Raw genomic sequence first — 72,089 nt, forward strand, 5'->3', positions numbered from 1 at the left:
ACAGGTGAGAGAGAAGGACCCTGCTGACCACAAGAGTTTACACTCTACAGGTGAGAGAGAGGATCCTGCAGACCATAAGAGCTTACACTCTACAGGAGAGAGATGACCCTGCTGACTACAATAGCTTACACTGTACAGGTGAGAGAGAGGATCCTGCTGACCGCAAGAGCTCACACTCTACAGGTGAGAGAGCTAGGACCCTGTTGACCATAAAAGCTTCCACTCTACAGGAGAGAGATGACCCTGCTGAACACAAGAGATTACACACTACAGGTGAGAGAGGAACCTGCTGACCATAAGAGCTCACACTCTACAGATGTGACAGAGACAGGACCCTGCTGACCATAAGAGCTTGCACTGTACAGGAGAGCGATGACCCTGCTGACCATAATTGCTTACACTTGCATGTGCGCTTACTGGCCTAATATAAAGATGCCCTGGGTTCAACGCATGGCAGTGGTAAGAAGTGGTGCTGAAGACCATAAGGGGTACTGTGATTCATATAGGTGGCCATAGAGGCAACAGGTGATAAGAATAGTAATTTTTTTTTGAGGGGAGGGGGTTATCTTTTCCCGGTCATCTACAGGTCAGCAAAATGTTGGCTAGCTGATCACCATTTTACTGAATTCTTGTGGAGCAAGTTACAAAAAAAATCAGTATGCAATAGAACACAGAATTGTTATAACATCCAGGAAGATTTCAATTCCACTAAAATAAATGTTTTATCTTCTGTCGCTAAATCGCTAATTTCTCTGATTCGATTTTCCCTTTTTCAATAAATTAATTCCACATCCAAATACAGTGCAAATAGTAAAGACAATACTTAAACAAAACACTTAAAACATTAAATACAATATTCAATGGCTTCCGGTTCATCCATCACTCCATTACACTGCCTTAGGTATGTCGACAATTGAGTTACTCCTCTGGAATATTCAGGTTTATAATAAAAGCAGCTTGGCTCCAAGCTGTAGGTGATCTTCGTTGTTTATATATTTGCAAATGTCTCCAGTAGCTTGTTTGTGTCATTTGTTTTAGACAGTATATGCTTTGATATGTGCTTGCACTCAATCAAGTAAATTGATTCTTTCCTTTATTCATGTTCTTCTCATAAGAGGATGTAGCTGGTGATGTCACACAATTCGGATTTAGTAACTCGAGGAAAGAAAAAGAAAAGAAAAAAAGCACTTTTACTATATAGGGGCTTATCCTTTACCACGCGCTGTCCACAGTTGGCACTATCACCTTTCAGCAATCCGTCTGAGGAAGGTCTAAGTAACAGACCAAAACGTTATGAATTTGGGAATGCATCTAAATAAATCTAAATTGCAGACATTTTGAGTGCCGGATTTTTTTGATTTGTACAAGGATGACTATGGCGGTGCATTATACTATATGGAGCACTGTGAGGAGTGTATTATGCTATATAGACGACTGAGGAGTATATTTTAATATATGGAGGACTATGAGGAGAGTATAATACTATATGAAGGACTATGAGGAGCGTATTATACTATATGGAGGACTATGGGTCACATTATATTATATGGACGACTATGGGGTGTGCATTGTACAATATGGAGGACTGTGGTGCACATTATAATATGTGGAGGACTATTATACTAAACAAGCAAAATGCTGCATTTTCATCAAGTGATAGGATTGTTTATGCCGGAACAAAAATCATTGTTCTCAGCAGCACATCGCTGATGTAAACTGTAGATGTGCTGCTGATAACATGATACTGTATGGTGATCTGTTAGTGATCTATTAGTGATCGCTCTGTCCCCATCATTCTTTCTCAGACGGTGGAAAGAGGTCGTGAAACAAGCGTCCAACGACTTCAGTATTGTCGATCACACTCGTTTTGCGGCCTGAGATCAGCGCATGTAACTACAACCAAAATGCTTCTGTGTGATGTGCAATATGTTAGCATTTGGGGCCCCATTTTAAACTTTGCCTAGGGCGCCACTTTGCCTAAAACCGGCCCTGGTTCTGACCCTGCTTGCTGAACCTGTTCCCTCAACTTGCTCTACTGGCCAGCAGCTAATCCAGGTGTGCAACCTAGGGCCTCTGCAATCAAGGCTAGATTTCTGTACGTGCCTCAAAGAGAGAAAACTTCAGTTCTCTTGGGACTTGGCTTCTCCAAACCTGTCTGTGTAAGCCCCTTTTTAGCTGATGATTATTGTGTAACAATTAAAATAAAACCCATTTTTGTCTCATCATTTTCTTTTTGAGGTTTCATTTACATATTAAATATTAAACATTCTTTCCTTTAAGAGTGTGTTGAGTGTTCATTAACCCAACCACAGCTTAATGCTACTAATATATGTGTCACATACTTTATTTGTCTTTTAGATACATATCACAACTACTTTAAACAGACTTTAGAAAATCTGAAAGTCTCTAAATGTGTCAAGCATGTTGTGGTGGTGTTAATGTATTCTTTTGTAGTTTTAACTTTGGGGAATGTTAAATTCACAGTGTCAGTGTGCTTTCCCATTACAATGACATGAACATTACTATATGACAGTTCTTTGTTCTCTCTCCGCATTTACTGTACAAATATATCATAGACTTTCTTAGAACTTACTCTATGAATCACATTATGGTAGGGAAGGTTCAATGTTCTCAATACACGTACAACACTCATGGGATTCCCATGTCCAATTATCTTTAGCTTGCACTGCTTCCCAATGGTCGATGTTCAGGTCTTAGGAAGTTTACAATCTTTGAAGATAACAGCTGGAAGCTAACTAGGTACAGTACATAGGTTTTTTTTGTATAGATTCTCGAGAACAAATGTTAATATACGTTACGATGTCCCGTAATTAGCGTAGGTACCATTTCCATGTGAAAACTAATTATTTACTGAATTTAGAAACTTACCGTATATACTCGAGTATAAGCCAACCCGAGTATAAGCCGACCCCCCTAATTTTACCACAAAAAACTGGGAAAACTTATTGACTCGAGTATAATCCTCGGGTGGAAAATGCAGCAGCTACCGGTGAATTTCAATAATAAAAATAGATGCTCCATACCGTTCATTATTGCCCCATAAGATGCTCCATATAAAGCTGTGCCACATATAATTCTTCATATCGTTCATTGTTGCCCCATAGATGCTCCATAGAACGCTGTGCCATATATAATGCTCTGCACCGTTCATTATGGCCCCATAGATGCTCCATGGAAAGCTGTGCCATATATAATGCTCTGAACCGTTCATTATGGCCCCATAGATGCTCCATGGAAAGCTGTGCCATATATAATGCTCTGAACCGTTCATTATGGCCCCATAGATGCTCCATGGAAAGCTGTGCCATATATAATGCTCTGCACCGTTCATTATGGCCCCATAGATGCTCCATGGAAAGCTGTGCCATATAGAATGCTCTGCACCGTTCATTATTGCTCCATAGAAAGCTGTGCCCCATATAGAATGCTCTGCACCGTTCATTATGGCCCCATAGATGCTCCTTATAAAGCTGTGCCATATATGTTCTGCACCGTTGATTATGGCCCCATAGATGGTCCATAGAAAGCTGTGCCATATATAATGTTCTGCACCGTTCATTATTGCCCCATGGATGCTCCTTATAAAGCTGTGCCATATATAATGTTCTACACCGTTCATTATTGCCCCATGGATGCTCCTTATAAAGCTGTGCCCCATATAGAATGCTCTGCACCGTTGATTATGGCCCCATAGATGCTCCTTATAAAGCTGTGCCATATATAATGCTGCTGCTGCTGCAATAAAAAAAAAATCACATACTCACCTCTCTTGCGCAGGACGCCAGCGCTTTCAATATTTACCTGCTCCTCGTGCGGCTCCGCCTCCAGCACTGACGCTCAGCAGAGGGCGCGCACTGACTACGTCACCGCACCCTCTGAACTGAGCATCACTGCTATAGGACGCTAGAGACGGAGCAGCACCGGAGCGAGGAGCAGGTAAATATAGCGCAGCACTGCGCTCCCCGTATACTTACCTGCTCCCGGCGCGGTCCCTGCAGTCCCTGGCTTCCCCGGCGCTGCATCTTCTTCCTGTATTGAGCGGTCACAGTTACCGCTCATTTACAGCAATGAATATGCAGCTCCACTCCTATGGGAGGTGGAGCTGCATATTCATTTCTGTAATGAGCGGTACCATGTGACCACTCAGTGCAGGAAGAATCTGCAGCGCCGGGGAAGCCAGGGACTGCATGACTCGAGTATAAGCCGAGAGGGGGACTTTCAGCCCCAAAAAATGGGCTGAAAATCTCGGCTTATACTCGAGTATATATACGGTACCAACTTTTTACAGTTTTAAAAGAATTAATATTCTGATTGTCTTATATAATTTAAAGTGAAAAATGTAAGAGGTAAGAAAGACAATATCATACTGCAGGGCAGTACACCAGTCTTAGTACATGTGTCCTACTAGGTTAATAAATAATTAAACACAGAAGTGACACCCAAGTATTATATAAAATCTCCGTTATTTGTAGGAAAATATTCAAATTGTACTGGAATACCGAGAGGTCACCATATGTGCACGCAGTATAGTGGAACCACTAAAAGAGACTAAAAGAACCGTGCTCCAACCATAGCCAGGACCAGAACTACCACAACAGGGATTGTTTAAAATATATGTATTTATTTAGTAACAATAAAAAAAACATTAAAATGTACAACAATTAAATTTCATATAAATATGTATATACATAAAATATTACATGTGGACGAATCAATAATGTACTGTATAATCAGATATTTATGTGGCTGGTCACTCTTAGACTGGCAAGTACTAATGGTGCCCTGAGTAGACATCTCTGGATGCCCCAAACACCAAGAGACTTGGGCCTAAACCTATTTACCACTCCAGTAAGGAGTATATGAATTAGTCAGGTGGCCTTCAGTGTATGTGTCTCGTTCCACAAACCCTTTATCTATTGTGGAGAGCCATGTGCATGCATCACCTCAATTTCTTTAGTTCCTATTTATACATTTTCTATGAGGATTTAAAAAACGAATATTGCAGTGAATCAAAATAAATAAAAGTTTCACATATCCTTTAAGTTTCCTATTAATTTTAACGTTCAAAATAACATTAAAAAAACAGCACTGAGTGAACTAGTTGAGTTTTTCCCATTAAAATCAGTCAGAAACTTATTCAAACCATATCTGATGTGATTTGTTTATGTGGCTTTAGGAACAAAATCTATTTCTAAAATCCTTGTAAAAGAAACTCAGTGTGAACATACCATTAAGGTGCTGATTTGTGGAGGTAAGAGTCCTCAAAGTAAAATTTAAATTTCAGCTTGACTCCTGGATTGGTTCAGTATGACAATGTGGCCCTTATACCAAAAAAGTTTGGGCACCCCTGGTATAGACTATACTTACAGTTATGGTCTTTGTAACAATAATGCAGTTATATAGTCTACACAGCAGTAATGCATACTCAAAAGTATAGTCTATATAGTTCAAAATTCACATATTCAATGTTCGTATATATCTTAATGCACACAGTGTGCTGCTGCACTTTTTGCGCGTGCACTTGCCCATGCTTGCTTCTCCTTCATTCTCTTTTTATTAGTGAGGATTGATGTGAAATTATAATGCAGCAGGAAGCTTTCGCTTGTTCCTGACATAACCATACATTTAGTTTTCACAGCTGTTTGTTTCTTAAGAGCAAACACACTTTGAAGTATCATAACAACATTTCAAAGGATTTTTTAAGTCTCAAGAGTTTCTAACAAATAAGTTAGCAAAAAACACAAGACATAATGTAGTAATACATGGTGACCTATTTTTCCTTAAAATATATTGGCAACATTTTTCAGGATAGTCTAGTTATTACTTGGATTAGGAATACACAAGTGAAATTGTAAAATGAACATTACATTAAAAAAATATATTACAATCACGTATATTAATGTGTAAATAATCATAGATCAGTGCTGCATCCTTAATGTCTTATTTTATTGGGCAGTCATTGGGGCAGATATATCTGCAAAAAAAATCTCTTTGTGGCCCATAGAAGCCAATCACAGTGCATGTTTCATTTTATTGAAGTAGTTTATGGAATGAAAACTGTTCTCTGATTAATTTATGTTGAAAATAAATGTTTTCATTGAGACTGTTGTGATAAATAAGGCAAATGGAAAAACGGGAGTAGCAGCAAAATTTAGTGATCTTTTTTTTTTTTTGTCTTTTTACACATAATTTTTTCAAAAAGTGGTCAGGACGTGGTCTGAGAAGGAAACACCAGACACCATAAATTCTAGCCCATGAATTTCAATAAAGGGTAAATGCATAAGACATAGAATTATGCTTTTTTTCCAGTTGTTTATAAAAAAAATCTCTCTCTACTTTCATACAACAGATCCATCAGTATGGATTTAGTAAATAGAGTCCCCACTGACCTAAATCAATAGAAATGATTTTCTTTTTTTTTATTTTAGTAAAGATCCACATCACATATGCAATAGGTCTTTGTTGATATAAAGAAGTATTTCAATGAAATATAAGGTATAACAAGCACTTTCAGCACTTTCCAGATTTTATGGTAAAGTACTGTATAATACATTATGAAAATGTCCACTTACCATGAGTAATCAATACGTCTACTGGGAAACGCACATATATTCAAAAAATGTAGGTCCCAACTAAAGGATTGATTAATGAATTTGAGATACTAGACTAGAAAAGCATTCAATTTGGAATCTTGACTATAAGGTATAAAGGCTTCATTTTTAAGAAAAATCCCAAAATAGGAGTTTACTACCATATCCCAAAATACACAAATATATCAACAATCCACTAGCTAGATAAATACAACACCAAAAATATATCCACCAAAGAAAGACCATGAAGAAATATAATTATACCACCAAAAAACTGCCTTCACACAAGGTCAGTAAAACTGAAATAACTTTATTAACCAATCAAAAGAATAAAAATATACATATAAAATACAGTGGGAATACACCAAAGCACAGGAATAGGCGGGCAACCCAGATATGAGCCCCATGAAGTCGTAACATCATATAAACATGAACCCAATCATATTTTGACGCAAAAAAATAAATGTGCAAGTGACCATGTACAAAATATGCAGACAAATGATAAGGTAATAGCTGTAACACATGAAGTTGTACCTGTACTGACCGCAGTCCCTAAGCTCAACACAACACTAGAAGTAGCCGTGGGGTGCTCCTAACTCTCCCTAGGCACCTCGTCACCACCTAAGAGCTAACTACCCCTAAAGATAGAAGCAGGAAAACTATCTTGCCTCAGAGAAAATTCCCAAAAGATAGATTAGCCCCCCACAAATAATGACTGTGAGTGGAGAGGGAAAAGACATACACAGAATGAAACCAGGATGAGCACAGGAGGCCAGTCTAACTTGATAGATAGGACAGGATGGAATACTGTGCGGTCAGTATAAAACACTACAAAAATCCACGCAGAGTTTACTAAAAATCTCCACACATGACTAAAGGTGTGGAGGGTAAATCTGCTTCCCAGAGCTTCCAGCAAGACAGAATTAATTCATACTGATAACGCTGGACAAACATAAAAGCACAGAACGGATAAGTCCACAAACTGTGAACAGAAAAGAGCAAGCAAAAACTTGGCTTTGCAGAAGTGGTCAGGATAACAGGGAACTCCAAAGAGATGTGAATCCAACCAGGAACCATTTACAAGTGGCACTGACTGAAGGACAGAGCAAGGCATAAATAGTTGAACAGAAAAGATGATCAGTGAAAACAGCTGAAGACAGCTAACTCCAAGGAGCAGCCATACCACTAGAAACCACAAGAGGAAGCCCAAGAGCAGAACTCACAAAAGTGCCACTTACAACCACCGGAGGGAGCCCAAGAGCGGAATTCACAACAGTACCCCCCCTTAAGGAGGGGTCACCGAACCCTCACCAGAGCCCCCAGGACAATCAGGATGAGCCAAGTGAAAAGCACGAACCAAATTGGTGGCATGGACATCGGAGGCAACAACCCAAGAATTATCCTCCTGACCATAACCCTTCCACTTGACAAGATACTGAAGCCCCCGCCTCTAAAAACGAGAATCCAAAATCTTCTCAACCTCATATTCCAACTCTCCCTCAACCAGCACCGGGGCAGGAGGGTCAACCGAGGGAACAACGGGAACCACATATCTCCGCAAAGATCTATGGAAAACATTATGAATGGCAAAAGAGGCTGGAAGAGCCAAACGAAAAGACACCGGATTAATAATTTCAGAAATTTTATAAGGACCAATAAACCGAGGCTTAAACTTAGGGGACAAAACCTTCATAGGAACATGACGAGAAGACAACCAAACCAAATCCCCCACATGAAGCCGGGGACCAACACACCGACGGCGGTTAGCAAAACGTTGAGCCCTTTCCTGAGACAACGTCAAATTGTCCACCACATGAGTCCAAATCTGCTGCAGACTGTCCACCACAGAGTCAACACCAGGACAATCAGAAGGCTCAACCTGCCCAGAAGAAAAGCGAGGATGAAAACCAAAATTACAAAAGAAAGGTGAAACCAAAGTAGCCGAACTAGCCCGATTATTAAGGGCAAACTCAGCCAACGGCAAGAAAGACACCCAATCATCCTGATCAGCAGACACAAAGCATCTCAAATAGGTCTCCAAGGTCTGATTAGTTCGCTCAGTTTGGCCATTAGTCTGAGGATGAAACGCCGAAGAAAAAGACAAATCAACGCCCATCCTAGCACAAAAGGCCCGCCAAAATCTAGAGACAAACTGAGAACCTCTGTCAGACACAATATTCTCCGGAATGTCATGCAAACGAACCACATGCTGAAAAAACAATGGAACCAGATCTGAGGAGGAAGGCAACTTAGGCAAAGGTACCAGATGGACCATTTTAGAGAACCGGTCACAAACAACCCAGATAACAGACATCTTCTGGGAAACAGGAAGATCCGAAATAAAATCCATGGAAATATGTGTCCAGGGCCTCTCAGGGACCGGCAAAGGCAAAAGCAACCCACTAGCGCGGGAACAGCAAGGCTTGGCCCGGGCGCAAGTCCCACAGGACTGCACAAAAGCACGCACATCGCGCGAGAAGGAAGGCCACCAAAAGGACCTAGCAACCAAATCGCTGGTACCAAAAATCCCAGGATGACCAGCCAACACTGAACAATGAACCTCAGAAATCACCTTACTCGTCCATCTATCAGGAACAAACAGCTTCCCCACAGGACAGCGGTCAGACCTAGGAGCCTGAAATTCCTGAAGCACCCGCCGCAAATCAGGGGAGATGGCAGAAAGAATCACCCCTTCCTTAAGAATGCCAACCGGCTCAAGAACTCCAGGAGAATCAGGCGAAAAACTCCTAGAGAGGGCATCAGCCTTAACATTCTTAGATCCCGGAAGATATGAGACCACAAAATCAAAACGGGAGAAAAACAGAGACCATCGAGCCTGTCTAGGATTCAACCGCTTGGCCGACTCGAGGTAAACCAGATTCTTATGATCAGTCAAGACCACAACACGGTGCTTAGCTCCCTCAAGCCAATGTCGCCACTCCTCAAATGCCCACTTCATAGCCAAAAACTCCCGATTGCCGACATCATAATTGCGTTCCGCAGGCGAAAACTTTCTGGAAAAAAAGGCACACGGTTTCATCAAAGAGCCATCAGACTCCCTCTGAGACAAAACGGCCCCTGCCCCAATCTCAGAAGCGTCGACCTCAACCTGAAAAGGAAGAGAAACATCTGGCTGACGCAACACAGGGGCAGAAGTAAATCGGCGTTTAAGCTCCTGAAAGGCCTCAACAGCCACAGAGGACCAATTCGTCACATCAGCGCCATTCTTCGTCAAATCAGTAAGGGGCTTAACCACACTGGAAAAGTTGGCAATGAAACGGCTATAGAAATTAGCAAAGCCCAAAATTTTTTGAAGGCCCTTCACAGATGTGGGTTGAATCCAGTCATGAATAGCTTGAACCTTAACAGGATCCATTTCTATAGACGAGGGAGAAAAAATAAAACCCAAAAAAGAGACCTTCTGAACTCCGAATAGGCACTTAGACCCCTTCACAAACAAAGCATTATCACGAAGGATCTGGAACACCATCCTGACCTGCTTCACATGAGACTCCCAATCATCGGAAAAAATCAAAATATCATCCAAATATACGACCATGAATTTATCAAGATAATTGCGGAAAATATCATGCATGAAAGACTGGAACACAGATGGAGCATTAGAGAGCCCAAATGGCATCACAAGGTATTCAAAATGGCCTTCGGGCGTATTAAATGCAGTTTTCCATTCGTCACCCTGTTTAATACGAACAAGATTATATGCCCCTCGGAGGTCAATCTTAGTAAACCAACTAGCCCCCTTAATCTGAGCAAACAAATCAGTAAGCAGAGGCAAGGGGTATTGGAATTTAACCGTGATCTTATTAAGAAGACAATAATCAATACAGGGTCTCAAGGAGCCATCCTTCTTAGCAACAAAAAAGAAACCCGCTCCCAATGGTGACGAAGAGGGCCGAATATGCCCCTTCTCCAAAGACTCCTTAACATAACTCAGCATGGCGGCATGCTCTGGCACAGGCAGATTGAAAAGTCGGCCCTTAGGGAACTTGCAACCAGGAATCAAGTTAATAGCACAATCACAGTCCCTGTGCGGAGGAAGGGAACTGGACTTGGGCTCATCAAATACATCCTGGATATCCGACAAAAACTCAGGGACCTCAGAAGAGGGGGAAGAGGAAATTGACATCAAAGGAACGTCACTATGTACCCCTTGACAACCCCAACTAGTCACCGACATAGTTTTCCAATCCAGCACCGGATTATTTTCCTGTAACCATGGAAAACCCAGTACAACAACATCATGCAGGTTATGCAACACCAGAAAACGGCAATCATCCTGATGTGCTGGAGCCATGTACATAGTCATCTGTGTCCAGTACTGAGGTTTATCCTTGGCCAAGGGTGTAGCATCAATACCCCTCAAAGGAATAGGGCTCTGTAAAGGCTGCAAGGAAAAACCACAGCGCCTGGCGAATTCTAAGTCCATTAAGTAAAGGGCAGCGCCTGAATCCACAAATGCCATGACAGAAAAGGACGACAATGAGCAAACCAGGGTCACAGATAAGAGAAATTTAGGCTGTATAGTACTAATGGTAACAGACCTAGCGACTCTCTTAGTACGCTTAGGGCAATCAGAGATAACATGAGCAGAATCACCACAGTAAAAACACAGCCTATTCTGACGTCTGAATTCCTGCCGTTCTGTTCTAGTCAAAATCCTATCACATTGCATAGGTTCAGGACTCCGCTCAGAGGACACTGCCATATGGTGCATAGCTTTGCGCTCGCGCAGACGCCGATCGATCTGAATGGCTAGAGACATAGATTCGCTCAAACCGGCAGGCGTAGGAAAGCCCACCATAACATCTTTAAGGGCTTCAGAAAGACCTTTTCTGAAAATAGCAGCCAGAGCCTCTTCATTCCATTTAGTGAGCAAAGACCATTTTCTAAATTTCTGGCAGTATAACTCTGCTGCTTCCTGACATTGACACAAGGCCAACAGGGTTTTTTCTGCATGATCCACAGAATTTGGTTCGTCATACAATAATCCGAGCATTTGAAAAAATGCATCAACATTCAATAATGCCGGATCCCCTGTTTCAAGAGAAAAAGCCCAGTCTTGAGGGTCACCCCGCAGCAAAGATATGATGATTTTTACTTGCTGAATGGGATCACCAGAAGAACGGGGTTTCAAAGCAAAAAACAATCTGCAGTTATTTTTAAAGTTCAAAAACTTGGATCTGTCCCCAAAAAACAAATCAGGAGTAGGAATTCTAGGCTCTAAAGCCGGAGTCTGGACAACTTAGTCCTGGATACTCTGTACTCTTGCAGCAAGTTGATCCACATGAGAAAACAAACCCTGAACATCCATGCCAAAGCATATATCCTGAACCACCCAGATATCAAGAGGAAAAAAAAGACAAACCAGGGCACACCAACAAAAAAAAAATGGTTCAGAACTTTCTTTTCCTTCTATTGAGATGCATTTAATTCATTTTTGGCCACTTGTACTGTTATGATGCGGTGGTCTAGGAGCAACATGGAACGAGTTCTGAAGGAAGTGGTACCTGTACTGACCGCCATGGGGTGCTCCTTACTCTCCCTAGGCACCTCGTCACCGCCTAAGAGCTAACTACCCCTAAAGATAGAAGCAGGAAAACTATCTTGCCTCAGAGAAAATTCCCAAAGGATAGATTAGCCCCCCACAAATAATGACTGTGAGTGGAGAGGGAAAAGACATACACAGAATGAAACCAGGATGAGCACAGGAGGCCAGTCTAACTTGATAGATAGGACAGGATGGAATACTGTGCGGTCAGTATAAAACACTACAAAAATCCACGCAGAGTTTACTAAAAATCTCCACACATGACTAAAGGTGTGGAGGGTAAATCTGCTTCCCAGAGCTTCCAGCAAGACAGAATTAATTCATACTGATAACGCTGGACAAACATAGAAGCACAGAATGGATAAGTCCACAAACTGTGAACAGAAAAGAGCAGGCAAAAACTTAGCTTTGCAGAACTGGTCAGGATAACAGGGAACTCCAAAGAGATGTGAATCCAACCAGGAACCATTTACAAGTGGCACTGGCTGAAGGACAGAGCCAGGCATAAATAGTTGAACAGAAAAGACAATCAGTGAAAACAGCTGAAGACAGCTAACTCCAAGGAGCAGCCATACCACTAGAAACCACAAGAGGGAGCCCAAGAGCAGACCTCACAAAAGTGTCACTTACAACCACCGGAGGGAGCCCAAGAGCGGAATTCACAACACCCTAGCCTCCCCTCAGGCCTCCCCGTCATCCCCCTGGGCTCCGTCCTCGTATACACTTTCCGCTAGGGCCTCGTCCTCTCCTGCCGCCCCAGTGCTGCCAATCCCCCCTCCCCTGCCTGTGGGACCTCCCCCGTCCACTGCAGATGCCAGGGTCAATTCATCCATACCCGGTCCACCGGACTCCCGTTCTCAGCCCCTGACAATGATGCAGCAGCGCCCCTGGTAGATGGCTTAGGGCGTTCCTCCCATCCTCCCGAGCGCTTTAGCGTCGGCTGGGAGCCGGCGCTTCCATGTTGCCATGCTCCTTTCTCTGCCTCACGTATGGCTCTGGGGGCCGTGGTGGGTGTTGCAACATCTGCACCGGGCCCCGCTGCCCACCGGTGCCAGGTGCCATACTCTGCGTGCCCACGGGCCCCAGTCAATTCCGGTTCCTGTTTTGAAGACCCGGGCCCGGCGCATGTGGAGGCAGCCCCGCCCACTCCCACAATGGAGGCCCACCTTGTCACCCAGAGCGCAGTGTGAACATGTAGAGACACACCCACATCCGGCCCCACTTCCTCCCTGCAGGCCCGGAGCTCCGTGCAAGCAGGCGAGGGACCGCCCACCGCCTCAGTTACCTCTGCGGCACGCCAGCCACTCAGCAGGACCGGTGTGCAGCATGGCCAACCAGCCCGGGCGCGCCACAAGTGCCTTGCAGTCCTTGCAGTGTCAGTCAGCTTCCCCTCCCTGTTGCCTGCTTGGCACCATCATGCCCCACCCACTTCCGCCCCTGCACTCACTGTGAGCACAGCGCTAGCCTGTGGGGCCCCAGCCCACCAAATCATTTGGAGGGGTCACCTCACAGGTAGCTTTCCCTAGCCCCCAAGCCAGGTCCTGCTCATCCACCCACCACCCCAGCACAAAGCATCCGCCAGCCGCAGCCTGGCCCACTACATCCTTCCAGCAGGCATAGCTGCAATGCCTGCACGGGGGCCGTGGGGTCAGGTCTTTCACCCAGGAACGTGGTCGCGGAGTGCTCTGGTCGGCCCATTCCGACCAACCAGCGTGCTCCGCAACCATTACAGTATAACACAAGCACGGTCGCATGCACACGTACACACCACTAATAAACGGTGCACCGCCAACACCCCCATACACCCAGACACAAATCGATCTGTTTAATACACCCTCCCCGGTCCTTTCCAGCACACCCCTTGTGGCTAATGTCGCCGCCTTATCGCCAACGCTGTCACCACACCCCACACCACCAGTTATGACACACAGCCAGCGCTCCTCCATCTCATCCCCTAACCATGACTGTCACAGGCGTATACGCCGCAGACCGTCCCCATCCTCCTCCGAAGACTCCCAGCGTTACGTCTACGGCCCCCATAATTCCCACTATTCCCCCTATCGGCGCAAACAGATCTTGGTCCACTAGATGGCACTCACCATCCACATCGGGATAGTCTGACAGTTCCGAGTGCCGTGATAGACGGTACCGTAGAAGACGGCGGTCACCCTGAGGATCCATCAACAGGGCTGGAGTGACACCTACAGCGGTAACTGCTCAGTGACACGATGAGCCATAGCTGTTACATGTCCCAGCCTCGGCTACTGGCAGGGGATACCCACCCTCATGTCCCCGGGCTACCAGCCAACATCAACAATGTACCACCACCTCGGAAGACGGAAGAGTCACTCTCGCCCCGGCACACAGCTGTCTACAACCACGTGCTGCGGCTTTGGCTACCAGCCCGGGAACCACATCTCCACCTCCCTGGGCTTCCTGCCAACAAGTTGTCGCTATGACGGGAGTCGGAGTACCTCCACCACCGGGAGAAACTCGGTCTGCATCACACAGCGGTAAGAGCTCTGAATTCGGTGAGCACCACACAATACACATCACAGAGGAAGGAGAATTAGCATCCACTATCAGGGCACTGGTCCACCAGCTGACTTGCACTGCTGGACCAACTGACACAAGGACAGCTCAATCAGCTAGCCTTCACAAAGATGCTTTTTTCTGTGGAATTAGCCCCCTAGGTACACATGTAGATCTAGAGATAAAACAGAAAATATGGGATAACGATTACGTGGATATATGGTCGCTATTGTCAGAAGACCAACAATCTGTAGATAAGGAGTGGAGGTTAGAAAACGAAAGAAACAGACCAAATATTGCCCAAACCATGAACAACTGGCTTCAGGCCTTTGCAGTCTTAGGCTGCATTATAGGTCAAAAACACCGGGAACACTGTTCCGAGCTATTCATATACCAAGACCTAGTATATAACTCATATAAGTCTCACGACGGGTCAGCGTGGAGAAGGTACGACGAAGAATTCCGCAGACGGCTTGCCATGCAACCCAACCTAGGCTGGGGCATTAAAGCGACGGATGTTTGGTTGCGTCTTATGCTATCCCAAAAACAACCCCCCTTTTCGTTGTCGGCCACTAATTACCCAGCCACAGCAAGCCAAAATTCAGTGGTCGTACGGAGACCAGGGGCCTGCTTGCTGTATAACGAGGGGTACTGCCTCTTCCAAGGTTCCTGTAGATATAAATACGACTGCTCCGCCTGTGGTGGTGGACACCCGGCAGCGAGATGTAAGCGCCAAGCACCTGCATGGCATAAGCCCAGTGAACGTTACACCAATGGGCCCTTGGCTAAGCCTCTACCCCAATAAAGAGGCGGCACAGCAACTCGATCACGGTTTCAAATTTGGTTTCTTTATCTCCTTTAACTTTAGTCGCACAACGAAATTGGTGAATAATCTTAAATCCGCTCACGAATTTCCTGAGATCTTATGGGAAAAAATTCTAAAAAAGGTAGAACTAGGCCGGATGGCAGGCCCATTTACATCTCTGCCATTCAGGAATTTTAGAATCTCACCCCTGGGCATCATCCCTAAAAAAAGAACTGGGAAAATATCGGTTAATCCATCACCTCTCAAACCCTAAAGGCGATTCGGTTAATGACGCGATTCTCCCAGAAGAAGCATCAGTAACCTACGCTTCATTTGACAGGGCAGTCGAGCTTGTGCGGACTGCCGGGCCCGGTACCCTGCTGGCAAAATCGGACGTAGAGTCAGCATTTTGCCTATTGCCCATTCACCCCGAGTGCTTCCACCTGTTAGGTTGTAAGGTGGTCCAGCTCTTCTACTTTGACATGTGCCTACCGATGGGCTGCTCCATCTCCTGTCACTATTTTGAGCTTTTCAGCACTTTTCTTGACTGGGTAGTGCGTTATGAAACCGGCAGCAATTCGACGGTTCATTACCTCGACGATTTCTTGTTCGTCGGGCGGAAAGACTCGAAGCTTTGCTATTTCCTCCTCCAAAAATTTACATTTCTAACCAGTTATTTCGGCGTACCACTCTCAACAGAAAAAACGGTCGGCCCGTGTAATGTGTTGCCTTTCCTTGGCATAGAGATAGATACTAACGCAATGGTTTTTAGATTGCCAGAGGATAAATTGCAGAAAACTCTGCAAATGGTCGAAGATTTCTGCGTGGTTAAAAAAGTCACCCTCCAACAGATGCAGTCCCTTCTAGGTTTGCTCAACTTCGCTTGCCGCGTAATGCCGGTGGGCAGAACCTTTTCACGCTGACCTTCGCTGGCGACGAAGGGCATCTCCCAACCAGGCCATAGAATTAGGCGTACTCGCACACTGAAGGAAGACTTGCTAGTCTGGAAAAAAATCCTAAATTCCTACAATGGCCATACTTGCCTCATGTCTCAAGAAACGCTAAGTAAAGAGCTAGGACTAGCAGCGGGAGGAAATCTCAGAGACAGGTTCGTGGCAATCTACCAAGAACAATGGTGCAAAGCAAGGCAAAAATTTATATACTGAACATGAGGTTTTCAGTTTAACATTCTGATCAGACTGTATGAAGCCCACTGCCGCTTCACGGCAAACCTCGTAGTGGGTCCTACCGCCCTAACAGAGCGGAGCCGTGCGGTGACCACCGCCACAGCGGCCATGCACTAGCAGGGCGGACGGCCTGTTGCCCCACAGCACCCATGCTGCGAGACTGAGCCCCCATGACTCCAGACTGCGCCAGCACAAAGCCACAGCAACAATGGCCGCCACACAGCACCAGCACCTAGATGAAAGGAGCATTGAAACTCACTTTCCTCCAGCTCTTCAGTGAGAGACAAAATGGGCTAGACCCCTTACTTTGCAGTCTCCTGCTAATGAAAGGTTAAGGTTACAGTTTGGCTGTTCAGTTTTTTTTTTAATTGAGACCCAGCAGTTTTAACTAGAGAGGAGAAAATGTATTTGTGTGAAACTGAAATCTTGAATTTTACAAAAATGTACAGAATATGGATTTTGTTTTGCGATTTTCTCCGTGAAGCAAAACAAACCTAATACTCACCTCACCACTCACCTGTACAGCCCAACCCCCGGTTTGTTGCTGCCATCTGGTCCTTTATTTCACGTCAATGCGTGCTGCATCTCGTTACTTTCAGTCATGACAATCTTTGCAAGTCCGAGTCAGCCCAAATTTTTTTCTTGTTTTGTTGAGTGAATTATAAAAATAAAACAGCATTCTGTAGATGTTTGTAAAATTCTAGTTCAATTCAGCTTCATTAAAATTTGCTCATCTTTTGTTACAACTCTTGGGTCCCAATTGAAAAACTGTAACAACTAAGTCCAACCTGATGTTATGATAATTATAATACACCCTTTGAGCTTGAGGGTGAACTCTAGAAATAGGTCCCTTCATGTTTGGACTCGTTGCATAACATTTTTACAGGTTTTTTTCCCTTTCCTACATATTTTGCCAATCAGTAAATGGTACTGTCAAACCTTTTTCTTACCTCCCATATGTTCCTTTCAACATGGGTCACAGACTATAAATATAGTCATTTAAACTAAGCTTTATTCTTAGCTTAACTTTCCAAGAGCATGTGCGTGAAACAAATATACAAGTATTTCAGATCTTTGTGTAGTTCTTCACAGTTAACATCTGCCTAAGCGCAGGAATGAAAATGCTGGAGAATAAAATATTTAAAGCGGAGGCTACAGTATGCTAGTTAGACCAATTTGTGATATTACAATTTTGCTAGTGGTTCTTTATAAAAGAAGCAGCGCAGGAGCAAGTAATACTATGTTCAGCTGATTAATAAAACATGGCTGTTTTGTAGTTTGAGCTCTAATTACACCAGTTCAGCTGTTCTTAAGTAGAAAGGCGGCTTGATTGCAGAACACTTTATACTTACAACAGCGCTTGACTTTATGGGGATAATGGCTATTTCGCATTGCTTTTTATTTCTTCACTATATTTCCAGAAATATAACTGAACAAAAACATCTAACAGCTTGTTATTGCTCACTGCTGGTAACATTACCATATGTGTATTTACAAAATCATATCTACTTTCTTTTGCGGAGAAATGTACTGTAATAAAACATCAATTTTCTGTCATTACATATAAATTGCAGAAATATAACAACATTCGAGCATCGACCTATCCAGGAGTTCCGTATTCCTCCTGATTCATCACATTTGTAATAATAATAGTTTATGTTTCCTTTTATTTACAGTCCTATTATCAACCTTTATTCAAAGAGAAATAATATTTTAGACTTTATTTCCACTTTTGCATGAAGTGAAAATATAAGTCTGGGTATGGCTTTGACAGATAGTTTGGGAAAGGATGCTCTATTAAATGCTAACTGTCATTGTCATGAAGAAGGTGAATAATTCTGAGACAGCAGTAGACATTAAAAGCTGCATTTTTGTTAAGTTGAATATGGAGAAACCACTTTTTATATAAGTTGCATTGACTTATTTCATTGGATTTTTTTCTGTAAACTGAGTATCTCCTGAGTACCTTTTCATTGATTTTATTCTATGCCCTACCATTCCAAAGTTATACCCTCCAGTAACAAAGATGCAACATTTTTCCTTCAACAAACTGGGCGAATGCCACATTAAGGCTACGTTCACATTAGCGTTACGCTAATGTGCGTCGCTGTTGCGTCGGCGACGCAACGGCGACGCAGCGGCGACGCGCCCCTATGTTTAACATAGGGGACGCGTGCGTTTTTTTGTTTGCGTTTTTCGACATGTGCGTCGTTTTCGACGCTAGCGTCGGACGCACGAAAATGCAACAAGTTGCATTTTTCATGCATCCGATTTTCGTCAAAAAACGACACACGCGTCGCAAAACGCAGCGTTTTTGCGCGCGTTTTTGTTGCGTCGCGCGTTGCGTCGCCGTTGCGTCGCCGACGCACCGGCGCGCAACGCTAATGTGAACGTAGCCTCACTTCTCTGCTCTCTTTTGCATTTTCTCCTCTTGTGGCAGAAGTTCTATAGTATATGCCCAGATGATTGAAGGGAAAATCTGCTTTCTTATTACCAAGGTGGCATAACTTTAAAAAAGAGGAGCACAAAAAAAAAATAGAAAAACTGTTTCAGAATCAGTGGAACAGCAGCAGTTGGAGTAGGTACTAAGTTTAAATAAAAAATAATCCAATTTTTCCTCCTTTTCATTTGTTATTGATTGATTGACTGATTGGATTACTGCAAGCAGCAGAATGTTTGTAAATTTTGATGAGAAGCTGAATTTGCACAAATTGGCCAATTTGTGTGAGCGCAACAGACAGCGACAAGGCCCTAAACCTAACATGATGCCTCTTCCAGGCTAAAAGCCTACAGTTATGTGGAATCATTTTGCTTCTTGTAGGTTTTGTATGCTTTATGGCCAATGTGAACATGTGTTTATATGCTGTATGTATACCAACTTAAGCCAAGCTAAAATTTAGTGGGGTTTTTTTTGTATTTTTGCATTCTGTGCAAGCCGGGGTGTGGCCTCTCTCTCCTGAGCTGGAAATTACATTTAAAGGCTTTCCCAAACTGGTGTTCACAGGTCAGGACCCAGTCCTTTTGACTGCCCTTATTCACACCCTGAGGTCAACTCTGACACATGGTAAGGGTTTTACTATAAGACAGCATTGCACCGTCCCCATCAGGGTCACATTGTCGAAGATGGGATGGCTTTTATGCTATGTTTTTTTTAATCAAAAACAGTATTACTAAGAACCCCGTTTTATTTAAATGCACTTTTGCTTTTTACTTATTTAGTTACAGCAGGGTTTTTGCTCATTTTTCTTCTTGTAGGTTCCATAATTAGGACAGTCATTACTCTAATATTAAAAACCTTACCTTTTATGTAGGGGCTGAAACGGATTGGACCCAAGTAGTGGAAACACAGCCAAGGGAGACCATATGGATAATGCCCAGCTCAAGAGAAAGGCAGGCCACACCTTTATATGCACCTTATGCAAACAGAAATAACCCAAAGGTATGAACTGGGATATAAACTGGTGTGCATGCAGCAAAAAGAAAATGATGAAAATATTTATTACAGAAAATCCTTACAATCTATGCACTATTTTTTTTACAATCGATTCCTTAAATGCGTGTTTATTGAGATATATATTATTTATACAGTGTCCATTTTAGGACATGATCAGCTATCAAAATCAAACATCAGAATAATATCAGTTTGAGCCTAAATACCCTGTCCAAGATCTGACTTTGACATCTGACTTTGATATGTGACTTTTGACATGTAAGATGTCAAAGTCAGTAATCAGATTCAAATACCAAAGTCAGATGTTAAATTCCCATTTCAGAGTCAGATGTCAAAGTCAATTATAAGATTCAGACGTCAAAGTTACATATCAAAGTCAGATATCAAATTCAGATATCAAAGTCACAAAGTTAGGCATCAAAGTCAGATGTCAAAGTCAGATGTCAAATTCACATACCAAGGTCAGATGTTAAAGTCAGTTATCAGATTCAGATGTCAAAGTCAGATATCAAAATCAGTTTTCAGACTGGGTATTCAGCCTCAAGCTGACATTTTTTTGATGTTTGACTTTGACATCTGAATCCTAAAAAGTACACTGTGAATGTGATATTTTTTGGGTTGGCATTATTGCCTCAATTGTAATGGGACACAAAAATCATGACTTTTTTTTCAAGCACAATTTTTAATGTTGCTTACTTACATGACAGTCATCAATGAACAATTGCATATTTCTCCCATCAATTACTGCTCAAACACAAAAAAAGAAGCCAAATTGTTGAATTCTATCAAAGACATCTGATTTTTTTATTCCATTTACTGTGTATGCTTTTGCATTTCTGAAAATTATAAAATTATACACACTTTCACCACAGAGACAAATTTTTTAGACTTGCATGCATTTTTGGTTATGAGTTATTCATATTGTTGCCATGGTAAAACCTTTGTGCAAAAGAGTGAAGTGTTTCCCTCCAGTAACATCTAGCACATTGAACTGTTAATTACTCATGGTCACGATTCACATGCTCTATATCAAAGCCACATAGTTGACCAGAATACAAATGGAAACATGCAGGTCGCTTTGAAGTGAAAACCAATACAAAACAACAATACTCAATAAGATTCTATTTTTAGCCTAAAGGAAAATTTGTCTTGAATAGCAAACTGGTGCTGAATGGAAGTGCCATGTAGCTCAGTGTTACAGTAAATTACAAGATAAGGCCAGGGCTCTGTAAATAACATAACAAGAAAATTAATCTTTTCCTCCTCAAAGAAGTGATTAGACTCAAAGTTTAAAGCTATGCACGGACTCGCAATCTATTTTCATGCCAGTTTATTAACTTTGCCTGTAGTGTCATGACAGCCTATAGGTAACACATGAATATTAAAGGATGTAGGGATTTTACTCACTCGGGTGCGACGGGAGGAAAACAGGAGGCTTGTTCCTTTAAAAGTTCATAAACCCTGAAGCAAAAACAGAAAACAAACAGCCTTCAGATTAGGCAAACAAATAAGAGAGGTCTTTAGCAGGCTGGGGTAAGGTCCAGTACTCAGGCTCGGTCTGGAGCCAAATACACACACAGGAAGCCTTCTCCCTCCCAACACACAGACCATGTGCAAAACAACAGCCTCCATTATACAGACTGTTAACCACACCCTGAGGTGAGGTATGTAGGTAGCTAGACCCATCCATTTCTAACAGCTACCCACAACCCAGCCCCAAGTGCAACAAATAAACCTCTCAGTGCTTTGATGCACTAGAGAAAATACTCCGGGTTACATCACAGAGACAAGCCATCTCTGTGATACATACCTCCCATTGATTACGCGACCATTAGCCACACTACAAGGCGTTAAAAAGGTTTTCCTTCTTAACACATATCATATGATTGGTGATAAATAAGACTAAGGGAACAGTCAGATGGCAGTATAAAATGGATGTAAATCAAAATGCAAGGTTCGGATAGGCCAGCGGCTCTCTATACATGAACGTGACAGCATCATGTACTTCTATGCAGCTGTCACACTCTGGTCAAGAGAGCCAAGGCCAGTCTAAGCCTTGTATTCTGTTCTACGTCTATTTTAAGAAGTCTTCCGCTTGTTCCTCAAAGGTTTAGACAGCTCTGATCTGGTTCAATTCCAAGAATTGGAAGAAAGTCAAATGCCGAAGAAAGTAACAGGTTAACTGATCAGTCTTGGTGTGCTGGAGGAAGCCGGTGGATGGTCCATCGGTGGTGCCGCAGGTGGTGCACGATGTCTCCTATCCTGTCCCGCAGAATGGCCATGCACTGTTTCCTGGCGACGACGAATCCTCCGGGTCCTTCAGCACGTGATCTCCTGATCCAGGCACGTGGTGGGGTAGAGATGATGGTCGACGGCACAGTGAAAGAACTGAAAAGTTCAGTAGACAAGGCCGCAGCTGAAACACACAGTCCAGTGAACACAGCCACAGGCACACACCGATCCTTAGCTGGCACAACAAGGATGGGGCTAAGCAGTGCCTCCTTGGTGGTGAGCAGAGCCAAGGTATGCAATCTATTCTGGTCACTACGCGGTGTGGATGTCTCTGGGCTGGGGATAGTATGTGTTGGCAGTATCGCTAGCTGGAGGTACAGGGACATCTAGCTAGCGTGGGTCCTTCGAGAGGGAGTCAACCATCTCACTACTCACAGGCTCGTTCCCAGCCAAATGTCCCATCTTCTCGCTCAGACAGCTATTTATGTAGGAGCCACCTCCATCAGTCAGGTGTCCTGAACTGCACCGATCCAAAATCTCTTCCCCCTGAAACACTGGTGACAGTCCCAACAGTTCCAGCCCAGACACGCAAGAGAGACCGCAAGTTTGGCTCTCCTCCCTACACCCACATGGTATGTGAATGCTGTAGCCAATCAGCGGCAGCTAGTGGACTATAGTTCTTATAGTTTGAGCAAAGATAATATCTTCAATTTATTTTATGTGCTATAATACAACCTATATATGACCATGTAGTTGGCGAACACCTCTATGACATCACTAATTCCTTTACCTTATTCCCTACTTATATATTAAAAACATGTCAAATGTTATTACATAAATACAAGCTATTGAACTTGTTCTATGTCCGGGTGGTGAGCATTTATATTGGTATATGGTCTCCATCCTGGTATGTGTTGCTTCCATCCTGTGCCCTAATCTTGTCATGCGCTGCTCCCATCTTGAGCCCCTATTCTGTCATGTACTGCTCCCATCCTACGCCCCAGTTCTGTCATGTGCTGCGCCCATCCTGCGCCCCCATTATGACATGTGCTGCACCCATCCTGCGCCTCCATTCTGTCATTTGCTGCTCCCATCCTGCGCCCCCATCCTGTCATGTGCTGCTCCCATCCTGCGCCCCCGTTCTGTCATGTGCTGCTTCCATCCTGCACCCCCGTTCTGTCATGTGCTGCTGCCATCCTGCACCCCCGTTCTGTCATGTGCTGCCCTATTCTGTCATGTGCTGCTCCCATCCTGCGCCACAGTTCTATCATGTGCTGCTCCCATCCTGCGCCACCGTTCTGTAATTTGCTGCTCCCATCCATATGCCCCATACGCTGCTCCATAAAGGTTGATGGCCCCCATAAGATGCTCCATAGTATATGCCTCATATGCTGCTCCATTATGGTTTATGGCCCCCATAACATGCTCCATAGTATATGCCTCATATGCTTTTCCATTATGGTTGATGGGTCCCATAAGATGCTCCATAGTATATGCCCCGTATGCTGTTCCATAAAGGTTTATGGCCCCCATAAGATGCTCCATAGTATATGCCCCGTATGCTGCTCCATAAATGTTGATGGCCCCCATAACATGCTCCATAGTATTATGTGCCCCGTATGCTGCTGCGATATATATAAAAAAATAACATACTCACCTATCGTCGTTGGGCACCGAGTGCTGGGGGGCCTGAGCAGGCGGGGACACCGGCGCGCTGTGGGGGTCAGGTGCTGGAGTCGCCACTAGCTCAGGCCCCCGACACTTGCTATAGTCACCTGTCCCGTTCCAGCACTGCGCTCCGCTCCATCTTCCAGGTCCTCTGGCTGTGACTGTTCAGTCAGAGGGCGGCGCGCATTAAGCGCGTCATCGCGCCCTCTGAACTGAACGTCACAGGCAGAGGACCCGGAAGAGCGGCACGCAGCGCTGGAACGGGACAGGTGAATATAGCTTATACTCACCCTCCTGGCACGTCCCTGTTTCTCTGTTGGAGATCGCGGTGTGCGTTCAGTGCTTACGCATACCGCGATCTCCTGGGCTGCGTCACTCCGTGGGGTCCAGACTGCACCGGTGCTTGCGCAGTCTATAAAGGCTTCTATAAAGGCTTCGGACAGAGTGACGCACCCAGCGTTATATTATAGAGAAAAGCAACAAAAGTGTGTTGTTATTGTTATTGTTATTTTATATTTACATTCATCATACCATCTTTTATGCTAAATAATGTTTGATTAACGCCACTTAAGGCAACATTAAAAAGTAGCTGATGGGTCTGACTCTGAAGCATCAGTATCTTATGACAAAAGTGATATTGTGCAATGAGATGACAAACAGAATGCAATTATTGAGAAACGAAACACAGCACAATTATTCCGGTGTGAAGATAGCCACCATTACGCAACAGTACATTAAGAAGTTGTTATTGCTTTACCACTAACTCCTGAAGAAGGAAATTGATATTTCCAAAATGTGTTGGAGGTAATATGGCCATTACAGGCACCCACCAGTGACACCACTAACATTATTTGTGAAATTAGTAACAAGCTTGGTCACTTTTCTTGCTATATTTAATCTCATGATCTCATGGAGATCAATACATAGTTTTGAAGTGTATTTTTTGATTATATTTCATACTCTTTACAACCCCTTAATCTGTATTAGGAATTTTTATCTGTTCTATTTGGTTAATTCTAAAATTGACAAAATCGATTGGAGGAAAATCGAATTTTGGCTATAATTCTACAAAAATGCATGGCTGGCTGCCATTTTGCTGGATTATAAAAGGCCAAAAAGGTGTGAAAAACTCTCATAACCACCTCTTGACCCTCCCAATACTTTTTTCCACTCTCCTGGTTTTCCAATCCGATCTTCTATCTGCTTTATTTCAGCCTCAATCTCCTGATGAGGCCAGTCTAAATGGTGAAACATGTTGGGGAGGCTTAGGAGCAAATTTTAATGGCACTAGACAGTGATTGAGTACAGTGGGATTGTGAGGGGATATACAGTGAGTACGGAAAGTATTCAGACCCCTTTACATTTTTCACTCTTTGTTTCATTGCAGCCATTTGATAAATTCAAAAAAGTTCATTTTTTTCTTATTAATGTACACTCTGCACCCCATCTTGACTGGAAAAAAAGGAAATGTAGTAATCTTTGCAACTTTATTAAAAAAGAAAAACCAAAAGATCACACGCTCATAAGTATTCAGACCCTTTGCTCAGTATTGAGTAGAAGCACCATTTTGAGCTAGTACAGCCATTAGTCTTCTTGGGAACTATGCAACAAGTTTTTCACAGCTGGATTTGGGGATCTTCTACCATTTTTCCTTGCTGATCCTCTCCAGTTCCGTCAGGTTGGATGGTGAGCATTGGTGGACATCCATTTTCAGGTCTCTCCAGAAATGCTCAATTGGGTTTAGGTCAGGGCTCTGGCTGGGCCAGTCAAGAAGGGTCGCAGAGTTGTTCTGAAGCCACTCCTTTGCAATTTTAGCTGTGTGCTTAGGGTCATTGTCTTGTTGGAAGGTGAACCTTTGGCCAAGTCTGAGGTCCAGAGCACTCTGGAAGAGGTTTTCACCTAGGATTTCTCTGTACTTGGCCACATTCATGTTTCCTTCAATGACAACCAGTCATCCTGTCCCTGCAGCTGAAAAACACCCCCATAGCATGTTTCCCTGTTGGACCTGTATTGGGCAGGTGATTAGCAGTGCCTGCTTTTCTCCACACATACTGCTTAGAATTATCACCAAAAAGGTCTATCTTTGTCTCATCAGACGAGAGAATCTTATTTTTCATAGTCTGGGAGTCCTTCATGTGTTTTTTTAGCAACTTCATGCAGGCTTTCATATGTCTTGCACTGAGGAGAGGCTTTCGTCAGGCCACTCTGCCATAAATGCCTGACTGGTGGAGGGCTGCAATGATAGTTAACTTTGTGGAATTTTCACCCATCTCCCTACTGTGTCTCTGGAGCTCAGCCACAGTGATTTTGGGGTTCTTCTTTACCTCTTTCACCAAGGCTCTTATTCACAATTGCTCAGTTTAATTCAAATTACAGTGTTCCAATGCAGCCTGTAATTTATCCTAAACGAATATAATTAGTGAGTCATTCATTAATTCCCCATAATGCACCTTCTTTCAGTTTGCAACCGGCTTTTAGATTTTTGTTAAAATAGCCTTTTCAGTCATGTCTGTATTCGATTCATAGGAAAATAAATTGCAACATGCTAGGACACATATCTCCCCATCTCTACACAATGTCCTCTGTATTTTCTGCTCTGTTGATATTCTCATCACATTTAAACAGGGAGGCATCTATTTTAGGAAACCACTTTCTATGAAACCCATTACACGTTTTCTTTGGATCTGTCAGCAATCTTGTTGTGTCAAGATTTTGAAAATATACTAATCCATGACAGGGGATGGAGAAGCTCTTGGCAGGAAAGCAGTAAGGTTGTTTATCAAAGCTTATATGGTTTGCAGGAAAAGAAGGGATAGAGAGCAGTGATAGATCTGGTGGGAAAACACCACTGTGACACATATACTTGTTATGCAACTTTGTTGCCATAATATATATATATATATATATATATATATATATATATATATATATATATATATATATATATATATATAATAAAAACAAAGCAGGCAGCACTCCAAAATCAAAATGAAAAACCGTGGCTTTACTGATCCATTAGCAGAAACGTTTCGGCAGATTTCTCTGCCTTTCTTTTGGTGGTGCTGCCAAATTTTCTTTAAATATACAGTATATGTATATATATATATATATATATATATATATACACACACACATACAGCTCTGGCAAAAATTTAAATTAAGAGACCATCACATCGAAACCCTGTCATGGGCAGCCCAATTTCCAGACCCGAACCCCATTGAAAACCTTTGGAATGTAATCAAGAGGATGATGGATAGTCACAAGCCATCAAACAAAGAAGAACTGCTTACATTTTTGCACCAGAAGCAGTGTGAAAGACTGGTAGAAAGCATGCCAAGACGCATGAAATAAAATAAAAACACAAAAATAATTATGGTTATTCCACAAAATATTGATTTCTGAACTATTTTCGTGTTAAACATTAGTATTGTTGTTTCTAAATGATTATGAACTTGTTTTCTTTGCATTATTTGAGGTCTGAAAGCACTATTTTTTTTATTTTTGACCATTTTTCTTTTTCAGAAAAAAATACAAAATGTATTGCTTGGAAATTCGGGGACATATTGTCAGAAGTTTATAGAATAAATGAACAATTTACCTTTTGCGTGGGCTGTGCTAGATATTACGTGGACAGTGTTATATACTACGTGACTGGACAATATACTACGTGGCTGGGCAATATACTACGTGACTGGGCAATATACTACTTGACTGGCCAATATACTATGTGACTGGGCAATATACTATGTGGCTGGGCAATATACTACGTGACTGGGCAATATACTACGTGGCTGGGCAATATACTATGTGGCTGGGCAATATACTATGTAGCTGGGCAATATACTACGTGACTGGGTAATATACTATGTGGGCTGTGCAATATACTACGTGGACATGCATATTCTAGAATACCCGATGCCACCATCTAGTTGTGTAGATAAATAATGTCCCCAATGCATATATGGACGTATGCAGGACAAGCTGCTTAATTCAATGAGAAACAAGCTAAATGGACAGAAACAGCCTGGTAGTCCAAGTAAATTAATAGATCTAAATCTTTATTGCTTAAAACAGGTAAAAGACATGGTGGGAGTTAATTGTGCAACAAAGCAACACATAAACAGGGGCAAGTGGGCGGCATAAGGATTGATATTATATAATATCTCCAGTAAGGTAAAACCACCATAGATAGTCATAGATCAAGTTAGGTTACTGAGCACCATATCAATCAAGTAAAGTGTATACATATAACAAGCACAAACCTAATGCTATTTATACAGACATTGGTAACAGATTGAAGGTGAACATACCACAAGATCAAAGGATCAAGCCACACGCCGTCCACGGACCACGCCGTCCACGGACCACCCCGACGCGCAATTCAGAAAATTTCTTCCTCAAAGGGCGTGTCCATGTTCCATGATTGCGGAAAAATATAGTAGCCGCAACAGGAAGTAGGGCAGCATCACCATAGAAATTCAGCCAGCACAGAGGAACGTGGGGCCCCACATGATCAAATGCCAGATGCACTGTGGGAGCAGAAGCGGCATTATGAAGGAATGGCGAGGCGGCACATGCGCAAAGGAGTTAGTGAAGCGGAGCGGACGTGTGTATTGTGGGCAAAGTAAAGGGCAAACAAAATACCAATTTACGTCGTCATATCCTCAAATAGGCATGGAACATACAATTATAAATGGGTATCTGAGGTGCCTGCATATACTGAACCACAATAAAGGTAATAAAACATAAAAAACCCTATATATATATATTGTGGACTCATTAATTGCCCCTCTCAGTTATACATCACTAGACATATATAAAACAGAATAAGATATTTAGATCAATCCTAGATGGAGACATCAATATTAGATTTACAGATATACAGGACATAAATACAAATGCAAAGCGCAAAATAGAGATCCGCAAAATAGGACATGTTTTATCCCTATGATGTAGTTCACAAGAGGACAGCATCTTCTTACTTTTTCATATATCAAGCACCAACAGGTATCCAGCAAATAATACTAAATGAAAAATCTAAAGAAAAAATACATTAAAATCCAATAAAAACAAATATATGCTGCATATGTGGCAAAACATAGTGCACAGCAAACGGGCAATCACAAAACCAGGACAACAGAAAGGTTCTCATTTAAGCCAAGGGGCTGGACTGTCCGTAAATTCCATATCCAGCGTGACTCCAATCTACCTAAACGTTTGGCCAATTGACCTCCCAATATATACTGTAGTGCAGCGGTGTCCTCGCGATGCAGAGATGAGGCAGTAACCCAAGAAAGTTCAAAGTAAACATAGCTGGGAAACAAGACGGACTGTAAATGCTTCCAGTTGCTGAGGGCGACTGCACCAGCGTATTATGCTGCAGGGTACCAGGAGTTCGCTCTGCTTGGTTCTGTGTTCCCTCACATAGCTGAGCTTTTGCATAGCTATTTGCTCTGCACCTTGCAAACTCCACACTGACACACCCAACCCTCTGCTGCAGGGGCTTTTACCAATGAACCTGTGGCCGTAGGCCACATGGAAAACCTGGGCCGGCGATGAAACGGACCGCCCCACTACCTTCCTGCAGTCCATCTCAAAAACAAAAGCCCATGGCAAGTTTTCCTAAATCTGCCTTAGACAAATAGCTTGCACAAGACCAACACTCACTTTTATTCTGCATTGCAATCACAGCTATGCCTGTGACTGCAATGCACTCCCCTGGCCTCGATATGGTGTTTGCGCATCATGAAGGACACATAGCGACCCTCACATATGACTCCGGTCACTGCCTCACAATACAAACATATGTATATAGTGTAATATATATATTATATTTTAATAAAGTGAGCTTGTCAGGACGTTGTTTTGCATGGGGAAGTAGTGGTATGGCATTAAAGGTGCTTGTCCTACAATAAAAATGTTATATTTCTTGTAGAGATCCGATGTACCAGTCATGAAAAGTCTAACATAGATGTCATATGCAAATTAATGCACACTGGGGGAGTGTCACTCTACTCAGAAGAAGCGGTGTAAGTGCATTGACACAGCCCAGGTGCACTTCCATCCTGATTTTCATATGTCTATTTACAATAACTTTCTCATGGCTGGCACATTATTTTTACTGGGTGATGAATGCATATACAGAGATATCTCTACCTATATAAGTAAAATAGTGCTGCTGACAAGTTCCATTTAAAAGTATTGAAAACTATAATGCTCTGGCTCTTAAAACATTATTAAAATTATTAAACATGCAAGAAAATGTTCCAAAAGAAGAGACAATTGTAACAGCAAGACATCACTGAGAGCTGAAAGTTAAATTACAGTTTAAAGTATAGAATATCAATTATAACAATAAGCATATGGGATTAAGGAATAAAAAAATAATTAAGCTGTCTGCTCTCTCAACAAGTCAGTTTTAGTTTCTACAATACTTGAATCCTCAATTAAATAATGTTTAATCTTTTTTTTCTTTGAGCTCAGTATTTCGCCATTCCTTTACTATTCCTACTGGAAATGTAAGAACTCTGAAAACTTTGTGTTAAAACTTTGTACAGTCTGAACAGTTTTAGGATGAGTAGAGGCCACAGCCCGCTCAAAGGGGACCAATAATGCCCATTTGATATTTTATATATACAATTCCAGTAGTATTAAACAACTATTGTAAAAATAAGCACATTTGTAATTGACTTGATTTTTCATTCTGCTGTTGTTTTTCTATCATAAGGGTGCGTGTCCCCGGTCCATAATGACGGCGCTTTGGACGGAGCGGAAAATCCGCTTCGCCCAAAGCACCGCCTCCTTCTGTACGTGCAGTGATTCCGGATGTGTTCATTGCACACATCTGGAATCTCCGCACCCCATACATAGGACCTTGTTATTTACCTTGTGGCGATGGAGCGTCGCCGCAAGGTAAACAGACATACTGCATTCTAAAAAGACGGGCCACATGTCCGTAAACGCAGGGCCGCTGGATGCGTGTTCGCACGCATAGTCGAGATGGGATTTCATAAAATCCCCTCCACTATGCTGTAACATCTGGACTCTGCGGTTTGAACGCTGCAGCTGTGCGCAGCGTTCAACCCGCAGCTAATCCGGATGTAATACTGAACGTGGACACATATCCTAAGAGCTATTATCTTGCATTGTTTACAGCTTATTGCCAAGAAGTTCGACCACCAGAGATTGCATCAAAGCCTGAAACAGTACGTTCAGTAGTTACACTCCAGGCCAAGGACTTAACTCCTGAGATACCAGCCACATTTCTCAAGTCAATTGATTTCTATTCAGTAGTTAGCTGCAAACCTTCCTCCCTCTTCCTTTCAGCTCCTAACTTGTTATTAGTACTGCAAAATTATAAGGGCCCCAATCTGTCACTGCTTCTAGATGAACTCTACAAATCACTCCTCTCACATTGTGCTTGTTCAAAGACCGATTATCTCTATATGCAAATATATTGATAAATGTGTAGACTTCAACGCAATCACACCGATAGCTGTTATATTGAAATAATAAAACTAAAGGTACCGTCACACTCAGCAACTTTGCAACGAGAACGACAATGATCCGTGACGTTGCAGCATCCTGGATAGCGATCTCGTTGTGTTTGACACGCAGCAGCGATCTGGATCCCGCTGTACCATCGCTGGTCGGAGCTAGATGTCCAGAACTTTATTTGGTCATCAGGTCGGCGTGTATCGTCCTGTTTGACATGAAAAGCAACGAAGCCAGCAACGTTTTACATGGAGCAAACAACCAGCGAGAACGATAAGTGAGTCGCCGCCCGTTACGTCACTGGATCGCTCCTGCATCATTCTGGAGCTGCTGTGTTTGACGTCTTTACAGCGACCTAAACAGCGATGCTCCAGCGATCGGCTCGTTGTCTATATCGCTACAGCATCGCTGAGTGTGACGGTACCTTTAGCCTACCATCTCTTAATGACACAGTTCTGCTACTGAACAGAACTCCAAGAGAAGTGACCTCCCCTATGATACAAGGAAGTGAAAGAGACTGGAAACGTGTGCGCTTCTGAACACTTAAGTTGAGAACAGCACTTTAACAGCAATGGCTGATAATGCTCAGGTCTATGAAACATATACAATTGTTATGTTCTGGGAAATACTTTAATACATTTTGACCTGATTTTACCATAAAAAAATTCCAACTCATATTTGTACTTTTCATTGTAAGTTAGTCTTATCCTACACAAAGTTATGAAACACTAGCTCTTACCAGACAATAAGCATTGTGTTTAGCCTTGTAGGACTTTCCATCACATTGGGTCAGTCATAGATTAAGCTATTTGTGTAAGAAAACTAAGAATGAGAGTGTTTTCTTTTTGAGCCTAATAACATGAGTTTGTTCTTGACTTGCAAGATTGCACTGTATAATAAGGTCAGAATAAGCAATGACCTACAGGGCTGTCAAGAAGCAAAAGCGAGAATCTACTGTGTTTATCAATAAATAGTATAGAGACTTGCTTAGAAGGCGAAAACTTTATGTGAGGAAGCGCCAATTGGTTCAACAATTTACAGGCAACAGAAAGAGAGAATCCCACTGGTCATTAGAGACTACACTCTATAGAAGAGAGAGGATGGAAATATAAAGCAAATTAAATGTTAGGTTGGTCTGCAAGTCAAACCCTCAGGGATATTGGATGGTTGCCTGATCATGAGATCGTTCGAATGAGTGATGAACAGAGACAGATGCGATCTGTTTCAAAAGCCTTAATCAATTACATCTTGCCCTTATATACTCTTTTGAGTGAGCGTATACATTCTGGTCATGCACAAATCCTCTTTATTAAAAATGAGATCATCATTAATTGATCAGGTGATTTTCTGTAAGAAGTGAACTGTGAACAGATGTTTAATGTTGTAAGGTCCCAAAGTCAATCTAGTTAGCCTTACCATAATACAGTTTATAACCCGTCATCTGTATAAGCTGGTCTTTTGTAGCCCCGTTAGCCCTCATTAACCTCCCTAGATCATATAACTTTAGGCGTCACCTGTAATGTCTGAAATGTGAGCAACTCTAATGAAAGGTCAGTATGACAGAGAACTAACATGTCTTGTCAGAATTAGAATTAGAAATATATATACATTACAGAATATGTTAAGGTGGTCTCTGATTTCCCTATCATAAAGATCCTGTGTCATGGGGATTCTGTGACAGAGAGGGGCTAGAAGATCGCAGTGTCTGGTCACACAAAATCCTGCACTGATTAGAACTGCTTCACCATCCTATTAAACATTGCAGGTTTTCCTTGCACTATCATTGCAAAGGTGAATACGTTCAGTTGATCTCTTGGAGCTCTCCAACCTGAATTGCCTCAACTGTTCTGTGTTGGCCACTCCCTTCTACTATATCTGCCCGCCAATGGCACTCAGGAGTGGCTAGTGAAAGTTTGACTTTCTGGTTAGGTGTTTACGTAGCATTTCAGTGTTTGTAGTAAGCGGTGGGAGAGTTATTCAGGAGGTTTCTGATTGGTGTTGGTTTTCATGCTTATCTGCATCCTCTCCTATTTGTTTTCTCCTACCTATCCCTTCACTGTGTTACACTCTGTTGTTTTGTGGGTATATTTGTATGATTGTAGTTTTCTGTCTGGTTAGTGTAATCCTATACACTTCAGCCTCACACCTTCCTGGGTGGGGGAGGGAACAGATAAGGTTTAAGATAGGAGAATAGCAAGGTACGTGACCCAGAAGGACCAATGGAAGGCTGCCACAGAACTTTTTCAGGTACAGGGCCTTCCTGGAGGACCAATGGAAGTTGCTGCAGTACCTGAGCATGTGACTCTAGACCTCCACTGAGAGATCTTACCCTGGGCATGCTCAGTGTGTGCAAAGCAGGACTTAGTCTCAGAAAAGCCTGCTCGTCGCAGACCAGTGCATGGTACAATAGCAGAGCCTGGAGAGGTAGCAGTAACCCTTTGCACAGTATCAGATTCAATGAGACGCTGGGACCGACATCTCCGCTGAGCAGGCTCCACTGCGGCCGATGCAGAATGGGAAACCGCAGCGGACACGGCTCGAGATTCCCCCTGTGCAGCGGTGGGAACTCGACTCCTAACACTTGCACCAGAAAAGTGAAATGAATGGGTGCAAAACGTTCTCTAATATCTAATTTGTGTACAATTTTCTATATGTGTTTTTTACATACCTTTTTATGTGTTTATGTCTAATCATGATGCTCCCAGTATAGGACTGAATCGTAAATATATATATTTTTACCATTTCATTATGTACAATTTTCAAAATGCATTTGGAGTTTGGTAACGTAATCTCATTAGCTCTTATATTTAAAGTTGAGTTTGCGCAACTATATTTCATGCCTAAGTAGGAAACCTGATCAGTTTCAAAATATGTTATATATTTTTATTATAATAAATCACTTTTTAATTTTTGTTACAAGATAGCTTGTCAAAAACTGTAATGCTCCTGTATTCCCGAAATTCCTCTTCACTATCCATGATCAATTATACCTCCAGTCGGTCTCACAGGTGGAAAAAAATTTGTGTGAAGAGTGTGGATTGATTTCTCCTTGAAGCAGAGTGAGCATATATCATCAGATCACCTGTACATTTGATATACTATTTTACACCATGGAACATTCTTCTTGATTGTTTTTTCAGGAATATTCAATTTGCATTCAATAACTTTGATGCAAAAAAATCCCTTACCAAATCCAAGTGAACTACCAAACTGTAGTTTCAGCAGATTCACTTGTTACTACATTTATGTTAAGGGTGACAAATCCTCTGAACATCTACCATTATGCTGTACCAGTTCCTTAGCTTATGTATGAGTATTTAGTAGTGTACAAACGTGCACCCCAAACTAAAGTTTCCCCCTCTGATAATTGAGAAAGAACCTGTAAATCTATCAAATCTCTAGAAAGCAGACAATGCAAATGACATCTGACCTTAATTAGGAAAGTGTAGGCTAGAACATCTTTGAAGCATTCAAGACAAATAAGATGAGACATATTATATTAGGATCAATTTCAGTTTTAGAACCAAAGGTGAAAAGGTTTTATGGAGAGCCACTGAGATGTTCTTAGATTTCCCAAGTGAGTTGGTATCATTAAATCATACAGGCAAGAGCGATATTTGAAGTAAATGAGTTTCCAAGAAGAGAACTACAACTAATATATTGTTCTCTTTGTGTGCTTCTTTAGGTCTTTGACAATAAATTAGTAAAAATTGTTCACATTTATCAAAAGTGGCATCCTTTCAGACAATTTCTAAGTTAGAACTGGTCTAACGTTTCTCCCAGTAGAACTCACCAAGTTGGCATATGAAGACCTGCAGGCCATGCAAGGCACCATTGAGAAATTAAATATGCAAATAGCGTCTTCAAGGAACATTAGAGCAGAGACTCCTAGTGCTACCTGTTGGTAAAAGCAATGCTAAAAGTCAATAACATCTTAAAGGGGTTCCCCAAACATTATATAAAATGGCGCTTCTGATATAATTCAAACTGCAGCCCATCCTAGTGACATGTCAGTAGGAACTGCAGACTAATGACATACAGCTGAACTTATAAGAGTAATATCAAAAATTCCTCAGTCATCTGAATTATGTTATTTTGGATGTCGCAGAATACTTTTATACCAAAAAATATATAAGTATTATAGGAGTGGTGCCTTTATTTGCTATCCAGAAAAATTATATTTGTAAGCTTTAACAGCGCAGTGGCCCCTTCATCAGGCAAGCTTACAAATGAATTACTGAGACAAGAGTGCAACATTTTAAGACATTTATAACTGGTGTGGTTGGGGTCATGCATCTTAAAAATAAGTAATAAAGCTAAGGTTTTTGTTATAGATGGAGAACTAATAGAGGTGATAATGTGAGCCCCTGGAATGGGGAATGGACTAGTGTCATTACAGCGTAAAGAAATTTTATGGGTATGCAGCTACAGGACCATCAAGTCCTACAGTATATTGGTGTAATATTTGGTATTTTATATCCTTAGTCTTACATTGAGATAACAATACATGGTATTGTTGATTCCAGATTTTCAGTAAATACTTTTTGTTTTGCCTGTTTCATCTCCTGCTGTTCATGCTGCTTTTTTTACTGTTGGACCTATGGTTTAATGTGATTCACTTTCATAATAAAAGTAATACATTTTTACAAACATCGTTTCATTTATGGGCTCATGAACATTTATTTGTCTTCACCCTCTACCCCCATGCATTTCTGGACTTATCTACCAGCATGCACATGCGGGACATCATTGGTCAGCAATTGTAAAAGGAGCTGCCAGCAGCTGATCTTGATGATTGCACAGACAGCCATTAATAACCTCATTGATAGCAGCCAAAGTGTGTATATGCGTGTATTTCTGTTTGTGGCGCTCTTATTCAATACTTAGTAAATTGAGATGTTTTGGAAACTTTGTTTCCATTTTTTCACTATTTGCACATCATTATCATGTGGATCGATCTTGTGAGTTCAATAATTATATACCTTTTCCTTTTTGGTAATGCAATGTTAGTGTTAAGTTGTGTATTTGTTGCACAAAATAATGAATTGTTGGGCAACATAATTCTCATGATCGAAAAGCAGTTACACATAAAGTTTAAAAAAAGTTTTTGCTATATGTTTTACAATGGAATTTAAATTTAGTAGCAATTAGTATATCCTAAATTTTGAACATAAACACACATTACCACAGTAGAAAAGCTACATTGACCTGTGTACCATTATACATTTTCTACCATTGCAAACGAGCATTCCACAATTTATCTAAAAAGAAGTCAGTGAAGCTTGTCAGACCCAGGCTGATTCTGCATGTGAATACACAATGGTACGAATCAAGACAATAGCTCATATCAGAATGTGGGGACCTGTGTTCAATTGGAAAGGCAATCCATATGGATTTCCCCAGGGTAATATCTAACTTACTCACATTGTGCAGGCAGCAGACTGTAAAATTGCAAAATTCTGTTTCTAATTTAGATTAAGTTTGATTAAAAGGGAACCTTTTTACATAAAATTCTCATGATAAAAGAATATAATAGAGAATTTTCTTTGCCGGTTGCCATTCATTGGCTGGTAAAAAGGTAAGAAAATATTAAAATATTTTATATAATTACAGATTTAATATAAGAAATATAGTTTTAGGCAGTTTAATTACAATATTGAAAATGCTGAAAGAAATGCTTTATTTCACTACTAGAAAAGCTACATGTGTGATTTGCCTATAGGCACTGTAAGCTTGTGTCTATACATGACCCTGAATGAAGGGCGTACAATATAGGAAAATTTTACACATTCAAAAGTTAAACAGCATCTATTTATATGTAATTTATCAGTAGATATGTAGTTATTAGGGACTAATAGTGTCGTGGTTCTCAGAGGAGGACATCCAAAATAAGAAAAAAAGACGACAGTAGATATTGTGCATGCCATAATCTTTATTACTTATGGTGGGATCTACATTATGGGCAGTCTGCATCGCCTACAGCCCTCTGTGTTGTAAATCCAATATTGGAGATATGGCCTACCCGACTAACCTATTCTTAAGTTGAGTAATCAATATCTGATCTGTAGCAGTTCGATCAGCGGTTCCCAATGTTGACAGAGACCGGAAGTGCTCAGTTCCGGAGTTCCATCAATGGAATCGTAGTCAGAGCCAAAGTACTGCACCTCCTCCCCCTATTCCATTTAATAAGGGGTACATGTTCAGTAATCAGTCTCGGTCACTAAAGAATTGATGGAGTTGTGCTGTGAAGCTCCATAACTGAGCAATTTGGATCGCCACAGACACCAGGAACAGGTGATTGGTGGGGGTGCCAGGTGTAGCACTCCCACCGATCAGATATTGATGATTTATGCTAAGGATAGGCCATCGATGTTAAAGTAGTAGACAACCTCTTTAAGAGGTGTGAAATATTTCTTAATTTTTTCTCTACTTTTTTTAATCTTAAATAGGCTTACATTTCACAGACTTCAGTTTTCCTTCAATTTTTAACTCAGATATGTAAATAAGCAGATGGCCCTTTTGTATGGGATTTTTCTATTTCTATCAAGGTATTTTCAGTGTAAGTGTGACTATTGCAATACGTCAATTAGACAGAATTAATTATGGTTTACGTTCAAAATCCACTAATCTACTTTGCAATCTACATAGCATATATGAACTGATTAAGTTAATGGAGGCATACGGGCAAAAAATGTGGTGAGATTCCTTCAATGTCATGTAAAGTGTTGGCGTTAGTGAAATAAAATCCAGAGTTTTTCCTTCAGCATATTAAGTGTTGTGAGTAGTGTTGAACGATACCTTCCGATATTCGGAAATATCGGTATCAAATTGGATCGGCCGATATTCAAAAAATATCGGATATCACCGATACCGATACCCGATACAAATGCAAGTCAAAAATATCGAAATTAAAATAAACCCTTTCTTTCCTTGTAGGTTAATTCTACATGAAGGAAAACAACTAAGAATAATGTAGGATGTATTGGGGGAGGTGGAGGAGACATTAAAGGCATAGAGGTTTAGCCCAATCAAATGGAATAGCAGGAATCACATTTTCTTTTAAGACGTTCGGAGTTACACAGATATTGACTATGTTAAGATTTTTTATATTTTGTCAGATATTTATGATTCACTAATTCCATGCTCATCACCTTCTTTTTTACTTCTCCCACACTTTCCATCATCCTCAGCAGCAGCATCTTTTCATCAAGTTCTTCTTCACCTTATTCATCTTCTTCTTCACCGTCTTCCTATTATTCTTTTTTTTTTTACATTCTTCATATTCTTTTTATTCAACTATTCTTCTCCTTCATATTCTACTTCTTCATCTTCTTCATATTCTTCTTCTTCTTCATCATATTCTTATTTGTGACAGGCATTCCTGTAGTTGTTATCTATAAAAGTTTGAAGATTACACCTTTCGTTCTGCCTGTCACAAAAGAGTTACAACAGGATTTGTCCGCTTTCAGTTTGGCCTGCAGCAGCAGGCTTTTTCCAGGGGCACCACGAGGAGAAACGGACTCACCCCCATACACTGCTTAGTCTTCTTCTGCTTATAATTTAGATAATATCTTTTGCTCTGATTTTTGGTCTCATGCTTAAGGTTCTTCTGCTCTTTGTGCTGCAGCTTCTTGTTCTTCTGCTTCTCGGTCTTCAGGGTCGTCTTCTTTGGGGTGGTCTTCAGGGTCATCGTCTCCGGGGTTGTCGTCTCCGGGGTCTTCGAATCCGAGGTCGTCGTCTGCGGGGTCGTCGTCTTCTTCGGGGTGGTCTTCGGGGTCGCCTTTAGGGTCTTGAACTTGGAAATGTAGCAGAAGGTACAAGAAGGCTGAGGAACTGCCGAGAACCAGCTGATGGTACTGGAACCCGGATGGCTACCCGAAGGTCCAAGAACCAATGGAACTACCGAGGACCAGCTGACGTTACTGGAACCCGGTTACTAAGCAAGAGGTACCCGTGCCAGAAAGCACTACCAAGGACCACCTGACGTTGGTGGAACTCGGATATCCAGAAGGAGGCACCTAAGCCAAAGGCTCTGCTCGGAACCAGCTGATGGTACTGGAACCAGGATAGGGAGCAGAAGGTAAAAGAGCCAATGGAACAACCGAGGACCAGCTGATGTTACTGGAACCCGGTTACTAAGCAGGAGGTACCCGTGCCAGAAAGCACTACCAAGGACCACCTGATGTTGGTTGAACTCGGATACCCAGAAGGAGGAACCTAAGCCAAAGGCTCTGCCTGGAACCAGCTGACGGTACCGGAACCAGGGGGACCTATTCAATATTTTCTTCCTAAGAACCAGCTAATGTTGCTGGAACTCAGATAGGCAGCAGAAGGTCCACAGGGAAAAAAAAATTGCTAGGCCGCGAGCCGACCGTAGTTACCGAAAAACCACAGTCCTATAGGGGAGCTTGTCCTATTGGCACTACGGAAACAGCCTTGATTGCCAGTTCCCACAGCCCACATAGGAAGCACCTAAACTGCAGGCACCAAAAAGTCGGCTAACCCGACGGCAACACGACAGGACAACATATTGGAGGCAAAGTGACCTTGACACTACCCGGAAACAGCTGGCGTGCTGGAGCCAGGCTGGACAGGGGAAAGTACACAAGCCAAAGACACTTCTGAGCAGCAACTGGCGGTGTTGGAGCCCAGGGATTATATGACAAACAGAGTGTAGACTGAGGCCTAATCGGAGCAAGTTGAAAAGGAACCTTTAACCCCCCCAGGCATTTGCAACTAGAAGAGCCACCATGTGCAGCAGTAATGCTGCACAAGGAAAAGGTGGCTCTTTTAATTATGCTCCTTGCACACGCTGAACAAAACACTTGTAAAATGTGGCCCCTCATACCGTGAAACCGTCCCGGAGGCGGGACTTTCCTTCTTAATGAGACGCAGCACAGCCGTCATTCATACCCCCTTGGCACCGGGTGCAGCCTCCTGAGCGTTGTTTGTTCCTGTCCCAGAGCCTGCGCTGTTATGTTATTGTCATGATATGTACTTTTGCCCTGTCCTGTATTTGAATAATATGCCATTTGATGTATGTAACTGTTCTCTGGTTTCTATTAGCTGTAATTTATGTATTTTCTTGTGCTGGGAGTTCACCTGTAACAATATGTCTCCTTCCCACAATACTTGCAGCCCTAAGCTATAATGTAATTAAGCTTTGTCAACACCACTAGTGAAAGAATAGCCATTCTTCCTCACAGCAGGTGGCTAGTCAAATGTACATACTACATAGACTACTTGGAGCCCACCAGTCTAGAATCTTCTGGTGGACCCAACCATTGAATAGAAGGTGTGACCCCTACCCCCCTTCATGGGCGGATCCCAGGAGCTCAGACAATCCATTCTAATTTTGAGATCAGATGTGAGTTGATCCTTGAAGGAGAAGGAGTGGGGATTCTTAACTGAGGCAAGCCGCCACGCCCATCTGGGACTGCGGAAGCGAACGGGGCGAGACTTGAGCTGAGGACATATCTCGTCGTTCGTGGGATTGTTTTGGGATCCCTTGGACTCGTGTGGACTATTGCTTTGTTACCTGGCACAAGGATTATCGGGAGGTGCCCCCAAACCTGTTCCGTTGGACTAATTGTGGACTCTGTAGATCTACCTGCATGTGTTGTTCCAACGTTCTTGATAATAAATCTGTGGAATCATCCCTTGGCCTGTTGTCCCTTCTTGCTCTGCCGTACACCCCGTCACAAACTGGTTGGCAGCAGAGGGATCAGAGCAGAAGGAATGGAGGACAATGGCCCAACATCGGGAACCAACACCGCAGAGTACAAGAACTGGACTTTGGGGAGCCAACAATCAAAGGCCCGTGAAGTAGGAGTCCGTTTTAAAGGACTCTCCAAGGAGCAGCTAATTGAGGCTTTGGAAGGTGTTCACCTGCAAGATGACGCTGAGGAAGGATCCTCACAGCAAATGCAGGAAAGACTGCAGCCGGAGGTAAATACCCAAAAAAGTCAGTGGGTTGTGTGGTACGAGGAGGAGTTGGCATTGCTGGGAGAAGAGGCCACCATAGACGATAAGAGGGAGGCCATTCACAGAGCCGAGGAAAGGGAGAGGGAGGCCATTCACAGAGCCGAGGAGAGGGAGGCCATTCACAGAGCCGAGGAGAGGGAGGCCATTCACAGAGCCGAGGAGAGGGACAGGGAGGCCATTCACAGAGCCGAGGACAGAGCTCAGGAGATGGCATTGCTGGAGAGGCAGATCGCTTTGGAAGCAGCTAGAAGCTCCAGACAGACTCTAACCCCAGCACCCACCATGAGGGAACTCCCCAGAGAGTCCCGCAAAGACTTCAAGCCCATTAATGAGGCTGCAGGCGACATTGAGGGCTTCTTCCAGGACTTTGAGCATCAGTGTTGATTAATGGAAGTCCCAGAAAGGGACCGAGTCCGAAATCTGGTGGGGCTCTTAGAGGGTAGAGCTGCCGCAGCCTATAGAGCTATGGACCCTCAGGGGAACTGTGAGTATGCGGAGATTAAACGGACTATTCTAGAACATTATGCTGTTACCACAGACACTTACAGGACTCAGTTCCGTACTTTAGCCTGTGATGAGGAAGTGTCTTTCAAGATGTATGCCCACAGACTCAAACAAATATGTCATCGCTGGCTGGAGGCAGAGGGGGCCTTAACCTGGGAGACCTTCCTCCAGGTTATCCTAAAAGAGCAGTTTTACTTCAAGTGCCCTGCTGAGATCCAGGAATGGGTGCGTGAGAGGAGACCAGCCACTGTGGAGGAAGCTGCAGCTCTAGCTGATGAGGCTCTCACCATCAAGCCTCAGTGGAGGGTTCTGTTGGAGGATGGAGAGAGGCCTACCAGCTCCACAACACCGGTGGCCCCCTGTTCTTCTGTCCCCATTGTTCCCGGTTCCTCTAAGCCACCACCTCATGCTGATACCCGTGTAAATGTGCCTCCAGTTGCTTCTACTGCGTTTTCTGGAATACGATGAGGATACGAAGTAGCAGAGCACAGGTGTTATGGTTGTGGGCATCCGGGGCATCTGCAGGCCTCATGCCCAGCCAGCCCATGGTTGAGTCGTCCTCAAAACCCTACAGCACCTTCAGGTGGGGGCTGGCCTCCAGGTTCCCTTACCCCTCGCCCAAGAGGATGCCTTGGATGGAGTGAGACCCAGCACAGATGCTATCGATGTGGACAGCCGGGGCATCTGCAAGCCTCCTGCCCAGCTGTTCAAATGAGGATTAATCCTGTACCCAGTCGTATTATTAATTATGTACAGCCAAGTGCCATGGAGGACGACGTGTCACCACTACGTGAGGACTGGCCTTGTGCCTCACCCACCCATGTTGCACCACTAGGAGTTTATGGTGTGCGACCCGCAGCTCTGACGACTTCTGCTCATCGAGGTAAGCACTTGCAGGAGGTCGTGCTGGATGGACAGAGACTTATTGGATTTTGTGACTCAGGGGCTTTCCTCACACTGGCTGATCCCCGAGTGGTTCGGCCTGAGGCAATCCATCGAGGACCTGGGATTGTCATTGAACTGGCTGGTGGACAATGGAGGACTATTCCCACAGCCACTGTGGATCTGAACTTTGGTTTTGGGGTCAGGCGATGTGTGGTTGGGGTGATGGGTGGTCTGCCTGCAGATGTTCTCCTGGGCAATGATGTGGGAGAGCTACGAAGCCAATTCGTGGCTGCATGAAGCCACATTTAAGTTACGCTCTGCCTGTGTGTACTTAACCAGCGACCTGTAGAGGTCCCTAGTACGTACACAAATTGGGAGGGGAAGGGATTGTCATGATATGTACTTTTGCCCTGTCCTGTATTTGAATAATATGCCATTTGATGTATGTAACTGTTCTCTGGTTTCTATTAGCTGTAATTTATGTATTTTCTTGTGCTGGGAGTTCACCTGTAACAATATGTCTCCTTCCCCCAATACTTGCAGCCCTACGCTATAATGTAATTAAGCTTTGTCAACACCACTAGTGAAAGAATAGCCATTCCTCACAGCAGGTGGCTAGTCAAATGTACATACTACATAGACTACTTGGAGCCCACCAGTCTAGAATCTTCTGGTGGACCCAACCATTGAATAGAAGGTCCCAGGAGCTCAGACAATCCATTCTAATTTTGAGATCAGATGTGAGTTGATCCTTGAAGGAGGAGTGGGGATTCTTAGCTGAGGCAAGACCCCACGCCCATGTGGGACTGCGGACTATTGCTTTGTTACCTGGCACAAGGATTATCGAGAGGTGCCCCCGAACCTGTTCCGTTGGACTAATTGTGGACTCTGTAGATCTACCTGCATGTGTTGTTCCAGCGTTCTTGATAATAAATCTGTGGAATCATCCCTTGGCCTGTTGTCCCTTCTTGCTCTGCCGTACACCCCATCACAGTTATCCCTTGGCCATGCACAGTTAGTGCTGCCCGTCTTCTGACATCATTTGATGACAGGCTGACTGCACCTGTATGGTCGCGCTGCCCGAGATCTCGCCCTGCAGTGTCTTTTAATTTATTCACACTGCAGGGCCGGGATTCATGGGCATACGCAGTGCATATCTTCGCCTCTCACTCATCTCCTTCCGCCTTCTTCAGACTGTGTGGCGTCAGCTGATCACTAATCACATGCCACGGCCGTGACGGCGCATAGTCTGAAGAAGGCAGAAGGAGATGAGGGAGAGGCGAAGATGTGCACTGCGCATGCCCATGAATCCCAGCCCCACAGTGTCTTCTGATTTATTCACACTGTGGGGCTGGGATGCATGGCCTTGCGCAGTGCATAACTTTGCCACTCACTCATCTCCTCCCACCTTTTTCAGACTGTGCAGTGTCAGCTGATCCCTAATCACAGGCCACGGCCGTGATGCCGCACAGTCTGAAGAAGGCGTAAGGAGATAAGTGAGAGGTGAAGATATGCACTGCGCATGCCCATGAATCCCAGCCCCGCAGTGTGCATAAATCAGAAGACACTGCGGGGTGGGTTCTCGGACAGTGCGACCGCAGAGGCGCAGTCAGCCTGACATCAAATGATGTCAGAAGACGAGCAGCACTGACTGCGCATGGCCAAGGGATAACCTAGCAGTGCAGGCTCAGTGACAGAAACAAATAACGCTCTGGAGGCTGCGCCCGGCGCCAAGGGGGTATGAGTGACGGCTGTGCTGCGTCTCATTAAGAAGAAAAGTCCCACCTCTGGGACGGTTTGAAGGGATGAGGGAACACATTTTCTAAGTGTTTAGTTCAGCTTGTGCAATGAGAATAACTAAAAGAGCCACCTTGGCCAAATGCAGCATTAGTGCTGAACAAGGTGGCTCTTTCAGTAGCAAACGCCTGGGGGGGGGCAGGTTCCCTATAATTTCTGTTGTAGTGTAAGTGTGGAGGTAGCAGGACACATTGCCGGATACTCAGCAGGGGAGCATCTGACGTTGCTGAACCCCAATAACACAGCACCAAGTGTTGACTGTGCAAACGGCACTTCCGGGAAGCAACTGGCGGTGTTGGAGCCCAGGGTCAATTCTAGAAGCAGAGTGTAGGCCGAGGCCTAATTGGAGCTAGTTTAATATCTGATGAAGTCTTAGTGTGGAAATAGCAGGAGCAATTGCCACACACACACAGCCTATTAGTGGGTTTCCACCTGTATCCTTCTAGATTGTGGAAAAACACTATATAGGATTATATAGAGGAGATTTTTTTTGGCCTTGCAGCGCCAATCACGGCTGTCTGCATGATCTGTGTGTGAGTGCAGCTCACTCTGTAGTCTGTTCTGTGAAAAAAAAGTTAATAAAGTTCACCAAACACTCCACTTTACAGTTGTGTAGGCCACATTAGCTCATATTAAAGTCTAGTTCACACTTTAGAAGATTATTGTTTCTTATACCTGTTAGGAGCTGTTCAAGAATAAGCTCACTAGGCCCTTAGTACTTTTCTTCCTATCTTTATCAGTCTATCAAGATGAAGAAGGCAGGGAGTAAGGCACCTGGTCATGGGCATGGAGCAGGGAGAGGACGTGGGGATTCTGTGCCTGCTGTGGGTACCGGTGACTCATCATCCCCCAGTTTCAGCAGGGAACAGTCCTTCATGCGCAGTCTTCCCCCACCTTCTCCCTCTTTGGGCCGTTCGGGGAATATCTTCCTCAGAGCTGCTCCCACCACCTTCCTGTACCTCACACCATCATGGGTCAAGGACCTCATCATCTACACTGCCCTCTTCCACCAACTGCTTCTCCTGGGTAGTCTTGGCAGCACAGTACGCACCAGAAAGTGGAACCTGAGTCTCATCATCAGATGTGTACTGAGGTGTGCTGAGCGGAGGCACTGGCCCACCCGCCTCTTCATATTCAGAGAGACAAAGCTGTTGGGCATCACTGCTTACTGCCTCTTCTACCATTTCTCGAATGCTGCTTTGCTGGCCCCCTCTTTCCAAGCCAAGAGATTCAGAGAACAGATGTAGAGATGGTTCCTGTCCTGGGCTCTCTGACTGCCTGGGCAATTTGGCAGGTGGTGAAGAGACAGATGGGTGCTCTCCAGTGCTCTGTGCCTGAGAAGATGTGACACTAATTGAAGTCGATGCGTTAGCTGCCATCCATCCGACAACGGCTTCAATTTGTTCATCCCACAGCAGCGAGGTACGGCAATCTCCTACGAAGCTGCGCATGAAGGACTGTTCCCTGCTGAAACTGGGGGATGATGAGTCACCGGTACCCACAGCAGGCACAGAATCCCCACGTCCTCTCCCTGCTCCATGCCCATGACCAGGTGCCTTACTCCCTGCCTTCTTCATCTTGATAGACTGATAAAGATAGGAAGAAAACTACTAAGGGCCTAGTGAGCTTATTCCTGAACAGCTTCTAACAGGTATAAGAAACAATAATCTTCTAAAGTGTGAACTAGACTTTAATATGAGCTAATGTGGCCTACACAACTGTAAAGTGGAGTGTTTGGTGAACTTTATTAACTTTTTTTTCACAGAACAGACTACAGAGTGAGCTGCACTCACACACAGATCATGCAGACAGCCGTGATTGGCGCTGCAAGGCCAAAAAAAATCTCTATATAATCCTATATAGTGTTTTTCCACAATCTAGAAGGATACAGGTGGAAACCCACTAATAGGCTAAATTTGAAAAAATGTGCAGCAGGCAGCACTAATTGAAAAAGGACAATGGAACAGTATGAGGCAGTGACGCACCCTGTGCTGACTACAACCGGCTATGGTGGCAGAGCAGACTACAGAGTGAGCTGCACTCACACACAGACCATGTAGACAGCCATGAACGGTGCTGCAAGGCCAAAAAAAGCTCCTCTATGTAATCCTATATAGTGTTTTTCCACAATCTAGGAGGATACGGATGGAAACCCACTAATAGGAGAAAAACAGGAAAAATGTGCTGCAGGCAGCACTAATGCAAAAAAGGACAACTGAACAGTATGAGGCAGTGACGCACGCTGAGCTGACTACAACCAGCGGTGGCGGTAGAACAGACAACAGCGTGAGCTGCAGTCACACAGAGACCTTATAGACAGCTGTGAAAAGCGCTGCAAGACAAAACAAGGTTCTCACACAGCGGTTGCTAAATCAGCCTTGGTAAAGCACAATGAAGCAAATCGCTATCTCTAAACTGGCCCTCAGTCAGAACACAGCATCCTGTCCCTAACTGAATTCACAGCAGAGTGAACCCAAAATGGCGGCAGCGACTTTTATAGTGCATCATGACATCAATTCAACAGCCAATCACAGCCATGCCAGTGGTTACATGCTTACCATGCAGAACAAGATGTGCCCACACTTCTAATCATTCCTCGTTGGCTGAATTCTGGCTGTTTGAATTATGGGAACTTCCGATTCCGGTATCCGATATACTGAAAGTATCGGAACTCGGCATCGGAATTCCGATACCACAAATATCGGCCGATACCTGAACACTAGTTGCGGCAAAATTGGCAAAATGTGGCAAAATGGGTTGGATTTTATGTGGACATCCATAGAGTGGGTGGAGGATGTCTGACTTATCTCCACCTACAGATCAGGCACCACCGTGTGCTGACAGGACCTGTGTGATGTCACAGTCATGTGATCAGTCACATGGTGGAGGAGTCACATGGTCTGGGGCTTAAGTAGCTGGTTTTCAAAGGCAGCAGTGTTCAGTGTGCCTGGAGAGGAAGCACTCCAGGAAAGTGTTTTCCCCCGTGTGGTTTGTTAATGGTCCTGAACCGTGGACATTGCTAACTGAAAGCGTGCTGATCCCTGCTAGGAGAAGGGGTTTGTTTTTTTTGTTTTGCTGTTTTTCCCAGAGGGCTGTGTTTATTTTCCCCAGCTTGGTTTATGCTGCCTTTAATAAACTAAGCACGTTCTTAAAGAGACAGTTTTCTGCTTCTACCTCTGTGTCCAGCACTGAGAGCAGCTCTACCACACCATTTTCAAATCCCTCAAATGTTAATAGGGCTCAAAATCAATCAAAGGTATATGATGCAGATTCAGTGTTCCATAATGTTTGCTGTTAGGGAAAAAAGTTCAATATATTGGATTTTAACATGCACAATACATTGTCAGCCTGGAGGTAGGAAAATTCGAAGATATCTACAGACTCCTTATTGTGCTCCTTCCATGGCAGTAAACACTAATTCCAAACATTACTTTCCTCTAGTTAGCAGTCCATCCTAGTGGTGGCCTCAGGATATTAAACTTTGATAAAATTTGGCATGATCTTTTTGTACTGATCTAGTTTTAGAGTCAAAACGTTTTCTGATCATATAAATCACAGAAAGTGTTGTTCTGCTTACAGGCAATTATAAGGGATCAATTCAAAATATGCAAATAATATATTTACAAAGTCACCCAAATTTTTATGTAGATTTACAGTATTCATAAATATTAAAATAGAATTCATAAATTGCTAAATGTTTTTAAATGGGGCAAATCTTTTAGCCTCATAGGAATTTTGCATAGTTTAGATCTTAAGGAAGCCCATTTTTTTTTTTTGGGGGGATGAGGGTGTAAAGGCGGAGAAGATGGCTAAATACTGTATATCAAGACCCCTGTTGTTACATTTTGTGTGATCCATAGTTTATTGTTTAACCTCATGTAGGCTGCAGTTTCCTGTTAGTCAGTGATGATATGTTTAACTGTAGTGCTGACCCATAGTTGGGGAGTAGTAATAATGGGCACTATTATTGAGTTTCTGCTTTTATAGTGAGTTTGGAGAGACCTAGAATGAAGAAAGGACACCATCAATCAGTACTAATCAGCATAGGGTGAAGAACAGACATACAAGGGAGCATGTACCAGCCAGCAAGTACCAAAGATGGCAGTTCTCCTCTTAGTAGGCAAGTTGGGGAGATACTGGAAGTGGATTAAAGTCATTCTAAAGGTACCGTTACACTAAACGATTTATCAACGATCACAACCAGCGATACGACCTGGCCGTGATCGTTGGTAAGTCGTTGTGTGGTCGCTGGAGAGCTGTCACACAGACAGCTCTCCAGCGACCAACGATGCCGAAGTCCCCGGTAACCAGGGTAAACATCGGGTTACTAAGCGCAGGGCTGCGCTTAGTAACCCGGTGTTTACCCTGGTTACCATTGCAAATGTAAAAAAAATATAACACAACATACTCACATTCCGGTGTCTGTCACGTCCCCCGCCATCACCTTCCCGCACTGTCTGTCAGCGCCGGCCGGCCGTAAAGCAGAGCACAGCGGTGACGTCATGATGTCACCGCTGTGCTCTGCTTTACGGCCGGCCGGCGCTGACACAGTCAGTGCGGGAAGCTGACGCCAAGGGACATGACAGACAACGGAATGTGAGTATGTACTGTTTTTTTTTTTAACTTTTACAATGGTAACGAGGGTAAATATCGGGTCACTAAGCGCGGCCCTGCGCTTAGTAAACCGATATTTACCCTGGTTACCAGTGAACACATCACTGGATCGGTGTCACACACGCCGATTCAGCGATGACAGCGGGTGATCAGCGACCAAAAAAAAGGTCCTGATAAAAGGTCCGTTAAAGAAATCGTTATGTGTGACCGTACCTTTAGTATTAGCCAGACTTGGAAGTGTTTGTTAATAATTACGGGATTAGCCAGAATGGGCACATCCATAAGGTGGTAGATAAGAGAGCTCTCTTTCACCATTAACAGAGTGTAGTTTGGGTGCAGTGTAACACATTGGCCTGAGTGGCCCTGTACTGGGAAAATGGAGGCGTTGATGTAACTTTTTATTCATATGCAATGTTCTTCACAAGAAATGTGCCAACATCTGTAACCACTAAGTGTGAACCTCTGCCATACTGTAAAGATATAAAGCTTAACCTTTGTTCCTGCAACCCTTTGTACATACAGTTGTGCACAAAAGTTTACATATCCCAGCAGAATTTGTGTTGGCTGCAGCAGAACATAGTACAGGTTCTAGAGTGGCCATCTCTGTCTCATGACCTCAATATTATTGAGCTACTCTGGGGAGATCTCAAGCATGCGGTTCATGCTAGATAGCCCAGCAATTTACAGGAACTGGAGGCTTTTTGCCAAGAAGAGTGGGCATCTTCACCATCTGAGAGAATAAAGAACTTTACCCACAACTACCACAAAAGACTTACAGCAGTCATTGACGTTAGAGGGAGCAATATAAGGTATTAAGAAATGGGGTATGTGAACTTTTGAACAAGGTCATTTGAATGTTTTAGGTTGTCATTATGATTTAAAAGGAGACAACACAGTAGTTTGGCAAGAAATGGCTTCACCCAACCGCTAACCATGAGTGGAGAAAAAGTTTTGATGCTATCATTTATGTTCTCTGAAAAAAGGCTAAGAAAACACAAATTCTGAGGGGTATGTAAACTTTTGAACACAACTGTACATTCTAGACGTAGCAAACAAGACTTTATTTTTGTAAACCTGTCTGTCTTCTTTATCACTGAGTTATAGGGGTCCAGAATCTCACAAATCATGTCAGAATCATGGCAGAACTTAATCTGAAGGCATCAGCAGAAGAAGCTGCAATATGTGTGCACACCTAGGGACTCCTATTAAAGGTGCATTGGGACACAAAATTAGGTATCGGCTAAACAATTGGACAGACATTTGTCTGAGATAGTTTAGTGAATCCTGCATTGAACATGAAGTTGGACACAATGACCCTTGAGGTCCATTCCCACTCTAACTTTCTATGAAACTACCCCTCTTATAATGGAACATCACTTAGTATTTGCAACGTCATTAGAGACGTTAAGGGACTGTTAGGTGTCGAGTTCCCACTGCTGCACAGGAGGAATCTCGAACCATGTCCGCTGCGGTCTCCCATTCTCCTCCAGCCACAGTGGAACCAGCTCAGCGGAGACATCAGTCCCAGTGTCTGGCTCAAGCTGCTGCTGTACGAATGGTTACTACTGCCTTTCCAGGCTCTGCCTTTGTAGCCAGCACTGATCAGCAGTGAGCAGGCCTTTTTGGGACTAAGTCCTGCTGTTCCCATACTGAGCATGCCCATAGAACGACCTCCCATTGGCGGTCGGGGGTCACATGCTCAGGTCCTGTTGCGGCTCACGAAGGTCCTGGAGGGCTACTGCTATAAAAGGGTCGCATAGCCGCTTGGCCATGCGCTAGTGTAAACTTGCTAATGTGTGTGTGTGGATGTATGCCTGTCGATGGATGAAAGCTCTGAATCATTCCCATCCCTAGTGCTGTTGCCTGCTGGCGAATGGTGGAAGCTACGTAGCCCCAGACAGTGCTACTCTGTGCATCCAGCACACAGTTCAGCGTCTCTCAGCAGTGACTGCCAGTGCGGCGCCGTGTGCTTAGTGCTCTTTCCTGGCCCTGGTTAGGGTGGTTGTGCGATAAATTATTAGTCCGTTTTATCCCTGACACCACAGTAGCGGTGTCGAGCATAAGAGGTCTAAAGGGACTCTTACCCTGAGTCTTGGGGCAGAGTTCTGTGTCGCCTTGCTTGCGCTCTCTGTGCGGTATCACGGCCCTGCGACGCAACAGGGTTCGCTTCCTTCATACCAGGTGAAGCTAACCCGTGTGTGTATTCACATTATACCGCCATCTAGTCCACCATTACTGAGCAGCAGGTGTCCTTTCTGCACAGTGAACCCCAGTATGCGAACGCACCTTATATTTCTCTAATTATCATTTGGTGCGTTCCGCTAATCCTAACAGCGACCATGTATAAAATTAATCTTTGTTCACCATGATATCAAGATGAATTTTTCATTGAAACTTTCTGTAGCCAGCCATATTAAAGTTTGCATCATCTCTGTGCTGCAATAGCATGGCGTAGCAATGAAAAAACTTGATTGCAGTGACATAATTTTATGGCATGGTCCAAGAACAGGTTAACACTAGATATGAGTGAATATATTAATGTGAATTGCACTCAAATGTTACAAAAATTAGTAATGGCATAAATGTAGATTTTTTGTAATTTGATCCTGCTGGGTTTGAGCAAAATGGTTGATGGCTGCCCGCCAAAAAGTTGAAAAAAAATGCTTTCACTAAACTCATCTTTCCATTCCCTCAACTTTGCACCATCTCTAGTCTGGTCCTCGGTGTATCTCTTTATCAATGCCGCCAAGTGCTAATTTCCTGGGCCTCTTCATGCTTGGCTTTCAGCTCTGAAGAGGCCCGGGACTTTTCTACACATGCATATTCAAGCCAGTGTATGTTATGATGTCATGACATGTGGCCTCCCACATGCCTGTGCAGAAAGAGCCTCATTAGAGGGTCTGAAGAGGTGAGCAATAAGGTGAGTATTAGTTTTTCTATTGTTTTTTTTTTTTTTTCTTTTTTGGTTAACTCCTTACAGTACTGCAAAATGGTGGCTGGTAGCCACCATTTTGTAAAATCTGCATAGAAAAGAGTTACAAAAACATCCATAATTTGGAGAATGTGTATTTTTGTAAAATCCAATTACTGGATGCCGACATAGTTGAAAGCAATGATGGAAGAGGGAGCCATCAGCCCCTTTCTCCTTTATTCTCTCTTTGTGTCTGAGCTCTGACATCTCAGTGCAGTGGGCGTGATGACATCACTACATTGCAGTAAATTATACTGTTTTGAGGGCTATGTGGGGACCCTTATACTGTTTGAAGGGCTTTGTGTAAGCCAGTATACTATTTGGTGGGAGGCTATGTGTGGGCCATTATACTGTTTAGAGGGCACAATTTGGGGCCATTATGATGTTTGTGGGGCTATGTGGGGGCCATTATAATGTTTAGCGGTCCAGTGAGGTCCATTATAGTATGTGAGATCTGCTCTTATGTGACCTCTCAGAAAATACTTTTTGGTGGGGTGTGCATAATTAGGCTCTGCTATGGGGCCCCATGATATCTATGTACACCCCTGGCAGCAGCAACTGATTTTCATGATATACTGTAGTTGTACTCATCACAACCCCGACATTTAAGAATAATCAATACTTACCTACTCTCCATCCATAGGGTATCAAGTATTGTTGTGTGCCCTGTTTCTACTTTAGTTCTCATCATCACTTATCTCTTTTGGTCACACACTAATGTTCATTGCTGCTGTACTCTCTCACAGAATCTGTAACATAGCCTGGCAACAACAAGACTCAACAAGGATGATCAGAGCATAGCAGGTGTTCTACCCTGGAGAATCCCCACAGACTCTACATCATCTACTTTGACCTTCAGCCACAGCTTCTCGTAGAATGAACAAGTTGCTTTGCTCTTCAACTGAAAGTTTCCTGGCACAAAACATTGTGAAAATGTGAAATATTTTTACACAACGCTTAGTTGAGCAAATATTTGGTGACATGTCGTTTTCACTATGGTTTTGGTTAGCCTTGCCCAAAAAATGGGCAGAGCTGGAGAGGAGTCAGAGCGAAGCAGGCCTTGTTGTCAATCTGCCATTACATTCTTCAAAAGTGGTGACATTCTTTATGCCTGGAATGTGACCCCAATCTCTGACTGGAGTAACAATTCTGGCAAAACACACAGAAGTGAATGCAACTGAGAAGATGTTTCAGATTCTCAGTGAATTCAGTGTATCTTTTTCCTACATGCCCCTCATTAAGAACCATGTATGAAATGCCAGTTTTCAAGAATCAAGGCTTATGTGTTTACGTCAATTACAAACTATCCTTGAACAGTGTTAAATAGAACCCATCACATGGAAAATTTTTATTAATCTGTAGATATGGGGTTTATCTGCCAGTTAATAGCATTCTGAACCTGCCCGGTGCTGGTACTTTGTTCCTCCTGGCAGTGTTCGGGTTTCTTCCATAGTTATGGCACCTGCATGGGTTCAGTCACCGCTCAGTGTCCCTTACACTGCTCCGTAGCTCTGTGATGTCACACTCGAGCATAGGACAGCAGGCGCTGGCGGCCATTTTTTCCCAGCCGTAACCAGGGACGCCACCGGCCGGGGCTCCTCTGGTAAGGCTTAGCCGCCTGCACCCCTCACCACTTCACCTCTGCTCTTCCGGCTTCCAGCTGCACAGCCGCACGCAGCAGCCGCATCACTATATGCATTATTACTATATGCATACTGTATATAGCAGATTATGATCCATGTGTTGAAACATACCATACTTTATATTCTTGTAAAATCATGTTTTTATTTATTTAATTAATCTTTTTGAGTTTCATTGAAAATAATATAATAAACAGAAAATGACCAAAGATAAATCAAAGCTATTCTAACTATAGATTAAGGGGGTTGTCCATCACTTTTATATTGATGACCTATGCATTGGATAAATCACCAATATCAGATGGATGGGAGTCTGGCAGCCGGATGTAAATATCATTTGAGCCTGAATGGCACAACTCCACTCAATGTGTAGCATCCGCTCCTGAGAACTGCAGATCAGCTCTTATTCTTTGGAGAAATGTATCTGAATCTATCAGAATTGTTTTGCACATTCTGAAAGACAAAATGAAAGTCATTAATCAAAAATATAAATTGCGAAAACAAGAATTATCCTTTAACACACCTGTTCCACTAACAAAGTCAGGGTACAATGACGCACGCGTAGAATCTCTCAAGCCAGAGAATCGGGCAGATTATGGTAATGACTAGGGTTGAGCGACTTTTCTTTTTATAGGATCGGGTCAGGTTTCACGAAACCCGACTTTTTCAAAAGTCGGGTCGAGTGAAATCGGCCGATCCTATAGAAAAGTCGGGGTCGGCGTCGGCCGAAACACGAAACCCAATGCAGTGCATTGGGTTTCTAATGGTTCCCAGGGTCTGAAGGCGCCCTGGTTCTCACCGGCAGCCTTCCTTCCTAAAAATGAGCGCCCGAAGGACCTTCGATGACGTCGCGGCTTGTGATTGGTCGCGTGAGCGGTCACATGGGCGTCACGCGACCAATCACAAGCCGCGACGTCATCTAAGGTCCTTTAGGCGCTGATTCTTAGGAAGGAAGGCTGCGGGTTAGAACCAGGGCGCGTCCGAGGGTGAGTATATACCTATTAGGAATATACTCACCATCGGACGCGCCCTCGGACGCTTCCTTCCTAAGAATTAGTGCCTGAAGGACCTTAGATGACGTCGCGGCTTGTGATTGGTCATGTGACCGCCCATGTGACCGCTCACGCGACCAATCACAAGTCGCGACGTCATCGAAGGCCCTTCAGGCTCATTCTTAGGAAGGAAGGCTGCCGGTGATAACCAGGGCGCGTCCGAGGGTGAGTATATCAATTTTTTTTTTTATTCTTTATTTTACACTTAAATATGAATTCTGATACCGATTCCCGATATCTTAAACATATTGGAACTCGGTATCGGAATTCCGATTCCAGGTCAGAAGATCGCCGACCTCATGGCCGACCCCACACAGGGGTCGGGTTTCATGAAACCCGACTTTGCCTAAAGTCAGCGACTTCTGAATCTGGCCGACCCGTTTCGCTCAACCCTAGTAATGACACTTGACTCATGCTCTGTCAGAGTTGGATTCGAGCATCATCTGAGTGTGATACGATTCTCTCATATGAGAGAATTGCAGCTCAGGTGCAGAGAAGATGGAGAATTTAATTTCTCCATCGAGAAAATGGAGAATTTAAATTCTCCATCTTCTCCATTGTCTTTGTGAGCATACATTGGACTGCACTTGGATGAGTTTCACATACACTCCTAGACTTGTATGGGTACACATGATGTGAATATCGGAGCCAAAAGTAGCAAGTTGCAATTGTTCTCTCATGCCGGATCACAATGAAAAATTATTGCAGTTCGGCACTGCTCCATAGAAGCAAATTGAGCTGAGTGCTATCCGATAAAACATTGCATAGGACTCGGACGTATTATACACTAGTGTGAGTGAACCCTCAAACTGAAGAAGGCAGATGACCTTCTCCTTCACTTAAATCAGTCACAGAAAGTAGAATATAGCACTTCTTCTTGAAAATAATGTAAAATGGCATGTACTGCAATTAGGCTGTTAGGATTCATAAAGTGTAAAAGTTGGAGATGAACTGTTAATCATGACTACGTTACTGGAATGTCTACCCTTGTCACTTTATGTAGACTATACCAGGCTACCAGCATTGACTACAGAAAGGAAGTGTCATATGGGATTATTGTAATTCCTCTAGAAGATTGACATTTTCACATAAAGAATAGGATAGGAAATGTTTGTAAGATAAGAAGGTGAATCCCTCTTAATCTGTGCAATTGTTTTACCGGTCTGCAGACAATATTTGACACGTGACTAAATATTGCATTTGTTAAGGTCTGTGTATCTTTGCATTCCAGTGTGATGGTTTTCCCGTCCATACACAAATGTCTTGACAATTTAGTTAAAGGATATAAGTAGCAAATGGGAAGCAGACACCTCAATAATTGACTCATATATCCATAAAGTTCACGTCTGAAGAGTTTACGAAGATTAAGTACAAAGGACAAATATAGAAGCCTGGTTAGATGTAACCGATGAAACACATGAGTGCTATAATTAAAAGCTTTGGATTCATTCATAATGACAGGTAGCACACCACAGCACTTGAAACCTAACAGTATAGCAGCAGCCTAAATTATCTTTAACTGGAACACCGGGTCCGGGTCTGGTACTTAAAAGGGATGTGTCATGGCGGCGGCGACCCGGTCCGTGGCCCTGGGCACCCAAGTAAAAGGGAAGGTCTTTAAAGGGGTTTTTGAAATAAAGAAAGTTTGTGACGCCTCGAGGTTAATTCTCTGTCCTCCGTAGTACATGCCTGCGCAAGGCAAGATTGCCTTGCACAGGTGTGTACTACGGAGGACAGAGAATGAACTTCAATCCAATATTGCAGCCAGCATGCAGCCAGCGGGTAAGGAAAGGGTGAATCAAACACCCGAAAACTCCACCTATATGACCCAAAACCGGTCCCGCAAAAATTCAGGTGACAGGTTCCCTTTAAATGTCCAGCCACTGAGGGTTTTTTTTGACTGTCTGTGTGTCTGGAGGCAAAATAGCTCCAGAGAAGTGTTTATGAGCAACTGTGCTGGGCTCTGTTGAAAATCATAGCTCCATACACCATGCAGGGCATTATCAAGTACTGCAGCTCTGCGCTTATTTACTTAAATTTGCTTAAATATACAGTAATTATGTTACATCATTCAAAGATCTATGACATTTTTAATTTTCAATCTTCAGAACTAAGTAAAGGCTTGTTTTGAAGCACAAGCAGTAGTTTTTATTGGCACCATTTTAGTATGACTTATTGATTAATTCAGTGTCAAATTTTTGTATGGCAAGATAATAATAGAAAAGTAATTCTGGCACTGCTGTAGGTCACAATCCTAGATAACAGATCTGTAAAGTTTGAGGTTTCGTACCAGACACTTAAGGTACCTTCACACATAACGATATTGTTAACGATATCGTTGCTTTTTGTGACGTAGCAACGATATCGTTAATGAAATCGTTATGTGTGACAGCGACCAACGATCAGGCTGCTGGGAGATTGTTGGTCGCTGAATAAAGTCCAGAACTTTATTTAGTCGCTGGACTCCTGCTGACATCGCTGGATCGGCGTGTGTGACACCGATCCAGCGATGTCTTCACTGGTAACCAGGGTAAACATCGGGTAACTAAGCGCAGGGCCGCGCTTAGTAACCCGATGTTTACCCTGGTTACCATCCTAAAAGTAAAAAAAAACAAACGCTACATACATACCTACAGCCGTCTGTCCTCCAGCGCTGTGCTCTGCACTCCTCCTGTACTGGCTGTGAGCGTCGGTCAGCCGGAAAGCAGAGCGGTGACGTCACCGCTCTGCTTTCTGGCCGCTGTGCTCACACAGACAGTACAGGAGGAGTGCAGAGCAGAGCAGGTTGGGGTTACAGTTAGAGTTGGAGTTGGTGCTAAATTAGGGTTGGGGCTAAAGTTAGGGTTGGGGCTAAAGTTAGGGTTCGAGCTAAAGTTAGGGTTAGGGTGTGATAGAAATATTTATATCATGTAGATCTCACTTGCATGTATACTCCTCTATAATCATATATACTCATATAAACGCAAATATATCTATATACATTATATATACATTATAATCAATGGCGGAACAACTCCAGATGTATTAAGTGCTGATCAGATGTCTCAACTTTGTCCTAGATGCAGAAAGATGCAGACAGCTAAAATGTAGTTGCTTAATCAGCATTCATATGTGCATTAATCACAATATTCCATATATATTTAGATAACCAATAACAGAGGAGTTAGACAATATGGTAATTAACTAACCACCCCTAACCACTCCTTTCTATATGCAATTATAAAACTATGTATGTACAATAAATGATCAGTATTGATGGAATGTTATTGTCACAATGTTGTGCAGTCTCATTCTTGAGCACTCAAAATACTCAGTCTTATTGGGAACGGCCGCAGCACACACAGGATATATTTATCCAACCCAAATTTCCATAACAAAGGCTAAAGTTAGGGTTGGAGTTACAGTTAGGATTGGGGCTAAAGTTAGGTTTAGGGTTGGGGCTAAAGTTTGGGTTAGGGTTGGGGCTAAAGTTAGGGTTTTGATTACATTTACGGTTGGGATTAGGGTTGGGATTAGGGTTAGGGGTGTATTTAGGGTTATGTTTGGCATTAGGGCTAGGGGTGTGTTGGAGTTAGGAGTGTGATTAGGGTTGGGATTAGAGTTAAAGGTGTGTTGGGGTTAGGGGTGTGGTTGGGATTAATGCTAGGGGCATGTTCGGGTTAGGGGTGTGGTTAGGGTTTTGGTTAGGTTTGGGATTAGGGTTAGAGGTTTGTTTGGGTTAGGGTTTCAGTTAGAATGGGGACGTTTCCACTGTTTATGCACATCAGGAGCTATACAAACACGACATGGGGTCCGATCTCAATTCCAACCAATTCTGAGCTGAAAATTGTAAAACTGTGCTCCTTTTCTTCCGACCTCTCCCGTGCGCCCAAACATAGTAAACCTATGTTTGGGCGCACGGGAGAGCTCGGAAGAGAAGGAGCACTGTTTTACCCCAACTGTTTTACCCCAACATATGGGGTATCAGCGTACTCAGGACAAATTGAACAACAACTTTTGGGGTCCAATTTCTCCTGTTACCCTTGGGAAAATACAAGTCTGGGGCTGAAAATACATTTGGTGGAAAAAAAAGAATTTTTATTTTAACGGCTCTGCGTTATAAACTGTAGTGAAACATTTGGGGGTTCAAAGTTCTCAAAACATATCTAGATAAGTTCCTTTGGGGGTCTAGTTTCCAATATGGGGTCACTTGTTGGGGGTTTATACTGTTTAGGTACATCAGGGGCTTTGCAAATGCAACGTGACGCCTGCAGACCAATCCATCTAAGTCTGCATTCCAAATGGCGCTCCTTCCCTTCTGAGCTCTGCCATGTGCCCAAACGGTGGTTCTCCCCACATGTCGGGTATCAGCGTACTCAGGAAAAATTGGACAACTTTTGGGGTCCAATTTCTCCTATTACCCTTTGCAAAATACAAAACTGGGGGCTAAAAAATAATTTTTGTGGAAAAAAAATTAATTTATATTTTCACGGCTCTGCATTATAAACTGTAGTGAAACACTTGTAGGTTCAAAGTTCTCACAACACATCTAGATAAGTTCCTTAGGGGCCTTCTTTCCAAAATGGTGTCACTTGTGGGGGATTTCAATGTTTAGGCACATCGGGGGCTTTCCAAATGCGACATGGTGTCCTATCTCAATTCCAGTCAATTTTGCATTGAAAAGTCCAAAGGCGCTCCTTCCCTTCCGAGCTCTGCCATGCACCCAAACAGTGGGTTACCCCCACATATGGGGTATCAGCGTATTCAGAACAAATTGGAAAACAAATTTTGGGGTTCAATTTCTCCTGTTACCCTTGGAAAAATACAAAACTGGGGGCTAAAAATAAGTTTTGTGGAAAAAAAATAATTTTTATTTTCATGGCTCTGCATTATAAACTGTAGTGAAACACTTGGAGGTTCAAAGTTCTCATAACACATCTAGATAGGTTCCTTTGAGGGTTTATTTTCCAAAATGGTGTCACTTGTGGGGGGTTTCAATGTTTAGGCTCATCAGGGGCCCTCCAAACGCAACATGGCGTCCCATCTCAAATCCAGTCAATTTTGCATTGAAAAGTCAAAAGGTGCTCCTTCCCTTCCGAGCTCTGCCATGCGCCCAAACAGTGGTTTACCCCCACATATGGGGTATCAGCGTACTCAGGACAAATTGCACAACAACTTTTGTTGTCCAATTTCTTCTGTTACTCTTGGGAAAATAAAAAATTGGGGCGAAATATAATTTTTGTAAAAGCATATGATTTTTTAATTTTTATTGCTCTGCATTATAAACTTCTGTGAAGCCTTCGGTGGGTTAAAGGGCTCACTAGAGTTGAGCGACCTTGACCTTTTTAGAGTCGAGCTGGGTTTCGCGAAACCCGACTATCTCAAAAGTCGGGTCGAGTGAAATCGGCCGATTATGACGTAAAGTCGGGATCGACCGAAACACGAAACCCAATGCAAGTCAATGGGGCAGCATAGTCGGCAGTGAGTGGGGGCCAGGAAAACACCTAGAGTGCCCATTTTAATGTCAAAACCATCCATTCTTCTTAATGAAGCTTGTCAAGCGTAATTTACCTTATAATAATTGGAAGGCATTTGAAATTGGGGGTCATTTGGCTAAAGTTGTGTGGGGTAGGGCTGGTTCAAGTAATTAGTGGGCCCAGGAAATCTGGACCACGTCACGGCAGTGGAGCAGGGAGAGGTAAGTATTTCAACTTTGCAAGTGCTGTGATCCTGAGCAAGCAGGGGGGGCCCACTTGTTGGCATTGGCACTGGCACAGGGCCCCTCAAAGTACAGCGGTGTGTTTGCACGGCGGGGGCGCCTCCCACCGGCAGCAACACTTTTGCGTACTATGAGAGGCCCTGTGCCAGTGACGTCGCCAACTAGTATTCCTCCCCCCACCTGATGAAGGAACCTGCACTTTCATCTGCACCTTCCTCTTTGTCCCCGTGTAAGGTGGTATGGTATGCGGGAAGAGCAACCTGACTTTCAGCAGGGTCACAATGTTGTTGTGTAGCATGCACGGGGAATGTTGCGTTATGGGTCAATGTACCAGCAGACTCATCTATCACTGGCTGGGCAATGGGCACGATGAAGTGGAAACACAGATATAGGCCCAAAGAATAAAGTGGGCTAAATGCAGTTCAAAATTGGTAACACAGGAATAACCAGGGCGCATTGCAGTGGAGGACAACTGGAATGAGAGGCTGACACAGAGAGTAGGGCCAAATCAGTAAGTAGTCGAAATGCAGTTCAAAATTGGCAACCGTAGTAAACAGGCGGCACAGCTTTGTTCAGTGGAGGAGAACAGCAAGGAGTGGCAGACACCGATAGTAGGCCCCAACCCAACTAGTAGGCCAAATGCAGTCTAACATTAACAACTACTTAACGAGAGCCTGAAAATGGAATTTCAGGACAGGAAACCAGGAGAACAGCAAGGAGTGGCAGACACCGATAGTAGGCCCCAAACCAACTAGTACGCCAAATGCAGTTGTTCCATTTAACCACAATTTAATGAGAGCCTGAAGATAGAAGCTCAGGAAAGGCAACCTGGGGAACACCTTGGAGTGTAACACACCATCTCTCTCCACCCCATACCCATTTTGTAGGCCTAATGCAGTGTACTTTTCTACAACTACTAAACGAGAGTCGGAAGACCGAAGCAATGGCAAGGAAACCTGGGGAACACCTTGGAGTGTAACACACCATCTCTCTCCACCCCATACCCAATTTGTAGGCCTAATGCAGTGTAGTTTCCAAGAACTACTAAACGAGAGCCGGAAGATCGAAGCTCAGGAAAGGCAACCTGGGGAACACCTTGGAGTGTAACAAACCCTCTCTCTACACCCCATACCCAATTTGAAGGCCTACTGCCTGTAGTTTCCAAGAACTACTAAACGAGAGCCGGAAGATCGAAGCTCAGGAAAGGCAACCTGGGGAACACCTTGGAGTGTAACACACCCTCTCGCTACACCCCATACCCAATTTGAAGGCCTAATGCAGCGTAGTTTCCAACAACTACTAAACGAGAGCCGGAAGATCGAAGCTCAGGAAAGGCAACCTGGGGAACACCTTGGAGTGTAACAAACCCTCTCTCTACACCCCATACCCAATTTGTAGGCCTAATGCAGCGTAGTTTCCGACAACTACTAAACGAGAGCATGAAGATCGAAGCTCAGGAAAGGCAACCTGGGGAACACCTTGGAGTGTAACACACCCTCTCTCTACACCCCATACCCAATTTGAAGGCCTAATGCAGTGTAGTTTCCAAGAACTACTAAACGAGAGCTGGAAGATCGAAGCTCAGGAAAGGCAACCTGGGGAACACCTTGGAGTGGAACACACCATCTCAATACACCCCATACCCAATTTGAAGGCCTAATGCAGCGTAGTTTCCAACAACTACTAAACGAGAGCCGGAAGATCGAAGCTCAGGAAAGGCAACCTGGGGAACACCTTGGAGTGTAACACAACGTCTCTCTACACCACGGAAGGGCTGATTCTTAGGAAGGAAGGCTGTTGGAAATAAGCATTGCGCGTCCGAGGGTGATTATATTCTTATTAGGTATATACTCACCCTCGGACGCGCCCTGCTTCTTTATTTGGAATGAATGTTTATTTCCAATGTGGTGTTGACTTTCTCTATTATTTTGGTAATTAATGATTTTATTATTTTCATTGTTTTGCATCTTCTCGGCAATAATATAAAGAAGACGCGACAGGACAACACTCGGTGGATGCCATATCTGTGTTTTCAATTTAAAAAACCTTTCAGTTAACTACTTGCAGGAGAAAGTAATTGTAGCTGGTGGCCATTTTTAGTACTGTACCAGATTTTAGTTGTGTGTTTGTTTTTAATGTTAAAATGTCTGCATTTGATATCTCTCCAGTATTTTCTTTTTTGTAAGCAAAATACTTATTTTTATATTTTCTGATGTTGGTTCCAGGGGTACACGGGCAGCAGTGCCCTGGTCAGTGTAGTAGTAGTTGAAAGAATGGACCGCAGACAGGCATCGAAGGCCTAAAATAAAAAAATTGGGCTGGCTGTAGGCAATTTTAAATTGTTTCCAGGGGTACACGGGCAGCAGTGGTGTGGTCAGTGGAGGCCTAGTGGAAGGAGTGACCGCAGACAGGCATCGAAGGCCTAAAATAATAACACATGGCTGTAGGCAATTTTAAATTGGTTCCAGGGGTACACGGGCAGCAGTGGTGTGGTCAGTGGAGGCCTAGTGGAAGGAGTGACCGCAGACAGGCATCGAAGGCCTAAAATAATAACACATGGCTGTAGGCAATTTTAAATTGGTTCCAGGGGTACACGGGCAGCAGTGACCTGGTCAGTGTAGTAGTAGTTGAAAGAATGGACCGCAGACAGGCATCGAAGGCCTAAAATAAAAAAATTGGTCTGGCTGTAGGCAATTTTAAATTGGTTCCAGGGGTACACGGGCAGCAGTGGTGTGGTCAGTGGAGGCCTAGTGGAAGGAGTGACCACAGACAGGCATCGAAGGCCTAACATAACAAAAATGTCAATACAATGGTATTGTCAGTGGCAGGCATTGAAGGATGTCAGCGCATAGACTAAAAACAAGAAAAAGAAGCGCACATAGAGTAATACCTTCAGGTGTCGCAATCACGTGGACCCCCACAAAACAGACTCACCTGGTCTGGTTGTGACAGGTCACAACTCCCTTGGATCAGCACGTATGGTCGCAGCAAGCTCCCGGCAAGCAGAACAAATCCACATGGAGAGAAGTAGAACCGGAGAATAGAAGCCGCGCAGACCACAATAAAGGTATCAGAGTTACACACACACTCTGTTTATTAGCCTACGCGTTTCGTGGCCAACAGGCCACTTCATCAGGGCATCAAGATTCATCAGTAAAAACAGGTATATATACCTACAAATACAATCAAAAAAATATATACAAACATGTATAAACCCCACCTTCTTACGACATCACTTCTGGTGAGAACGCCCACTTTAAATCAAAAATTTATAAATACACCCATAACATTAATTACAAAACATTAAAATACATAAAACACAATAATCAATCTTTAGAACTACAAATATTAATCAATAAATAATAAAAACAAATATATATAAACATTTCTGGTATCTAGATCAACCAGGATCAGAACTCACATATGAAGAAACCTAAAAACTATCCTCCAGAGAATAAACCTCCGTCTTATACCACTACACCACCTGGTGGTCTTAGGTGAGGGCAACTATTTATCCTGGATCCAACAGTTAAACCCATTCAAGACGCTATCATATGTTGACCCATAATAAAGGAAAAACAAACAAAGGGCTCATATAAGGTAACAACATCACATAATATGAAGTAAAAAAGTAAAAAAGTAAGGGAAAGAATGGGTTCCCATATGCTCAATTTCCACAACTCTTTTCGGATATGAACCCATATGATCTAGAGGTCTACAAACACTACAAAGGAATAAGCAGCACCTCAAACCAGTTAACCATCGGAGCTCATGAAAAATGGGGAGCACTGAGGTCCATAGTCTCTCCCCACGACGACACACGGAGGAACTCCTACAGTCAAGAAAATCCATCACAGAAGAATCTCCGTGAGATGAAACTCATGATATTAATTACTTATAGGTACCTAGAAGAGGTCGCTAACCTCATTCAATCCACCAGGGCTTAAGGTGCCCAACTTAAATATCCAATATGTTTCTTTTTTACCCAGGACCTCCAATCTCCTAGGTGTATTAACAGGCACATGATCAATGGGAGTAACAGATAATTTAACATTCCCATGATGAACTATGGTACAATGTCGCGACAATCCATGTTCAGAAAAACCTCTAAGAATATTAAACCTATGGGAGTTCACACGTTTGTGAAGAGGTTGAGAAGTTCTTCCCACATACTGTTTACCACAGTTGCACTGAATCAAATAGATTACGTAATCTGTCTGACACGTCATTCTAAAATTGATATTAAAAGCCTTCCCTTTTTTTGCAAACGACGTGAAGCTGTCAACATTGTTACTAATAGATCTACAACATTTACACCTACGTCCATTACATCGGTAAGAACCGTGACAGCCAATCCATTCTTTACCTACTAAAGTGCATCCAGAGGAGGAAATCTTAACTACACTAGGTGCCAAAACATTTTTTATAGTAGGAGCCCTTTTAAATGTTACTGTTGGTTTCATGGGAACCACCTTATTAAGGATCGGATCGTTTAAGATCACACTCCAATGTTTTTCTAATATATTCCGTATTTGTACATTTTGTGACGAAAAAGTAGTACTAAAATTTGTTTCAAAAAGGTTTTCTCTAACACCCTTATTTTTGTCAAGATGTATAAGCTCATTTTGGGAACAACCCTTAACGGAATTGTAAACCTTTTTAACAAGCTTCACCGGATATTCTTTTTCCTGAAATCTCTCCCTAAGAATTTTACTTTGTTCCCTAAATGCTGTATCAGAAGTACAATTTTTTCTAATCCTATAATACTGATTCCTTGGGATGTTCCTAAGCCATGGTCTATGATGGTTACTTTCATAGTGAACATACCCATTGGCATCCACTCTTTTAAAATGGTTTTTGGTCATGATCTCTCCGGCATCATCAATATAGATGTTCAAGTCTAAAAAGGTGACACTTTTACTATCCACACAGGGAGTGAGCTCCAAACCCCAATGATTATCCCTTATAGCATCAAGGAAATCAAAAACCGTATTATCTACATTATTATAGATAATAAATATATCATCTATAAAACGTTTGTATAGAACCAGATTCTGTTTATGTTTACAATGGAGGACATACCAGGACTCAAAGGCAGCCATGAATAAGTTAGCATACGTAGGCGCTGCCTTCGACCCCATGGCAGTCCCCCGTATCTGGTGATAAATAGTCTCCCCGAATGTAAAAAAATTGTTCTCTAAAATAAAAGTCATGCTTTTCAACAGAAACTCTCTTTGGGCCATGGTCACATTCGATAATCTATCGATGTATAATTTAAAACATTGAAGGCCAATAGTGTGGTCAATATTAGAATATAAACCAGTCACGTCAATAGATATAAATAAAAAATCATCACCCCATATAAGTCCCTGCAATTCCTGTATAAGGTGGGTAGAATCCCTGAGATAAGAACCCAAATTTCTGACAGACTCATTCATAAAGGAGTCCACAAATGCTGCTAGATTTGATGTTAAAGAGTTAATAGGGCTGAATATGAAAATGCGATAATAAAATATAAGGAGTTAGTTAAAACAGCTGATGAAATGGGAATTCTGAATAAGAGCGAGAAAGAATTCCTTGGGGTAAAAAACCCAAAGATGGCAGTTTATTACCATCTCCCAAAGGTTCATAAGGATGAGTTTAACCCACCTGGACGACCGATCATAGCGGGGATTAACTCTTTAACATCAAATCTAGCAGCATTTGTGGACTCCTTTATGAATGAGTCTGTCAGAAATTTGGGTTCTTATCTCAGGGATTCTACCCACCTTATACAGGAATTGCAGGGACTTATATGGGGTGATGATTTTTTATTTATATCTATTGACGTGACTGGTTCATATTCTAATATTGACCACACTATTGGCCTTCAATGTTTTAAATTATACATCGATAGATTATCGAATGTGACCATGGCCCAAAGAGAGTTTCTGTTGAAAAGCATGACTTTTATTTTAGAGAACAATTTTTTTACATTCGGGGAGACTATTTATCACCAGATACGGGGGACTGCCATGGGGTCGAAGGCAGCGCCTACGTATGCTAACTTATTCATGGCTGCCTTTGAGTCCTGGTATGTCCTCCATTGTAAACATAAACAGAATCTGGTTCTATACAAACGTTTTATAGATGATATATTTATTATCTATAATAATGTAGATAATACGGTTTTTGATTTCCTTGATGCTATAAGGGATAATCATTGGGGTTTGGAGCTCACTCCCTGTGTGGATAGTAAAAGTGTCACCTTTTTAGACTTGAACATCTATATTGATGATGCCGGAGAGATCATGACCAAAAACCATTTTAAAAGAGTGGATGCCAATGGGTATGTTCACTATGAAAGTAACCATCATAGACCATGGCTTAGGAACATCCCAAGGAATCAGTATTATAGGATTAGAAAAAATTGTACTTCTGATACAGCATTTAGGGAACAAAGTAAAATTCTTAGGGAGAGATTTCAGGAAAAAGAATATCCGGTGAAGCTTGTTAAAAAGGCTTACAATTCCGTTAAGGGTTGTTCCCAAAATGAGCTTATACATCTTGACAAAAATAAGGGTGTTAGAGAAAACCTTTTTGAAACAAATTTTATTACTACTTTTTCGTCACAAAATGTACAAATACGGAATATATTAGAAAAACATTGGAGTGTGATCTTAAACGATCCGATCCTTAATAAGGTGGTTCCCATGAAACCAACAGTAACATTTAAAAGGGCTCCTACTATAAAAAATGTTTTGGCACCTAGTGTAGTTAAGATTTCCTCCTCTGGATGCACTTTAGTAGGTAAAGAATGGATTGGCTGTTATGGTTCTTACCGATGTAATGGACGTAGGTGTAAATGTTGTAGATCTATTAGTAACAATGTTGACAGCTTCACGTCGTTTGCAAAAAAAGGGAAGGCTTTTAATATCAATTTTAGAATGACGTGTCAGACAGATTACGTAATCTATTTGATTCAGTGCAACTGTGGTAAACAGTATGTGGGAAGAACTTCTCAACCTCTTCACAAACGTGTGAACTCCCATAGGTTTAATATTCTTAGAGGTTTTTCTGAACATGGATTGTCGCGACATTGTACCATAGTTCATCATGGGAATGTTAAATTATCTGTTACTCCCATTGATCATGTGCCTGTTAATACACCTAGGAGATTGGAGGTCCTGGGTAAAAAAGAAACATATTGGATATTTAAGTTGGGCACCTTAAGCCCTGGTGGATTGAATGAGGTTAGCGACCTCTTCTAGGTACCTATAAGTAATTAATATCATGAGTTTCATCTCACGGAGATTCTTCTGTGATGGATTTTCTTGACTGTAGGAGTTCCTCCGTGTGTCGTCATGGGGAGAGACTATGGACCTCAGTGCTCCCCATTTTTCATGAACTCCGATGGTTAACTGGTTTGAGGTGCTGCTTATTCCTTTGTAGTGTTTGTAGACCTCTAGATCATATGGGTTCATATCCGAAAAGAGTTGTGGAAATTGAGCATATGGGAACCCATTCTTTCCCTTACTTTTTTACTTTTTTACTTCATATTATGTGATGTTGTTACCTTATATGAGCCCTTTGTTTGTTTTTCCTTTATTATGGGTCAACATATGATAGCGTCTTGAATGGGTTTAACTGGTGGATCCAGGATAAATAGTTGCCCTCACCTAAGACCACCAGGTGGTGTAGTGGTATAAGACGGAGGTTTATTCTCTGGAGGATAGTTTTTAGGTTTCTTCATATGTGAGTTCTGATCCTGGTTGATCTAGATACCAGAAATGTTTATATATATTTGTTTTTATTATTTATTGATTAATATTTGTAGTTCTAAAGATTGATTATTGTGTTTTATGTATTTTAATGTTTTGTAATTAATGTTATGGGTGTATTTATAAATTTTTGATTTAAAGTGGGCGTTCTCACCAGAAGTGATGTCGTAAGAAGGTGGGGTTTATACATGTTTGTATATATTTTTTTGATTGTATTTGTAGGTATATATACCTGTTTTTACTGATGAATCTTGATGCCCTGATGAAGTGGCCTGTTGGCCACGAAACGCGTAGGCTAATAAACAGAGTGTGTGTGTAACTCTGATACCTTTATTGTGGTCTGCGCGGCTTCTATTCTCCGGTTCTACTTCTCTCCATGTGGATTAGCGCATAGACTAAACATTGGTGGAGCTGTGAGATAATTTTGCAAGTGGTAGAGCACTGTTTGAGCTGGGGTGGGGGGAAACTGTCTTGTGGCCGGCGGTACAGGCCCAGGGCCCCTCATATTACAATGGTGTGTCTGACGTTGGGTGCGCACCACCACCGCCAGAGACACTTTATTGTACTAGGAGGGACCCAGTGGCAGTGCCGTCGACCAAAAGCGGGCTCACCCACCTCTTCAGACAAACTGCACTCTCACGGGTGCTGTCGCCAAGTGTCGATACCACGGCCCCGTGTGGGGAGTTTGGCCATTTAGTGAGGTGTAAACATGTCGTATGCTGGACAATCAGGTGCTGAAAATTACGAGATTGGAAAAGGCATTCAGAATAGTCCACAGGCAAGACCTTTTCATAGGAAAGCTAGGTGTCAGCCGGGCAAGGTGGGGCAAAAGATTTTGAAATCCAGTTGTGGTTCATTTTAATGAAGGTTAGATCATCTACATTGTGGGTAGCCAGACGAGTCCTTTTTTCTGTTAGTATTGAACCTGCAGCACTGAATACTCTTTCTGATAGGACACTAGCTGCCGGGCAAGCAAGCTCCTGCAATGCATATTCTGCCAATTCTGGCCAGGTGTCTAATTTTGATGCCCAGTAATCAAATGGGAATGACGGTTGAGGGAGAACATCGATAAGGGATGAAAAATAGTTTGTAACCATACTGGACAAATGTTGTCTCCTGTCACTTTGAATTGATGCTGCAGTACCTGTCCTGTCTGCGGTCATAGCAAAATCACTCCACAACCTGGTCAGAAATCCCCTCTGGCCAACGCCACTTCTGATTTCTGCCCCTCTAACTCCTCTGGTCTGCTGGCCCCTGCAGCTCGTGTGAGAACGATCACGGGCGCTGTGTGCAGGGAATGCCAGAAGCAAACGGTCAACAAGAGTTGATTGTTTGGTTGCTAATATTAGTTCCAAGTTCTCATGTGGCATTATATTTTGCAATTTGCCTTTATAGCGAGGATCAAGGAGGCAGGCCAACCAGTAATCGTCATCATTCATCATTTTAGTTATGCGTGTGTCCCTTTTGAGGATACGTAAGGCATAATCCGCCATGTGGGCCAAAGTTCCAGTTCTCAAATCTGCGGTTGTGCTTGGTTGAGGGGCAGTTTCAGGCAAATCCACGTCACTTGTGTCCCTCAAAAAACCAGAACCCGGCCTTGCCGCGCCACCAATTTCCAGTGGCCCCGGAAAAGCTTCCTCATTAAAAATATAATCATCCCCATCATCCTCCTCATCCTCCTCCTCCTCTTCGCCCGCTACCTCGTCCTGTACACTGCCCTGGCCAGACAATGGCTGACTGTCATCAAGGCTTTCCTCTTCCTCAGCTGCAGACGCCTGATCCTTTATGTGCGTCAAACTTTGCATCAGCAGACGCATTAGGGGGATGCTCATGCTTATTATGGCGTTGTCTGCACTAACCAGCCGTGTGCATTCCTCAAAACACTGAAGGACTTGACACATGTCTAGAAAAAAGACGACTGAGGGGCGATCTAATAACCATGTATAAGTATATAAGGGGACAATACAAATATCTCGCTGAGGATCTGTTTATACCAAGGAAGGTGACGGGCACAAGGGGGCATTCTTTGCTTCTGGAGGAGAGAAGGTTTTTCCACCAACATAGAAGAGGATTCTTTACTGTTAGGGCAGTGAGAATCTGGAATTGCTTGCCTGAGGAGGTGGTGATGGCGAACTCAGTCGAGGGGTTCAAGAGAGGCCTGGATGTCTTCCTGGAGCAGAACAATATTGTATCATACAATTATTAGGTTCTGTAGAAGGACGTAAATCTGGGGATTTATTATGATGGAATATAGGCTGAACTGGATGGACAAATGTCTTTTTTCGGCCTTACTAACTATGTTACTATGTTACTATGTCTTGAATCTTCGACCACTGCACACCTGACAACTCCATGTCTGCCATCCTACTGCCTGCCCGTGTATGTGTATCCTCCCACAAAAACATAACAGCCCGCCTCTGTTCACACAGTCTCTGAAGCATGTGCAGTGTTGAGTTCCACCTTGTTGCAACGTCTATGATTAGGCGATGCTGGGGAAGGTTCAAAGAACGCTGATAGGTCTGCATACGGCTGGAGTGTACGGGCGAACGGCGGATATGTGAGCAAAGTCCACGCACTTTGAGGAGCAGGTCGGATAACCCCGGATAACTTTTCAGGAAGCACTGCATCACCAGGTTTAAGGTGTGAGCCAGGCAAGGAATGTGTTTCAGTTGGGAAAGGGAGATGGCAGCCATGAAATTCCTTCCGTTATCACTCACTACCTTGCCTGCCTCAAGATCTACAGTGCCCAGCCACGACTGCGTTTCTTTCTGCAAGAACTCGGACAGAACTTCCGCGGTGTGTCTGTTGTCGCCCAAACACTTCATAGCCAATACAGCCTGCTGACGTTTGCCAGTAGCTGCCCCATAATGGGAGACCTGGTGTGCAACAGTGGCAGCTGCGGATGGAGTGGTTGTGCGACTGCGGTCTGTGGACGAGCTCTCGCTTCTGCAGGAGGACGAAGAGGAGGAGGAGGGGGTGCGAACGGCTACAGCCAATTGTTTCCTAGACCGTGGGCTAGGCAGAACTGTCCCAAACTTGCTGTCCCCTGTGGACCCTGCATCCACCACATTTACCCAGTGTGCCGTGATGGACACGTAACGTCCCTGGCCATGCCTACTGGTCCATGCATCTGTTGTCAGGTGCACCTTTGTGCTCACAGATTGCCTGAGTGCATGGACGATGCGCTCTTTAACATGCTGGTGGAGGGCTGGGATGGCTTTTCTGGAAAAAAAGTGTCGACTGGGTAGCTCGTAGCGTGGTACAGCGTAGTCCATCAGGGCTTTGAAAGCTTCGCTTTCAACTAACCGGTAGGGCATCATCTCTAACAAGATTAGTCTAGCTATGTGTGCGTTCAAACCCTGTGTACGCGGATGCGAGGCTAAGTACTTCCTTTTTCTAACCATAGTCTCATGTAGGGTGAGCTGGACTGGAGAGCTGGAGATCGTGGAACTAGCGGGGGTGCCGGTGGACATGGCAGACTGAGAGACGGTGGGAGATGGTATTGTTGCCACCGGTGCCCTAGATGCAGTGTTTCCTACTACGAAACTGGTGATTCCCTGACCCTGACGGCTTTGGCCTGGCAAAGAAACCTGCACAGATACTGCAGGTGGTGCGGAAAATGGTGGCCCTACAC

This window comes from Ranitomeya imitator, chromosome 2 (assembly GCF_032444005.1).
Source record: "Ranitomeya imitator isolate aRanImi1 chromosome 2, aRanImi1.pri, whole genome shotgun sequence".
NCBI lineage: Eukaryota > Metazoa > Chordata > Amphibia > Anura > Dendrobatidae > Ranitomeya > Ranitomeya imitator.